Raw genomic sequence first — 69902 nt, 5'->3', positions numbered from 1 at the left:
CTGAATGGTCCCTGTCCCCCACATGGGTTTTGGTGGGGCCACGTGATAGGTGATAGGGATGTGGGTTGGAGGAGAACAGGGCTGGGGGAGCATTGCTGGGTAATCTGGGGGCTCATGAGCATTTGAGGTGACCTCGGTGATGCCCCAGGAGGCTGCAAGGAGCAGCGATGCCCCTGTCTGTGGTGGAGGCCCCATGCCACCCACCAAGCTCACCACTGGTGTCCCTATCCACCTCCACACCTCTTTTACAGCCCACAGGGACATCAGGGCATGGAGGTGTCCCCATCTTGGCCCACTGGCAGATTTACTCCCACGTTGCATAAGCAGAGAGCCAAGGAGGCGGTGAGCTGTGGATGCTGAGCTCTCCTGGGAACATGCTCTTTCCCCCTGCCCCTCTCAGCATGCTTACGCTGTGCCAAGCACGCAGCAGGAGCCCGATGGGCAGAGAAGGGTTTCAGCAGGGGCTGGTGTGAGCTCTGAGTGAGTTGCCCAACACTTGACCGAGCGTGGCCGCTTAGCCCGGGAAGGACAAGCACTTCTAAAGGACAAAAGCTCATATCTCGGGCCCTGCCAGCACAAACCGACCCAGCGAGAGTGAAACCGGACTATCTTGCAAAAACACTTTGTGCAAACACACCGCTCAATGGAAAGCATCTGATAAGGGTTGCTGCGTTTCTGGTGGCTCAGTCGGGAGGACTTCGGTGCTCCCATTAGGTCTGTGGCTTCCCGGGGCTGTCTCACCTCCTCTTGCTGGGGGAGACACCATGTCCACCACCATCTGCCAAGTGATGGGGTTCATCGTCTCGTCGCTGGGGGTTGCAGGGTGCATGGTGTCCACTGCCATGGATATGTGGAGCACGCAGGACTTGTATGACAACCCGGTCACAGCCGTCTTCCAGTATCAGGGACTGTGGAGGAGCTGCGTGCGGCAGAGCTCAGGCTTTACAGAGTGCCGGCCGTATTTCACCATTCTTGGGCTGCCAGGTAGGGCAAAAGATGCACCAGGTTTAACCCAGGAGCTCTCCTGTAGCTCTGCACCCACAAACAGGAGCAGCAATTTTAAAGCATATTGCAAGGAATAAAATTTCCAGGCTTCTCGGTGCACGGGCATAAAAATATGCACGTATTTGTTACCAAAATAATACCTTCACTTGGTGCAGACCACAACTTGGAGCATGTGTAGGTGATCTCTGGATGAGTGCCATGGGGCTCAGCTCCGTTACTGATGTGAGGAGAGTGAGGATGCTTGGACCTCCAGATACTCTGCCCCTTTGGATCAGAGCCCAAGGAAAACAGCTGCATGCGGTTATTGTGTTGTTATTAGAATTGTGGTTTCTGCTGAAAACAATTGTATTATTTTTCCCATAAAATACAGATCTTTTCTGCAATGGAAAAAATCTTCCTCTGAGCAGTGTGGGCAGGGCGAGGAGGGGAAGGGTGTGCTCAGTCACAGTGGAGTTTTAGTGGTTGCAGCAGTAGGTTGCAGAGGGGTTTTACTTACTTGTTTGCTTGTGATTTCCACGGTGTCAGGTACAAAAGGAGCAGCTTTTCCCACCTTCCTGCATGCGAGGGTATTCCAGTGTTCCTGAGCTATCTGGAGCCATGGGAAGGGGGCAGCCAGCCTGGCTCCCCGTGCCTCCCTGTGCCCTATGGCACCATGCCCTGCCACCAAGCACCAAATACAGTTCTGAGCGCCTTTTTCACTCTTGGGGAAATGTTGCAGCTAGGTGCAAGCAAGCACCACTGCATGCAGACCTTTTGCATCTGGTGCAGAAGAAAGTACAAGGCAGTCTCCCAGCCCGTACCCTCACGCATGCCCACCCTTCTCCCCTGCTGCAAGGAAGGGGCAAATGTTGTGTTGAAGACCAGGATGCTGGCGTGCGGTTTTTGCCTTTTGAGAACAGGCTGTGACCATCCTGAGGGTTGTGATGGAATAAATGTGTTTCTAGGGCTCCAGCCTTGGGATTGTCAGGTGACTTATTGCTCATTTCATTTGGCAGAAAAAATATATTTATTAAACCATACATGCACATGTTGATCTCTACATTTACATATCATAATAATGCTGCCTGTATGTGGTTGTGCTTTAAAAGAGCATTGAGGCAAGGATTACTTCGATGCTGATTTATCATTATCAAGGTTCTACTTTTCATTTTATTTTTAAGTGATAAAGCAACAAAGAAATGTGCAAGGCATTCACAGACAATTTCTGTTGTGTCATAGATATTCTGTCAGTTTTATTCTCTTTATCTGCCCATTTAGTTGATGCTGACCTTAAAACATAGAGAAGGAATGCTCTAGCTTCAATTTAGTTAACTAAAAAAAAAAAAAAGTGTTTTCCTCTAAACTTTCCATATTCCATTGATCACACTCATCATAAACTTACATTTTCACCTTTGTATTTTGTATTAGTAACAGAAATGCTGGAGGTGTTAGTTTGGATGACTTTAAGTTGCTTTGCTTTGCTGCTTTGTTATCACCTTTCACTACTCACAGTAACACTGGGGGGAAAGACAGCTCTCCAGTTCCACTTCGGACTGAAAAAATGTAGTAATGCAAATTGATTCAAAATTTCAGACTTTTGTTTATTTATTTATTTATTTATTTATTTATTTATTTATTTATTTATTTATTTTGGTGATGTGCATTGATACTGTTTTCTGGCAGACAAACCCTTTGTATGGAAATCGTGTGTGTGCAAAACGAGCAATCATATATGCACAAGTAAGAGCACAGCTATTGTATCCCATGCAAAATACACATGCAAAGACAGGCAGGTAGTTTCTGTGCTTGGCTTCAACTACAGGGCAGCATGGTAGCTAGTTCTCCTGGTACAATTATTTTCCTCAGCCTCCTGCTTTGTTTGTCTGCAACCTTCCACTCCTTCCTGCTAGAGGAGGTCACTGCCTTTGAAAAGCAGCTCTCTTCAGAGGACTTCTGATGGATGCCAGAATTCACTTCATACTGCAGTGCTCTCACTTTTGGTCCCAGGATCCTGGTGAAGGGGTCTTAATGCCACAGCAGACCTGAGAGCACTTTCTTTTCCTTGCCATCCTTTTGCAGAAACAATGCATAAATGAACCCCGTGGCACTGACATCCTGCAGAGAGGAGTGACTGCTGATTGCTTTGCACTTTGTTGTGCCCTGCCGTGTGTCCCTTCTCTACCTTTCTGATGGTGGCAAATTGCTGCTTTTCAGTGTAGATCCATCACACTCGGACTTCAGTGCTCTAGCAGAAGTCCGGTGTCTGCAGGAGATGTTTGGCTTGGCCTGCCCATTGTGCCCTTTCACGGGCACTCAAAGCCCTGGTAACATCTTTCCTGGGAGCCCACGATATCCTGGTGAGGTCTTGGCTTTGGATCACCTATTCCTGAAGGGCTTGGACCACCCTAGTGATGGCACATAGGGACCAGAAGGTCTGTAGAAAACATCCCAGGAACAAAGGACTGTCCCAGAGGCAGACCCTGAAGGCTACAAGGACCTGCCATCAGGATCCCTAGTGTCTTATGCTGCCTTATCGGCCTCTGTTGCCCCTCCTGAAACCAAGCAGTTAGAAAGAAACTTTAGTGATTGTAAAGACAAATGAGTATTGTGATTTTCTTCTCTTTACAGCTCTCTGCTTTGCATCAGGTGCTGCACGAACACCTTTTGAGGGCTGATAAGGCATATCCGCCAGCTTCTTGTTCTCGGATGAATAATAACTAGTGAGCTCGCACCTGGGGGCTGATGAATGGGAGATTGAAAATCCCAGGCTCGTTAGCACTTGTTATCAGCTGATAAGGGCAAATTGAGTCATAAGAGCAGCAGCCCCAGTGGGACTGCCAGATGGGAGAAGGTGATGTAGTCCCAGCTTGTGGGATGGCAAATGGCTGTTTGTCCAGGCATTGTGGTTCCAATGTGGTTCTGGTCAGGCTCCATACACCTTGCTGTCCTTGGGAGTGCTTGTAAACGGCTCCCTTCCCTTCCCTGGGTCAGCCCAGTAAAAGGGATGATGGGCAGAGTTACCACAGCCGCTGGGGCTGTGGGATATGTTGCCTGTCGCTCTCAATCACTCACAAGCTCTTGTCATCTTCCCCGAGTGTCATGCACAGGGAGGCATCAAAGCCAAACGCAGGGCTGTGAGAGCTCATGGCAGGGCAAAAAGAGGCTTCAAAGTGTCCTGGCCAAGTCACAACAGCCTTTGAAATACTTCTGACAACGTCCTCCCAATGTCCTGCCAGCGCTGCTGCCTTCCTATCTCTGCCAGGGTGGGGAGTATCAGGCTGTAAGCAAGACTGGATATGTGCCCTTATTAGAAAATCATCTTGGCGTTCAAATGCCCAGGCTTTTCCCTTCACTTCTATATTTTAAAAGGTGCGTGTTCCCCTTTGCTTTTCCCCCTACTTTTCTACTTAAGCCAGGAGGAGCCTGGAGGGGTTTTGCTGCCTGATGGACAGCAGTGTTCAGCTCCCACCAGCATCACAGCTTGCCTCCAACCAAGCAACCCCACCCTGATGGCAAAATGCTCAATAAATTCAGAGGAGGGCATTTGCGTGTCCTATTAATTAACATGGATGGGTGTATACAAGTCTAATATTACAAATAAGCAATCAAAGGACATGCCGGGGAGGTCGTTGCTGAAGTCTTGTTGCTGTCCCTTGGTCTATGTGCAGCATTGGTCAAGGTGATTTTCTCTTGTCCTGTTACAGGTGTTTTTATTATAAAGGAGGAACATACAGAATTCCGTTTGGTGTCACAGAGTGGTTGGAATACCAGGGATAGCTGGGTGGAGCTCTCTGTGCTCATTGTTGTCTGGGGAAAAAAAATCTTTCTCAAATCAGTTCAGTTATGGAAAAATTCCATTTTTAAAAAAAAACAGATCAGCCAAACAACAACAGAGCATTAGTGTGATGTAAGTTAGAGGTGCAGCAGCGACGCACATAAATACAGAGAGATAAAATGAGCAAATCCTTACAAATTAAATGAAGAAAAGAAGGTTTCTATTCCACTTTGAAATGCAGGTAGAAAATTGTGGTATTTCTAACACTATCGCTTGGGGATCCCGCAATATTTAAATTAAGGACCTGATATATTCCTGCAATGTTAAATATCCATTATCACAGTGAGAATGAGTAGGAATATCAGTATCTTCGGATAATTTAGGCTTTATTTTAACTTTCTCACATTAGAAATTCATGATTTTTCCACTCCTATGAAACATTTTTCAATGCAAATGCAATCAGCTGAACTGCTTTATTTGGAGTAGCAATAGAGAAGGCCACGCAAGCCTGATTCACACTTGCCCCAGCTGTATACCAACCCCTTTCCATCAATTTCAGATGAATAAATCATGACTAATGCCCATGGACATTTCCAAGAAGAAGTTGTTTAAACCATCCAACTCTTTGGGAAGTTGAGACAAACAGCTGCATTTCCAGAGGCATCCCAAATCATGCTGAGAGTAGATGTGGTGCCCGTTTTCCATGGGATGGTCTTTGCTTTCAGCATATTAAACTTTTTTTTTTTTTTTTTTAAATAATATATATATATATATATATTATTTTTATATATAAACAGTCTTTAAAAACTTCCCAGGCTCTGTCAAATCTCAATTCATTTGCTCATTGTGGCTCTTAATTTGTTTTGCAGCAATGTTCCAGGCTGTGAGGGCCCTCATGATCGTGGGTATTGTTCTGGGCATCCTTGGCCTTTTTGTGTGCATTTTTGCTCTGAAATGCATTCGTATCGGCAACATGGAGGATTCTGCAAAAGCCAACATGACTCTTACCTCTGGCATCATGTTTATTGTTGCAGGTAAGTGGGTGGTGTTGTGTCTTCCATATGCAAATCATTGTGTTTACCGGAAATTGATTACTGGATCAGTCTTCATCACATCTGGTCACAGGCATTTCTGCTGGTAGGACTTGGGATTTTGAAGTATAAAGTTTTATTCTTGCTGCTAGAATGTAAATATGTAGAAATTGTGGCAGAAATGCAAACACACAGTGGGTCCCCACTTCTCCATAAGGTGCCATGTCAGGACAAAAAGCAGTGTCTCACCCAAGCTGTAAGGTGTTTCCTCAAGGCCCAAGGTGATCGCTTGTATTACATGGGTCTCAGTCAACCCTTCTGTCTGATCTCAGGTCTGTGTGCCATCACCGGAGTGTCTGTATTTGCCAACATGCTGGTCACAAACTTCTGGATGTCCACAACCAACATGTACCAGGGAATGCAGAATGTCCAGAACAGGTAGGTGGTTGTTCAGCTCAGAATGCTCCATGGTGCAGATTTCCTCAGGGCCAGAGCATGCTGCAGCTGAAGGAAACACAAACTATGGGTGCATATTACTCTGGTCCCATGACTTGGAAGATTCAATGAACCTCATTCCTATCTGCACTGGAGATAAAGATAATTAGTCTGAGCAAATTGAGTGGGATGTCAATGAAGAAACACCCTGGAGCATGGTCAAAGCAGTAACCATGCACATCACTGTTTTGTAGGTACACTTTTGGCTCAGCCCTCTTTGTTGGTTGGGTGGCAGGCGGCCTGGCCCTCGTAGGAGGCATAATGATGTGCCTTGCTTGCAGAGGAATGATTCCAGAAGAATCCCGGTAAGTCTGTCTGTGGTGGACACAGGAAGGTATTGCGTGAGGCCTTGGGTGGCAAGATAGCATGCAGCCAGTACACCACAAGACAGGTGTAGGCATAATGACCCCATTGCAAAAGTTATCATGATTAACAAGTCTTATGAGGAGCTGATGAGGGAAATGGTTTCTTTTATCTGTAAGAAAAGAAAGCTCAGGAAAGACCTTGGGAGGTCCTTCACTCAGCCAGTGATTTACTCACAGGAAAGAAAGGATAGGTTTATGAAAAAACGTGAGAGAGACTTGTAGCCTGTCTGCAGGTGGTTGGCGCTTAGCATATTCAGCGACTCCAAGTTACGACAGTACAGAGTTTCCCAAAACCCAACAGCAAACAGGAACACAGGGTGCAGTACAGGGGAGTCACAGAGCCTGCAGCATCTGATGCCATCTCTCATGTCTCTTCCAGTTACAAGGCAGTGTCCTACAATGCATCGGGGCGGAACATCTCCTACAGAACTGGGCCCTATAAGGTTGGTTCGGGGTACGAACCTGAAACGAAGACTAGGAAAGGACAAGGGTATGAAGAAGCTCCTCGAAGCGAGGACGGAGGACGCTCGTACCCTTCAAAATATGACTATGTCTAGTAGACTTTCTGAGCTTGAGGTGTGCTGTATTTTACAGAACATTTTACAGTTTAGAAACAAGTATACACAAACAAAGAAGTATGTAAATAGGGTTGTGTTTTCTATTGTTTTTCCCCCACTTGGAGGTGGTATCCTAACCACATTGGTTTTATTTGGCTGACTGCTGGCATGCTCTCTCTCAGCATGCCTATAGCAAAAGTAATGTCTCTATGCTTTCAGAGTAGAACAGTTTCTTCATATTTTACATATAAACTCTGATAGCCAGGACCAGGATTCTGCCTTGTGCCATTTTCTAATTCACCTAAAAGTTTTCAATTCCCATTTAGTAATGGTCCTGTTACATTTGTGGTCACTTTGGATGTCTGTGATTGAAAAACACATACTGAGATTGTATACAAAAAAGCCTTAACAAATCAAGAAGCTAAACCAAAAACATTGTGAAAAGCAGAAATTATAATCTGAAAATCTCCTGTATTATTTTGTGGTGTATTGAATGAAAATGAAGTCATGTCCCTTTGGTGATGGCCAATGCATACAGACCATGTAGTCATGGCATTTTTCCTCCCTGGGCACTATTTCTACTCAGACACACCTTTGCTTTGCTGGTGGTACTACAGTGCTGATCTGCTGTGATATTTAATCTGATTTATGTTACTTAGACATTTTCTATAACCCGTGATACCAAAGTGTATTTATTTCTTCAGATCTCACTGGGGGATATATATAATCCATTGTTATTCCTATGCTAGACATTTGCTGTAGTAGCTGAAAACCTGTGTGTGACTGGTGTTCCTGCAGATGTCATCGTTGATGAAACCAGAAGAATTTCTCATTTAGAATTAATTAGAGTTGCATTTGGAGCAGGAATCCCAGGGAGCACTAGATGTGTAACTCCATATTAACATCGGGACTTTCTTGTGTTAATTCTTCCCCAAATAATGTGAAGATTAAATCCTTGGTGGGACACTGCCCCTTCCAGCCTATCCACAAGAAAGGATATTGATTTAAAGGGGCTGAAGAAAGAGACATAAGAACTCAAGAAAGGGTTTATGAGCATAGTGGAGGGTACTGAGGGATAAGCAAAAGAGAGAGCAAAAAAGAGTCTGAACACTCCAAAGTAGCCATTTTGATAGATTTCTGCAACAGGTTTTCGTCCCACTTAGAACAGTTTTAAGTTTTTCACAGGCACATTTGTTTTGGCTAAACACTGATAGTTCCTTGGGTAGTTTCACGTTGTGGAGGTATCACGGGTAGAGCCGAACATTTCCTTGGAGTTTGGCCTTCAGAGGTGGAGGGAGAATGGTCAGCACTGGGGCTGCCAGTCAGCAGAGGTGACCACCATGAGGAGAGAGCGGAAGATCTTCCATCCAGCAGAGGGTCCTGGTCCTTTCTCCGGTGGGACTCTGGTCCCCACTGCCACCTGGGGAAACCAGTGGATGCCAGTGCTGACTCTTCCATCTGTACTAGTGGAGGACTTGTTTTAAGGATTTGTTCTGAAAGGAGACCACTTCAGTTGTGCAAAGAGAAACACTGTCCCCTTTAAAATTAAATATGCAGTCTTTCTGACAGATTTTCCCCCACATCTCAGTATAGACTTAGCTTTTTTGCTTTTTTTCTGCATGCTGGATTTTGTTTTGTTTTGTTGGTTGTTTATATTTTTTACTTTAGTATTAAAAAAGAAAAGGCCTTTACGACCCCAAATCATTGTTTTCATTTGTTCTTTCCTCGCCATGTACAGAAGCCGCCAGCTTTCTTGCTCAGCCAAACTTGCCCCATGTAGGAATATTTGCCCTCACTGTGGACAAGCTGCCGAGGGAGCTGCAGGCAGCTGCTCCTGAACCAGATTTATCTGATTAAAGCATTTACTGGGTCTTCCCAGCTGGAAAACCAAGTGATTTTCCTTGAACTCCCTGGGCATGCTGAGGAGTGCAGCTCAGCAGGTACCCAGGGCTTTTGGGGGTTGGGACCACTTTGGTAAGCCCAGCATCTGCCTAACTTTCAAGGGAGCAATTAAACACTTCTAAATACCTCATTGTTCTTAGGAAGGCAAAAAAAAATATTGCTGGTATGCTCTCACTCCTGCCAGCTTCCACTGGAAAGGGGCTGAAAAGCACAGGAATGTTTAATTTAGATAGGAAACACTTAAGTGGTGGTTAGGCAGAGGTACACAAGGTAATGAAAAATACAGAAGAATACTCAGGAAAAAAAAAAAAGAAAAAAAAAAAAGAAATACTTTTTCATTTAGTGCACTTCATAATTAGTGCATTTCATAATGCACTAATACTGCATTAGAACAACTACAGAGAAGAGAAGAGAAGAGAAGAGAAGAGAAGAGAAGAGAAGAGAAGAGAAGAGAAGAGAAGAGAAGAGAAGAGAAGAGAAGAGAAGAGAAGAGAAGAGAAGAGAAGAGAAGAGAAGAGAAGAGAAGAGAAGAGAGAAGAGAAGAGAAGAGAAGAAGAAAGTGCACACATGAAATTACAAGGACACACTTTTGAAAGTTGCATTTTATTTTTATGCAACACAGATACTCTGACAAACACACTGAGCTGCCTATCTCTCAGTTTCACTTAGATGGGAGCAGGCATATAGATGACAAGATTGCGGGCAGGAGCATTATGGAGAGTGGCAGAAAGCTGAAGCAGAGCTGGATCCTCTGATTCCTGCCCTCAGTAGATTTCTAATCTTCCAGCACCAGTTTTCATTTCCTTACCTTGGCTGAAAATTTGCAGTGTTAAAAAAAAATAAAAAAATCGTATTCTGCAGGCAAGAATCATTTATTTATGAGCTGGTCTGTTATGTAGCAGCACCTGATATTACAGATGCTCCTCTCTTGGTTCTGAGTTGGTCATAAGGGACCCAGTCTTTTGGTGGGCACCACTACATGGGCACAGTCACAAGTGGTGAGCATCGTGCATAGGGGGATGACTGCATGGGGAGAAGGAGCGCCCATAGCCATGGAGCTGCCTTTCCTCAGCAGAAAGCACTTGGTGTTTCCCTGTATCAGGAGACAGACCCAAATATCTCCTTCCAAGCTGATCTGACTCCTGAAAGCCCTGTGGCTGAAACCATCTGCTTAAAGAAAGCTCTTGGTTTTTAGTGAGAGCAAAATTTCCATTTCCAAGCTTTCCTCTAAAGCTCTGCTGGCTAAAAATGATAGGGTTACACTGAAAAAAAATCCTATTTCTTAGAATTTTGGAAAAAACAAACAAGCAAACAAACAAAAACAATATTCAAGCTGCCTGAAGGTGCAAGCAACCTCTGAGGAGCAACAAGGAGGTTTGCTCCCCAGAAGCCTGGAAATAACAGGAGCCCAGCTCCTCTGGACCTCTTGGTCCCATGAAGAAATCACTCATTTCCTTTTGCATCTGCCACTGGTGATGGACAGAAGACCTCCTGCCAATTATTTTGCCTTTATCGAGAACAAACCATGGGGCAAGGGGTGCATTTGGTAGAGCTGCAGAGCCAAGGGAGATGAGCTGGAGCAAAAAACGTGGTTGAGGATGTGAGCGTGTGTGTGCCCACACTCAGCAATAGTTTTGTTTCCATGAATTTCATCATCCGCTGAAAGTGCACGTCCTGCTTCAAAGCAGCTAATTAAATATAGGCTTGTCTAATAAAGCAGACACTGAAAAGGCTGTGTGTATTATCTGCCAGCAGAGCTCTGTATAGGTTCTTTCTGAGCTTCTGCAACATTTATAAGTCTATGAGAGTACGGCAGATTTGCATGGACTTTGACCAAGGGAAGCAAGGACCCATATCTGAAGCTACAAATTGGACTATGAGATAAGAACTCTCCTGAAATCTATATGCAATTAAAAGCCCAATCTTCCTTCCTATAGTGACAAGGTTACTGCTTTTATATAGCTGAACAGAGATGAATGAGTCTATGGATTAATAGCACTAAGATTTATGACACCATGCTTGCACCAAATATTATGGGAGAATAGCTCTCTGGGTGAGATATTCCAGCTGAATAAATTTGATAGGGTTTTTCTTTTCCTTTATTTTTTTCCAGCTTTTTGTTATTTGGGAGCGTTGCATCGCATTCACAGATCGTTAGTGCTGTGGTTTGATTATCTGCTAATTGTCCCACACATATTCATGCTTTATAAGAGCATTATCAATAAATGGCATCCCATGAAGACAGATGTCACTGAGAGAAACAAAACACAAAATATATTCTTTCAAAGAGCATTTATACTCCAATGGCATTAGGCTCCTGGCTAGGGCCCAACAGGCAACTTCGGTGGATTTGTGCTGCATTGACACATGGAAAGGGGTCATGCGTGTGCCCCATGGATGTCCTAAATGGCATGGCCATGTCACAGTACCTGAAATATGGAAGCTGCCTGTGCATGCATTAGCTGGTTTTGTCAGGACATCCTTGATTTTCTCATAGACCCTCCAGTGTGACATGGCTGTGCAAAGGACCCGTTTCCACAGGGGACCCCTGATTTGTGTGGTTTCTCCTTCCTTAAATCCGCTAGCCCTTCACACTGCTGGCTTTGAACATGCTTCACCCAGAGACTCCAGAGAGGATGAAGCCAAAGGGGATGCTTCTAGTGTGAAAAACTAGGCACAGGAACTGGTGAAGACTGTGCAAAACTCCCCAGGCTGCAATAAACTGAAGACAAGGTCAAAAAAATGAGGGGAAGGAAAACAAAGCCCTGTGGGAATTCAAGGGTGTGGGAGGCATGGAGCTACCTGCCCGGGGGCTGGTGGGTCAGGGCAGAGGGGTGAACACTAGGCTGCTTGCACTGGAGGACAGGCAAAACCACAGCCCACAGCTGGGCAGGATTTGACTTGAAGAGCAGATGCAAAGGATGGAGAGGGAGAGGAGACATTTTGGGGCTTTGCAAGGTGCTGGAGGAGGCGGCAGCATGCAGGATGGCTGTGGTTTGCATGGGGTATCTCTGCCCACAGCAGCCTCCCCATTGCTTTCACTGTTAAAGTTGTTTCGTGGCATTACAACATCTTGTTTTTACAGGGCAAGGGAAATGCGTTTTGGAGTCAGCTTTTGTTCTGCTCTGGCTCTCCCACGGGAGAAGCCGAATTTGTTTCCTTAATGCAGTTACAAAGGCATCTTTGTGTGGAGGAATTATCAGGACACCTGTCTGCCTATTGAAACCCAGCTGCGAGCGAGAGTCCCCGCTTGCACTTCTGACTTTCTCCGCCACCATGCGCTTTCTGTTGGCTTTGTTTCAGTTGGTTTTGTTTTACATCCCCCTGGCTGTCGTGATTTGCCTGCTTGGGATCATCCCTGGTGCTCTGGCATTGCACAGCACAGCAGGATTGTGCAGCACTGCTACCAGGCACAGGGCTCACGGCAGGTCTCCACCACTGCAGCCCATTGAGGACAGCACGCTAAAAAGGGGCACGGGAAGAATCAGCTTTTCCTAGGGGAAGAAGTCCATAACACAAGAGAAAAAATGCCTCCATCCTCTCCCATTGCTGGTGATAATCCATGGCTCTTCCATGCCCACTGTGCATCCTCTCCCCCTATGCCCACTGAAGCCAGTAGCACCTGGAGAGCCATTTCCTATGGACCGTGCTGGCTCAAAACATTTAGTCCGAAACAAAAATGCCTTGTCCCTGTGTATATCTATTTATTTGCTTCTTGTAGCACAAGGATACTTTTGGAGTTTCGCAGTCTTAGGCAATTTTTTCCCCCACCTGCCTGGCACCATCTGGGCTCAGCATCGAGTGCCTGAAGCTCATTGGAGCAGCTGGAAAGCACCGCAGGCACGAGAACTGCTGGAAAAGTGAACACAAGCCTGGTTCCTGCATTTGTCTGCAGGTGAACATGTGCAGGAGCTGCACACACTGAGGTTTGGCCATCAGTTGGTGGCACAGCATGATTTCTTTGATTCTCTGACATAGGGAAGGGAAGCAGCTGGGAGAGGGAGGTGCAGGGCAAGGCACAGCCTTGACACTGAGCTTGCCATGTAGCAGGGGTGAAACAGCTTCTTCTGGCTGTCCTGGTCCTGCTGTTTGCTCTTTGGGGCAGAAAATGTCTTTTCTCATCAGTTTTGGATCATGCCAGCACAGCCCAGAGGTGTGTGAATTGCCTTTATCACCCCTTACACAGGAGCAAACATTTGCTTCTACTTCCACCTATTTTACAGGTAAAAGGCTCATTTCTTTTTCTGAGACACCAACTGCAGCTCTCTGAATGGCATGAAAACATCCCTCCTTTATTCAATTTATTAAAAGCAGTTCTCCTTATGATCCCCACTCAACAAAAAGAAAAACATTTGTTAAATTAGCCATAAAGTAACACATCTGGCAATAGCATTCTACAGAAAGAATAACACAAACCAGGTATAGTTCTTACTTCACGTCGAAAGATTAAAATGAACAATTCTTTTTCAAGGTATGTAGCTACAGACCCACACAATGTGGGAGGGTATAGGCACACAGCAGACTGCATACATCCCTGGGGACCTGTGGATTTACAAATTACGTGGTGGTATTCTGCATGTTGGCAAGCAGTTATCTGGAAGGCACTTTTGCTATTTGATGGAATGAAATGAATTCACCCTGTTCTGCTCAGCCCTGGCCAGGCTTTCTGCTCCCTAGCATCAAAATGCACGTGCAAATGTTTGCACTTAGGAACAGGCAAAGATAGAAATTTGAACTGGTGGTGGAGTGGATTGGAAAACAGCGAAGTTGAGAAGCTGCATTTTTAAAAATTTTGTACTCTGGAGGGATCAAGATCACTTCACGCCCTGCTACAGATGTACAAAAGCCAGAGTGAATTTGGAAAACACTTCATTTATGCCGACAAGCATTATAAGCAGAGCCAATCTCACTTGGTGATGCTGCAGAGGGTCGTCCTTTGGGTCAGAGTTCCCACTCAAGAAGGAAGAAGGAAGGAAACCACAGCTGTGGCTTGCTCCTCTGCCCCCGTGTGCTTGGGCCAGGGTCTCCCTCGGACACTTGGGAGAGCTGGCAGAGAGGGACACAAGGTCAAGAAGAGCTGCCTTCTCTCTCTCCCATGCTGCTCTTTGGACTTGTCAACAGGTACAGCAGCCACAGGCACCGGGCCTGGTGGGAGCGGGTGGCCCCAGCCCGTGAGATGCTGCTGAAAGCTCCTGGCACGGTGGGATGCTGCGCTGCAGCTCGTTCCTGGTCTTGTGGCACCATCCAGTGGCTGCTGGCAGAGGACTGTCATTTCCCTGCCACCACCAAGCATCCCTCGCACAGGGCTTGGCCGAACAGGGACCGTCACCCCTGTGTCACCAGCCACCGGTGCTGGTGGCTTGGCAGGGGAGGAGGTCTCCAGGTCGCTGTTGTCACCTGCAGACTGAGCCTGGGGAGGGTGAAGGGGGCAGTGGGGCAGGATGCTCATCCTGTATTTGCAAAATTAGAGCAGATGGCAAAACCCAGCTGCATCAGGATGCCACACAGGAGACCCTCTCTCTATTTCCATGGCTTGCAAAGTGCCCCAGGAATCTCCGCTTCTTTTTTTTTCACTTTGCCAGATAAAGACAAGAATTTCATCCTCACTGCAATAAAAAAAAATAAATAATAAAAAAAATCTTTTTGTAAAATCCCCCTCCCTCCCCTCTTTTCTCCCCCCATTTCTATAAAAGCAATGTGATGCTGACTCTGCTCACAATTTAATTATATCAGCTCTCCCCCCAAAATTGAGGTTATGTTTAAGTCATATTCAGTAATTTAATAATTTCACCATTGCATCACTCCAATTATTTGGGGATTTTTTCCAGAGACCTTTTCTTAATCTGACTCTCTAACACTTAGTGTTTTGATACCAGTTGCATGAACACTGTTTTAATTTCCCCCAAAGAGGACAGATGGACAAAGAAGAAGGGAAGGATGCTTGTCTCTGCCTGGGGAAGGGACTAGTGGCCAGGTCTCCCCTGCTCTAAGTTTGAGCTCCTTGCAAAGGGACGACCTTGTGGCACTGCTGATGGATACAAAACCTTATTTTCCTGGAAATGACATCCAAGACCATCCCTGGGACCATTCACATGAGATACCTGGAGTTTCCCAGTGGCTCTGGGAGATGTTGAGCTCAGGGCTGGGAGGAGCTGACCCCACCAGCTGGTCTCCGTGTGGTTGCAACCAGGCATCTCTCCACGGGCTTCTCCCTTGTGGACACGGCTGTCCCTGTAAGGGGCACAGCAGGTGAATCACAGAAATGGGGGCCTGGTGCTGGCACAGCTCCACGAGAAGGGATGCAGCTGCCAGCTGCCCAAGGGCTGCCCTGCTGCCTAAAGGAACAGCATCCCACAGCCATCAGCAGGTGGTCACAGGTCCCCATGGCTGCTCTCTAGGGACAGGTCACCTCACCTGGGATGATGGAGAGCTGTCGAGGGGCAGCAATGCCAGGTTTCTTGCGTTGCTTGACTTTCCTCTTCACTGCTTGGATCAGCTCTCTCCTTAGGTTGAGGAGACCAGGAAATTTCGCAGCCCTCTGCTGCTGCTGAAGCCTGACCACAGCCCGGAGGTGCTGGTAGGTCTGAGTGGAGATCCCCGTCATGACCTAAAGAAAAGGGTGGCCAAGCTGTCCTTCCACAGCACCGGGTGGTGACACGAGCCATCAACAGCACTGCCCATATCTCATGAGTATCCTCTGAGCTCCATCCCAAGACCTGCCCATACTCCAAGGGTGGTACCAGCCCATCATTTCCCCAGCCCATCGTTTTCCCAGTGCAATGTTCTTATCAGTCCAATGATGAGGCTTCAGCCACTGGTTGCTGTTGCACCAGCTCGGCAAGGTGCTAGGTGGTGGTGTTGCATTGCCGGGAGCTCGGCAAGATTCATAAGAGGTCCTGTTTAATATGCTTGGCATGAAAAGGACCAGTGAAAGTCCTCTCGAAATCCCCGTGACAGAGGCTGCTGTGCCCTCACACACCCTCCTTCCCTGGAAGAGAGGGAGCCCTGGGTGATTTAGCATATGAAAGGCTGCTTGAGAGAAAGAGCTGCTGGATATTTATTAATAACCAACCTCAGAGGCGGTTTATTCCCTGCGCTACCATGTGCTTTCTGCCTCCACCTTCCCGTTTGCCTCTCAGGCTGTGACTGCTCCACGCATGGGCTGTTTCACTCCCTGCTAGTGTTTTGGTTGCTCCAAAATAATTAATCTGTTCGCAGCACTCCTTGCATCCCTGCACTGGCTCAGGGCTGGAAGTGCCAGCAGCAAAAGGACAGACTTACCCTCTTGACGCCCATACTCTCCAGCTTTTCCTCCAGCGTTTCCTCCAGGATGGGCCGAAACTTCTTCAGGAGGTTTGGGTTTCTCCGCAGGGCTTCCAGCAGCCTCTGCCTCCCACCCAGGGCATCCTCCTCCCCGCCTGCAGTGAAGGTGGGAGCAGTAAGGCACCGGCTGTGCCCTGAGGAGCCAGCTGGTCCCTGGCCCCCTTTGAGGTGCCTTCCACCTCCAGCTTGAGTCATTCCCAGACACAGCTTTTCCAAAATCCCACCCACAGCGCAGCAGCTGCCTGGGGCAGCTTTCTAGGGTGAAGCATTCCCCGCAGGGCTGATCATGGTGCTGCTGTACCTGGCATGGAGGTACGTGTCCCCACCCCACCATGTGCCACCACCCCTCATCCTCACTGTGCAACACCCCAAAAGCTAAATGCCAGCTTCGTCCTGGTGTTGCCAGGACAGAGATGGTCTCACTCCCAGTGCCCACCTTCTTCTGAGGATTCTTCAGCAGCCAGCACTTTGGTCACCTGCCGGGTCACTGCAGGAATGAAAAAAGCTTGTGAGGGCCAAGGTGAGCACAAAAGCAAGCTCTGACCTCCTTGTTTCACTGTATGGAAAGCTCCGACACATCTGTGCCCATGGGGTCCAAGGATGGCCCAAGTCTGGCCCCAAGCCTTGGAGAGCATCCTTGAGGGAAAGCCCGGGGTGCTCAGCAGCAGCACCACCACCCTCTGGGGCCACCAGCCGGAGGATGTCAGTGGCCAAACAGCCCTTTGCCATCCCTTGGGATTGGTGTGGACAATGTACCCGCAGGGTATTTGCTAATAGCCATCCATGTCTGAAATCCTATTTTTGTTTGTTTTCTGACGAGATGCTGGACAGCAGGCATCAGGGAGCTGGGAAGTCCCCACTCTTCCTCCCTGGCACCTGATTATAGGAAACCCAGGCTGTAAAGAAGAAACCACAGCATGTCCCAGCTTCTTAGTTTTATGGGGAAAAAAAAAAAAAAAAAAAAAGACCCAAAGAGACAGGGGTTTTCTGCTTGCAGCTGGAGCTGTACTCCATGCTGTTGCAGCAGGCAGTCAGGAGGCTGGAGGATGTCTGCTCCGTGCCTTCAGGTAAAGGACACACAGCCAGCTTCCCAGAGAGGACTCCATGGCATGCTTTTGTAGTGGGAGACAGAGAGGACGGCATGCTCTGAAGGGCTCCTAGCTATGAAAAATTGATCTAGACCCAAACTGATTCACCTTAAAAAAGCAATCATTACCTTCAGGCTTGTTTGCAGACAGCAGCTTGGTCTGTGAAGAAACAGACTGTGCATCACTCAAAGGTCATTTCTTCATCAATACTTTTGGGTGACCACAAAAGGAGCAGAAAACAGCAGGAGCCTAACCTGGACACATACACCCCAAAATGCTTTTAGCTTTAAGCAGACCATACCCGCCAGGGCATACTCCTCCATGGTACAACCACCGCACAGCAGGTGCCAGGCTGTTGTACCTCTGTGCTATTCACAGATCAGATAATGAGCAGAAGATGCTCCAAATTGTAATGCAAGCCGTTCTGGTGATCTACAAGCCAACAGACATGTGAGTCCAATCGGGTCATCTTGTCATCCCCAGGGAGGCGTCCCGCAAAGGGTATCACTGGCCTTACAGAAGACCTATGGCCAACTTCAAAATCTGCTGGTGGCAAGCCTATGTCTTCTCATCAGCTGTGATAACTTTGGTTGTTGCATTTCATATCGCCTTTCCCCTTTATAATAAAATAACTGTATTCTCTTGACCTGGGCTTTGAAATCCAGCTACAGTCACTTCAGGTGTGCAGATCCGTTCTTTCCCATTATCAGGAGGCACTAAGCTGACCTGCAAAGAGGGTCTCCCCCAGCTTTTCTGACAAGACCTGTATCTTTGGGATTTGAAGCTGAGATGGAGAGAAACCACAAAGGCCTTTCCTGAGTGAGGTGCTTTGGCACCTGGGCAAGGTGTCAAGGATGTCTGGGTGCTCCCTCTCCAGGTCCTTCAGTGCCTGCCTCCCCTCTGTCCTCTGCCAAATTAAACACACCCATGTGTCCCTCCTTGGGCTGTGGGGTCCTCATGGGCAGGGGCACCCAAATGCATTAGTGCACGGCAAAATCCCATTTCTTTGGGTTCTGAAGGACACCTGCCACCACAGCAGCTGTGCCTGTCCCAACCCACTCAACACTGAGAGGCGCTGTGCATGCCAAGGCCTTGTTCAGATGTTTTTAGAGAGTGAGAAGGCAGCTGATGCATGGGGAAAGAAATCTCTTCTGTCCATTTGCTACTTTAAATGCTTTTCCATGCAGTGAGCTGCAACAGTGCTCCAGTGAAGAAGGGTTTTCCAGGGCTGACCTGGCACCTTGGCGTGCCCTTGGTGCCCTCCAGATCCCATTTCTGGGCTCATTGCTACCAGAAACTGAGCTGAGACCACACATGCGGGGAGCAGATGCACATAGAGGTGCACGGATGTGGGTTCATCTCCATCCAGCACACCTCCTGGGATGTGTGGCAGGGGTGAGGACACAGGCACCCCACTGCTCACCTGCACGGCTGCCCTCTCCTGCTCTGTCCAGCTTGGTGTCTGCCACCGCATCTCATCAGAGTCATCGTCCTGCAGGGTCCCCAGGCTGGACACCACTGTCTCTCTGGCCTGCAGCTCCTGCAGTTTCTGCAGCATGGAGAAGGAGCAGCTTGTCCCAGGGGGGTCTCAGGAGGCTCTTTGTTCCTCCCAGGTAGTCCCACCTCAGCCAGTTGTTGCCCCCAAATCCAAAGTGCATGCATGCCCCAGGAAAAGGGGTGACTCTTCAGGCTTTGAACCTGCAAGGCCACCTGGATCATGCAAGGCATCAAGCTCAGATGTCCCCTTGCTGTCTCTTTGGCTCACCCCTTCCATTGCACTGCTCCTGCTGGCAATGTCCTTCAGCTCCCCAAGGAAGAGCTGCTTCAGGCCATCCATCTCTGCACGCAGTTTCATCCTCTCCTCCTCTTTCCACCTTTCCAAATCTCTCCTGCTCTCCTCTTCTCGCTGGTGAGCTCTCTCTTTTTCCTAAAGAGGACAAAAAAACTGGAGCAGATGTCCTGGCTGAGGAGCAGAGAGCAGGTTGGGCAAGGGCTGGGGCTTCTGCCCTGGACCAGCCACGTGAGCAGCGATGCTCCTGGGGCTCCCCATGCTGCACACAACGGGAGGACAAGGCAGCACAGCCTTGGGCAGGCACACTTACACAAGTGCCACATTTACCCCCACTTCACATTTCCCACAGGAACCTTCTGGGGCAAATTTTCCACATAAATAGACACAAGCCCCACCGTATGATGTTTTTCAGTGCCTTTTTCACTTATGCTTAAAAATGTCCCACGTTTCATTGCTCCTCCCTCTTTTTCCATACCTTTTCCCTGTGCAGCTTCTCTGCCTCCCTCTCCGCTGCCAGCTGCTGCTGTGTCTCACGCAGCTTCTCCTTCAGCTCCTCAACCTCCTGCTCCATTTGCTCCACCCGCTTCATCTTCTGCCTTTCTGCAAAGCCTGGGGAAACAGAGGCACCGTGAGCAAGGGTGTGATCTGCCAGCTCCTACTGGGATTTTGCTTTGGAGAGGTGACAGAAACACCCAGAAAAACCCAGCAACACCCCACCAAAGCACCGAGCAAACTCGCCGCAGGGTGTCAGGCTGCAGAAGGAGCTGGCTCAGCTGCAGGAAAAAACATGAGAAAAGTGGCCTCTGATTTATTTATTTTTTTGATAAACTTGGAGAGATTAGAGGCTAGAGGAGCAGCTGGGCTGGCTGTCTGCAGCAGCTGAAGTGCCCTGCTTGGACGTCTTGGGCTGCACCCAGGAAGGTGCCTCAGAGCAAAGACAAACCTGTTGTGTTGCATCAGCCCTGGACTGGGGTTTCAACCTGCCAGCAAAGAGCAAAAGTTTTTTGATCTGCCAAGTCCAAGAGCGTCAATTCCTTGCCAAAAGGAGCAAAAAAGGTGAATCCCTCTGCCACTCAAGCACAACACTCTCCCAGACTCCCCACTGTGGCTCCATCCCCACGGGTAGGGAAGGTCCTCGGGGAGCCTGAGGTGCATAGACGGGCTGTAAGGGTGCCTGCAGTCTTGTGTCTGACCACACACCCTGCCCGTGCTTCAGGGAGCGGCAGTGAGCAGAAAACATTTACAAATATTCACAGGAACAGAGAAGAAATGAGAAGTCGTAGGAAAGCGCAGGGAAACCATCTCAGTGCTCACCTGCCTCGGTGTCCTCCACGTGCCGGCGCTGCACGTGGGCTCGCAGGAAGACATCGCTCATGAAGGCTTTGTCACAGAGGTGGCACTGGGGAGGGGGAGAGAGTCAGCAGGAGGACTGCCAGAAGCAGAAAGCGGCTCTCCCCACATCCCTGGCATGGCAAAGGTTTGCTGCCATAAAGCAAAAGGGGAGACCTCGAGGGATTTGGCTGTTGTGTCAGATGTACGTAGGTGTTAGGAGTTTCTTCTGGTGGGAGCCAAAGAAGAAGCCCCTTGGGGTTCAGGAGAAAACACGAGGCATGACTTTCCCCAGCAGGCCAGCATAAGCAAAGCAGCAGTGAGGCGCTGCTTGTAATGGGGTCTGCTCAGGCCATGCAGGAAGGGAGAGCAGTGTTTGTGGGCATGAACCTGAACCACCTGGTCTGGGGCCTTCTGACCTCCAGGAGTAAGCAAGCGGGTTGATTTGGTGAGGGGGAAGATGTGCACACAAAGGCACGGCTGGCAGTCTCTCTGCTGAAAGGCTGGGAAAGCCTCAGCAGCAAGATAACAGTCAAAACCACCACTGAAACCAGGAGCCTCCAGAAACCCCCCAGTGGGCTGGAGGATTTCCAAGTCCTCCTGGCATGAGGTATCCCCCAGGACACACGGATCTCATAAGATCTTCCCAGTCATCCCTTTCCAGCCTCCTCTCCTGCAGCCCATGGAGCTCTCACCCCCTGCCCCTGCATGTCCACCAAAAAGGGAGCCCCTGGGCTGACAAGGACTTTGTAGTCTCCACAGAGGCAACAAGCCAGCACCGGGATGCAGCAAAGAGCATCACACAGGGGACGCGCTCTGCACCTTTCCGCCACACACCTTGCAGTAGCTGCTGGGGCCGGCTTGCAGGAGGAGCTGCTGGGTAGCCATCAGCTTCTTCCACCTCCTGTTCTCCTCCTTGGCTCCCCGGAGCTGTGCTGCCTGCTCCGACACCAGGTCCTGGGCTCGGGCCAGCTCGGCGCGGGTGGCTTGGAGGCGCTGTGTGTGTGTGGCCAGGCTGTTCCCCAGGTGCTCCTGACAGTGCAGCAGGTACTCAATGCTCAGCTGGGCCATCCTGAGCACCTTCAGCAGCACGGGGTCCGCCGGCTGCCCACAGTGGGGGCACTGCTCCCCGTCCAGGTTGCAGAAGGTGACACTGGCGATGTGCTCCTGGAGCGTGGCCACGTCCACCTCCCGGGCCACCCGCTCCACGTCCACGGCGCTGAAGCGACGCCAGTCCATGCCGGCCCGGCGGGGCTGGAAGTGGAAGCAGGGGACGTGGATCGGGCCGGTGAACCCTGGGACTGTGCCCAGCATCCCTACGGCCCCATGCAAGGGCTGGAAATGCCTGTGGAAAAGGGCTGGGAGGGAGAAGGGATGTGTTAAGGTTGGCCACGCTGCTGCCCTCCAGCTCTACTGGATGCCCTACCATGGTGGGGAGCAGGTCAATGCTCATAATACCTGGGAGCAAGCACAAAACCTTCTTCTTCTCTTCCTCTCCGCAGCTGCTATCTACTGCTTTTGCCAAGCTCTGAAAAAAAGAAAAAAAATAAAAAATAAAAAAGAAAAAAAAACACCCTTCCAGTTTATCTACCATCTGCTTTTGGTAAAGGAAAGTTTTCTAAAACCGTCACACTGCCACTCTTTAAAATAAAGTGTTGTGAACAAATTTGTAACCCCCTTTACCCAACCTCCTTGACTTACACATTTTAGGAAAACAGCCTGTTTTCAAGCAGTACGTGGTAAACACTGGTCACACAAAAATCACAGTGCTGCTTCCCTCTGCGTTATCTTGCTCTGACCTAAATCATTTCCAGAAGCAGTGTTCACCCATTTTCCTAGCTGCATCCTAAGCAATAATTAAGTAATTATATTTAAAACACATAGCTTTAAACCTGTGAAATTGCCCTATGCAGTTCCTAGACTCTAACTAGGGTTTCTTGTCTGAGCACAGGCAAACTGCTGCGAAACATTTACAAATTCAACCAAGCTGCAATGCTTTGTGCTATGAGTTTGTGTCTGCAGCTGCCCCACATACTGCAGGCCGCCCTCTGGCCGTCTCGAGGACGCCTCGTTTTTAATCCTCGCTTTTTGCTGGGGGGCCACGCACCTTATTTTTGGGCAGGACGTGGGGCAGGGCATTGCTGAGTGTGCTGCGTGCAGCCGTGTCGCCACTCCTGGCCCCGCTTCTGCACTCATGTGACGGGGACACGCTGGGTCTGGCATCCCAGGGAGATGCCGAATAAATGTGGGCTTTGCTGTGGTCTCCTCTGCTAACTCAGATGGGGCAATGGTTAGCATTACAGCTTTTTTTTTTGGCCACAATTTCAGTCCCCAGAAGTGCAAGTGGGATGCTCCAGACCCTGTGCTTTTCCTCAGGGCTTGGTCTCAGCAGGCACGTACAGTGACGGTGGCACAGGCACAACGGAGCATGAGCAAGGCGCTTTCAAGCTGAGCACCTTGCATGGGGCTTTCCAGCTGGAAAATCCCAGCCAGGAAGCCTTCTGCGGTGCCTGCATGTATTCTGGGATAGGATCATCATTTTTTGATCATTTTTTTCCCCTATTCCTTGCAAGACTTGTTTGCTCTCAGTCCAACTCAGCATGTTCAAACCCACTGCAAGCTCTGCAATGTCCCCTCTTGTTCCTCTGCCCTGCATGAGCCTGTTCATGTCGCTGCCTCTCTTTGGTCAGCTGTGCTAGAAAGCCTTCAGGAGGGCCTGCACATCAGCGTGACATGAAGATAACCACAGGCTTCCTTTAGGCTTTATTCACTTTATCTTCTTTGATGTGCACCTAAAATCACCACGTCAGCAAGCCCCTTCCCTCCCAGGCTTGTATGGCCAGTAAAGATCACTAGCATTATTACTGCTGTTATATATATATGTATATATATAGATATATGCTATTAGCAGCACTCAAGTGTCAGACAACCCAATTCATTGCATCAGACACAGTGCTTGTGTAGATACGTACACTCATATGTATATATAGGTCTAAATATAGCCCTGACTCACGGCCACAAACTGCGTAGATCTGCTGGGGAACAGCACGTGGCTGCTGCAGGTGAGGCTCTGGGCTGCGAACCAACCACGCCTAAACGAGGCTGAGTTTATGAGAAATGCCTGGAAACGGGGTCTGGAAGAGGAAAGGAGACAGCAGCAACCCCAGTCCCCTCCCTCTCAGGCGTCTCCCTGTTCTTTGGGACGCTAATTAAAACCCCCTAGCAATCTCCCACACGCCCTGGGAGGCAGGCTGTGTTGCACAACCTTGTTAATATTAACAAGGCCTTCACGCACCAAAGCCAGCAGTGTTTAACCTAGCCCTGCTGCTTAGCAGCGTGGCTGAGGTTGCCCCATCACCTGCTTCGGGCATGCCCATGGGTGCCAGAGCCTGGTGGGCTTCCCCTGCATTTCCTGTAAAATGCCACACGCCAAGTCACAACTGGTGCAACCAGAGCTTTGGGGTGCACTGAAACCACTGCAGCAGGCAAGGCAGGAACCCAGCTCTTCAGGTTTATTCCTTCTCCTCAGTTCTTGCTCGAATTTGCCTTGGGTATGTCCCCAGCCGGTGTAAAAGCACTTTGCCTTCTGCTGTGCAATGCAGTGAAGCATCAGCAGATGCAATGGCTGCTGGTAGAAGCTACCCTCCGGGCCCACCAGGGAAACATTGATTCACTGGGACTCAGATTTTGCTTGCTGGGTGCTGTAGACACCGGCCATGAGGGATGAGGGCCCGTCACAGAGGCAGCAGCGAGGACCATCCAGCTGAGCTTAGTCAGAGGTGCTCACCTGCACAATTCCCACTCCACTGTGCACAAACCAGCTCCATCAAGGTGATGGTGGAGCAGCACTGACCACGGAGCAGAGGGGTCAGGAGACCCAGACCCTGCCCACAAGCAGCTCCCCGGGCCCTGCCTGCAAGCAGCATTCACCTCCCTCCCTTCGTCAGCCTCTCTTCTCGCCAAAACTCAGCCCAGAGGAGCCTCGGAAATGTTTTTCGCATGAGCTAATGCACTACAAGAGCCTGAGCAGCTCAAGCCTAAGCACATCCCCCAGCACCGTCCCTCCCTCCCCTCCACAGCTTGAGGAGTGGGGGCAGAAAAAGGAAAAAAGAGAAAAAGAAAAACAACAAAAAAAGCAAATACTCACTTGTTGCTACAGACAGAGGAAGTGAGGAGCTGGGACAGGGACGGGACAGGGCAGTGAGGGGCTGTCCACAGCTCTGCAGAGCAGGGAGAACTTCCCGTGCTGTAACCCTACACTCCTCCCAGACTTCCCCCAGCCTGTGAAACTCAAAAGCACGGAGAAAAAGCAGCTCCCGCTGCCATAGCTGGGCAAAACCAGCCTCCGTGGGCAGCACTGAAGCATGAAACCCATGGCCCCGGGCTGAGCCATGAGAGTTTCACACTGGGGAAGGAAAAGGCAAAATATCCCCCTGTGCCATGCTGGTGCTCTGACAACCCCCAGCTTGGCTTGGTGCCTTCTGCCCTTACACTGGTTGACTTCAGTGCTTAATGAGGATGGATGGGGGTCGATCTGTGGGGCTGGAGTGAGACCCAAGCCCGGCACCTGACTGCTAAAGCCCACGTGCGCAGAGGACTTTCTCCTCCCGATTAATCCGGCTGCCATCGCCGTGTGCAGATTGCAGCGCGCTCATTAGCTGCTGTGTTTACAGAAGATAGCATTGTACAGATGGCAAACATTCGATGACGGGCAAGCCACCCGCCCCCGCCTTTCTGCTCCCAGCCTAAAAACAGCTGCTCAGACAGACGCAGAAGAGATTTGCAAGCTGGGCTTTTCATGGTGGTGTTAGGTGGATTTGTTTTACCTCGGGGAGGGGAGGGAGTAAATGCAAGGGGATGCATTGCTTTCTTGCAGGAAAAGAAAAGTCACTGGGAAGCCTGTTAGGATTAAATGGGCCCTTTCTTTTTCACAGTGGCCCTAAAAATGGAGCTGCATGGAGAGAATTCAGAGAGACTGGTGGGGAGACGTGGCCCATGGGAATCCTGTCTCTCAGCAATAGCAAATCCTGAAGGAAGCACCTCCAGGGTGGGCAGGAGGCCAGCAAGACAGAATGGGACAAATGCAACAGGCACTGCAAAATCTTACAGAACGGAGAGAAAGCAAAAACTGGTGGCACATCTGGAGATGGGTGACGTTCCCAAAACCTCCAGAAAGGGCTTTTCTGGAGCTGCTGTGCCCCGTTTTCAGGGCAACTGAAATCCATAGATTTCAATGGGACCTGGGAGTCCCCTCAGGCTGGTGCCATCAGTTCTTGGTGCCCCAGCACCTACGCTTCAGGAGACAACACCTTGTGGCCAGAACTGCCCCCAGGGCTGGGCAAGGGCAGCCCCTTCCTGAAAGGAGACAAAGTAGAGGTGCAGGACTGTAAACTTCCTTAAAAAGAGGAAGGCTTTTCCAGGCGAAAGCAAGCTCAGAGGAGTGGTGGTTTACTACCCATTTTATTTTCACTTGCAGTGATAGGTCCCTCTCGAAAACGTAGGGTATAAAGTTCATGTGAGAAAAGACACAGATTAATGAAGACAGTAGTTTGGGCTACTTTTCATCAGTAATGACTGTTGTCCATCCTCTGCTATACACTCGCTCTACACTTGCTCAGAGCCCTCATCCCAGTCCAAGGCCTGTTCTGCCTACAACTCCTCAGACTCGTAGCTGCCAGTAATGTCAAGAGGGGCGTTTGAAATCCCTCCCAGGAGGCCAACACAACTCTTCAGGAACTTTCCCCTTCAAGAAAGCTCACCAGAAAGGCCCAAACATCCCTTTGACTAAGTAAGGTTTGGTTTCTGAGTGCCTATGAGGAAACAGAACCTAATTTCCTAAACCACTTGTGCAAAGCTGTCCTTATGTCAGTGGAGGCTACATCCCATGGATAACCACCACCATTCTGCGTATGCTCCTTAGTGTCCGGGGGAGCCGGGACAGTGGTTATGAAAAGGTCTCTCTCCAGCAGAGCCCAGCTGCTGCCACCAGCGGTGACCGTGTTTTGGCCATTGGACAAGGGAAGTCTGGAAGGATCACTCCCCTTCTTCTCACCACATGTCACACAGAGTCCTCATAGCTCGGTAAGTCCCTCAGCTCTGCGTTTTTGATCAGGTCCTCGTACGTGGTGGGGCAGTAGGTTTTGTACAGTTTTTCGGCCAGCGAGTTGCTGCCAGCGACCACAGCTTTCCGGTTGCGGTTCATGAAGTTCCACAAGTGCAGCGCGTAGGAGTGGTTGAAATCGGGGTTTTTGTCCCATACGTCATAATACCGGCCCCAGGCTGGGTACGGGATGGGGTAGAAACGCTGTGGGTTTAGGAAGGAGATGTTCTGGCAGCTGTGGTCTTCAACGCCTTCAAAATCGGTGAGATTGCAGATGGTTTTGAGCATCCTTGTCATTAAGAAGGGGCCCTGGTTCCCCCAGATGTTCCCATTGTACTTGAGAACAAAGTTCTCCATGCAGTCCCAAATAAATTTGTGGCGGGCAGGGAAGCCAAAGATCCCATTGCTGGAGAACCGTGACTTCTGTGCTGCCAAGAAGCTTCCCTCGGGGATGGGCCTGATGGAGATGACATCCGTGTCCATGTAGATGCCCCCGTACTTCCAAATGAGAGCCAGTCTGCTGGCATCAGAGCTGACGTGGACCCAATTCTTCTCCTCCTCCGGGTCTACCTGCAGAGTTGGAGAGGCAAGACCATGATGCTAGTAGAGAACAACCACATCCCCTATCGGGCATCAAACAGCACCATGAAACTGTTCCTACACCACAAAAGGTGGTGCTCTGCCAGCATGGCAGCATTCACAAGTGCTCAGATGACTCGTGCAACACGCCTGGTTAGACTAGCTTCTGTTGAGCAAGACTATTAAGCTCTGTTTTATCAAAACACGTATGCAATCTATTTTTACCAACATTTCATTTGCCAAAAAATCTGATTCTCCAGATAGTGGGAAAATGCTGATAATGTGTTCGATAAACAGATAGATGACTACATTGCAAAACATGGCAAAAATAAACCTATTCTGAACCAGAAAAATAAAAGTGACTGGTTTCACGTAGCCAGGCCCACTCTCCTCCATTCATTTTGAGCCTCGTCCTGAGGATCCCCCCATCTATAATTCATTCCCTGTTTTTCTCCTCATCCCAACTCTCACCTCGTTGTACCACTGCAGCAGGGGGGTCTCCTGGAAGATGGTTTCCATCTGGAGAGGGAAAAGGAAGACATTCTTCATAGAAGATAAAAGCGAGAAGGCTGCATAGCTGGAGTTTGAGTCCAACACCGTGTCGTTCGTGAGCCCCTTCATGAAGAGGATGACGGGCCGGTCCTGGTAAATCCTGGCAGCAGACTCCACAGAGCAGGAGACCAGCGGGGGCGGCTCCAGGCGCTCCGTTGTCTCCAGGAAGATGATGCTTTTTCCCAGGTTCAAGACCTGCTCAGGTGTCAGGAAGTGCTTGGGCATAGGCATACAGGAGAAGAAGCAGCCGGACAGCAAGGAGATCTCGTACAAAATGCCCGAGACAAAGAAGAAGCAGAGGCATATGTGGATCTTCTTCAACATTCTTGCTTTCCTTTGGCCTCTGGGGTTGTGCCTCGGACATGTATGCTAAGGAGAGACAAGGAAAAGCAGAAATACATGTCAGTGCTATGGCTTAGCAGGACTGGCAGGAAAGACTTGCAGGGATGGAGGCTGCAGAGGGAGAGGCAGGTATAAGGACAAAGTGAGTGGCTTTGCACACGCAGAAAGCTAGGTGGTACCTGGATTATAGTTCTGACAAATCCACATTTCCAGCTTGTTTGTTGGCCATCAGGCTTCCTGGAATCCCAGCTCCTGGATGAAGACACCCAAATTGTCTGAAGCATGCAACAGGACTTCTGAAGGCAGGAGATGACACACAGAGGAAAGCTGGCTCTGCTGCAGGCTGGACCTCAGTCTCAGAGATGGTTTGGGGCCAATGGGACCCACCTGAAAGGGCAAAGAAGGAACAGGTTCTAGGTGAGACATCTCCCATGTGCTGATGCACAGCCTGGCCCTGCTCCTGGTTCCTGGTTCTGCAGCAGCATGAGCCCATACAGCACCAGGGAGCTCTGGCTGGTGAGAGGCAGGATTGGGCCTTAGCTGCATTGCACTGACAGGCTCATGGTGTAAGGAAATTCCCTCCTGAGATGCCACCAGGTTGCACGTGAGCAGCCACATTTGCTCTGCAGAGACCAAGCAGCTCCCAGGAGCCAGGGTCCGGTGGAAGGGAGATGCTTTGAATGACAAACCAGTGTCCGAGCGACCCCTGAATGCATTGAAAGCCTGATTAATTAAAGGGAATGGGAAGAAACGCAGCTCTGTGTGCTCGGTTAACTAATGAGATGCATTACCATGTCACCCAGCCAGAATATATATAAGTCTGCAGTGTAGCGAACCCCATGGAAATTCCCCTGGAAGCGCTGAGCTTGAAGCTGTGGCAGCTCCTGCTCCATTTCTCAGAGCTAGATCTCATCAAATTAAATATTAAAGCAATGACTGTTCCCATCAGCACGGCTTTCCATGCTGCATAGCAAATGTTGCTGTTTTCCATTGCCAACATAGTTTTTTCACTATGCCCCAGGCTCCTGCAACAGCAACGGGGAAAAGCATAAGGGGGGAGCAGGAAGGTGCTGCAGCCACCAGCAGGGCTGTGGGGACAATCTTCTGGACAAGGCCAGCAAAATTTGCAGCCTGCAGGAAAGGGGGTGCTGCTTTTTATTGGCTTTAATCGTTGTTTTTTATTTTCTTCCCCTCCCACTTTGTCTCCTTGCACCAGCACTGTGCAGAGGAGCCCAGCCCCTGCCTCCAGGGCCTCCCTACAGATAGGGAATGGAGAGAAAACAGTTTTGGAAACATGTTCTGGAACCCACTGATAAAGCCAATAATGCTGCAACACCAAATTTCCTTCCACATTCCTCTCCTTCCTCTCAGACCTGCTCTGACATATTTCCAGTTATTTGGGTAAATAAATAAATAAATAAATAAATAAAAATTTGCCTCCTAGCAGCTCCTTCACAAAGCTCAGCTTGGGCAGATTTTCAGGCTTTTTTTTCCCCCTGCATATCCCTGTTCTGACCTATGCCATCCCTGCTGCTAATTCTGTGTTGCTCCCATGCATCCCAGGAGCTGGAGCTCCCTCCTGTTCCTTGCAGTTTCTAAAATCTTGATGCCAGACTCCTTGCCTGAAGCAGAAAACCCAGGCTTTGGCTTTGATTAGAAACGGGACCATCCGAACATTCCCATTACAGGATTAATATTTCTTCTTCGATGGCCTCAAGATCCGATGTCTCGAGTCTTTATGAGGAGCTTGGCAGAGCCGTGGTTGCAATAGCTGTTCAAATTTAAAATAGTCCAGAAGGCATTTTATTTGCAAATTGTGGAGGGAGAATAAGCAGACACTCCAACAGATATCAGCTCCGTGTACAACATTGTGCAGAGAAACGCAAATCTTCATCGTCTCATTCTGGGAAATTGTTTTGCTTGGTTGGTTTTCCAAAACCCACTCTGTGGCGAGTTACGAATTCTCATCACATTTGACCTGGAGGCTGCTGTTATCAAAATGTTCACTTCTCTGCTCGAGTTAAAAGGACTGCAGAGCCGAGCGTTAAAAATAAATCCCAGCCATTGAATAGATTACCCTGCTGAGTGGGCTGCTTTTTTGGCTGCAGCAGACGGCACGCTGGCTTGATGGCCCTTCTTGTAAAGATATTTCTTTTCTCCAGGCAATTGCAGTATTTCAAGTGCGGGATGAAGACGGGTAGGAGCCTACAAGAGATTACTGGGAACGCCGTGTGCTGCACGGTCATTCCTCGGGGGTGCCTGCGGGACACATGCAGCAGGGGGGTGCAGTGGGATTTGGGGGCTTTCCTCCCAGAACAACCAGGATTTGTGTTCAGGTCTGCACCCATCTGACGGTGACTGTCCTTATTCCTCCTGCTGGGGAATAACCCCAACGCTGACTGCACCCATGGCAGAGTTTGAGCTTGCATGGGTTTACTGAATGTCTTTGCAGAAGGTGCTCGAGTAAATTGCAGCTGTGATCAAGTCAGTGCATGTGTGCACACTTCAAAGCCAGCTTCCTTTCAGCTTTAGCACCAGGCACATCTGGAAACCTCTATCAAACAGAAACTCTGTAGAAGAATATGCTGTATTGACTGCAGAATGATTAATGCAGCCATCCCTTCCTCCAGCAATGCACACAAGCAAAAAGGTTTCTTCCCGCACCACTTTTCACTCACATTCCAGTTCCCCAAGTCAACATTTTTATAGATAAAGCAAAACTCACCTCTTGCCTGGAAAAAAATGGCAGAGAAATGGCAGAGCATGCAATCCTCAGGGAAGTAAAGCCAAGCTGAAGCAGGCTGGAAGGCATCCACGGCCAGTGGAGAGCCCTTTGCCTGTGCCGGAGGAGCTGCGCTGCCTCTGCACTATCTTCTCCCCTGCCAGGGCTTGGAGCAGCCTCATTGCTTGCACTCTACCAGCTCTGGTGTTTGCATTCTTGGTGCACTGAGATAACGCTGAGGCAGGAGCTGGGCTGTGTTTTCAGAGGTGCAGGCATGCAGGAGCAGGCAGGGTGAAGCAGCCCAAATGCTCTGCAAGGGTCCCGGAGATGGGGGATGGAGCCAAGCAGGCACAAAAACAGACTGATTGCACCTTTTGGGGTGCTGTTTTATTCCCTATCGCCTGGAAAGGAGACTGCTTGCAGAATATTTAGCTTTTTCTCTTTATTCTCTATTAGGACTGATCTGGATATATTTTGCACCATCGTGTAGGTCTTTGCCCTATAGCAAAGAAGAATTTTCCCCAAATGGCATAGGATGCTGCTGCCTTGCTTGGAAGCATTCAGCAGGGCCTCACACGCAAACACATCCCAAAAAATACACCCCACATCCTGAACTCTGGGCCAGCATAGGCTGGATTTATTTAATCCAAGCAGCACTTTAGCAGCAGCCTAACAGCCAGCACCCACAGGGCTGGACCTCACTGCAGGTTAATTTATGGTGGAAACATGGAGGGTCAGCCAAGCCATGGTCACTTTAAACCTGAGCAAAAAGGCTGTGGAGTTTGATATTGCTTAATTCATTGCTTTTAAATGCACGCAGCTCATTTGCACTGTGAGTGTGGCTGTGTTTACCGAATTTCATCAGAGACGTCAGAAAGCCCTTTGGGAGGAGACTAACAGCATCTTGGCTCTCAATGGCTGTCCTGTGCTGGGTCGGCAGGGTTTCCAAGAGAGATGGAGCCATAAAGCCAACAGAGAAACCTCTGGGACATCCCTCCTGCAACCCTGACCTGTGCTGGCCCTCTCAAGGAAGCCAGAGCACCCTCTGGGATGTGGATGCCCAGCCAGCAGGCTCTTTGCAGTATCCCTCCCGCTGCCTTTTCCCCTTTTGGTGAGGCTATAGACCCATGGCAGATATAGTAGCAGGGCTGGAAGCTCCCTCCACCCAAAGGAGGCTGGCAGCCTTGCACATGGTGCAGGATTTGGGATGAGTGGCCCAAGGGCTTTCCCCTGCAAAGATGAGCACTGGCATTGAAGCACTCAAGCTTGAGAAAAACACTCACTCACCACACAGAAAAACATCTTTCTCCATCATCGTAGTGATAACATAGTGTTAACAAACCACCAAGAAGCGCTCAGCTAATCCCGTCCACCCTTCATGGCAGCAAAAAGCCTGCCTGCCTTCTAAAACTTCACCGTGGAAGAGGGCAGGGTGTGCCCATTTGCTTCTCAGCAGGTGCAAAGGGCCCTGGGTCTGCCCCCAGCTCTGTTTGCGCTCCCGCGTGCTCCCTTCCTGCTGCAGGCTGCTGACGGAGGATGTGGAAGCATTAATGCTGCTGCGGCCAGGCAGAACAAACAGTCCCACGGAAAGGTATCGAGATACCCAGGGCTTAATCAGCAGATAGCGCCCAGGGCGAAAACACGGGGCCGGGGCTCGCATTACAAAGAAATCCCTTGGGAGTGACGTCGGAGGAGCCCCCATGCCCCGACACACCTCGGCTTTCCCCAGGAACCCTCTCCTTTGGCAAACACTTGCTTGGGTCCATCTTTTCACACCATGTCCCGCAGGAAAATAGCATGGCACACAATCAGCCACAAGATCTTCTGGGGGCGGAGGTTTCTATCCGTCCACCCCTTTTCAACACGGTGCCTGCCGAGCACACAGGGTGCACTGATCCGTAAACACCAGTGCATGCACAGAAACAGATGCCATCTGTTTGGACAAGTCTCAGCCCATCTTGTACCTTCCAGATAGTGGGAAAGCATCCCCTTCCCATCCTGGCTGCCCCTTCACCTCCAGATGCCACCAGCCCCTTGACCCAGCATTAGGAGGTGAATTTTCTGGGGGAAGTCTAAAATTATCACCTGGGGGAGCAGCGACCACCAGTGAAATGATAAGAAATGATAGATACTGAGCCGCAGAACAGGCGAGGGCAGAAGGGACTTCTGGAGGCTGCCTGGTCCAACCCCCTGCAGGTGTTAGCACCTACTGGATGCCAAAGGCACAGGCTCCTCCTGCAGCACAAGGAGGAAACCATCAAGAGGGCTCACATTTCAGCTTGGTTGGAGAGCTTGAGGAAGCACTTCAAAGAAGGAATGTCAGACTTTGTCCTCTGGGGTTCTTCTGCTTGTCACCTGCACCTCTGTTGATGAGCCCCAGCATTTGGCTGGGCTCTGGTCTCCTAAAAAAAAAGCATCGTTGCATCCTATCAATCAGTTAGCAATACATCAAACAAACAGAGTCAAACATCTTTGCACCCTTTCTGGGGCCCCCATATGGGTGCCAGCATCTCTCTGGGACAATGTTGTGTTCTCCTGCTTGGGGCATCACAGGCCAGGCACCGCTGTGATGGTCCCACCTGCATCCCACCACAGGAGGACAAAAAAACCCACAACCATTAAATACAGGCCAAGGCCAAAATCCTGGTGCTGCTCTGCCCTGCCCTCTAGAGGAGCCCGGGTTTTGCTTTGCTGCATGGACAGCTCAGAAAAACGAGGATCCGCAGGCAGAAGCTGGCCCGGGTCCTTCTGCATCCTCAGCGGGTTGGTGGTAGGTCCAAGAGAGGCAAACATCACACCCCAGTGTCACACAAGCAGCCTGCAGCTGAAGAAGACCCCAAAGCCAGAGGCCCCAGCTCCCTGGACAGCCCAGCTCTCCGCTCTGGAGCCCGCCCAAACCTTCATCAGGTCCACAGCAGAGATCTTGTGGGGATTTCTCTTTGTCCTGAATAACCTTGCCAACTAATCCTACAAAATCACTTGTGCTCCACCCCAAGGGCAAGCAGGCAGCCGTGCCACAGGGACTAACACATGGAGGAAACACTACTGGAGAAAGGAATGCAAGGAGCTGAATTGTGCCAAATTACAAGCAATTGTAAAGCAATACATTTGTGCTTAAAGGTTTCCATGCTCACTTCCCTAACACCTGCAATGTCCATACAGCTTCAGAGATAAAACCGGAGTAACAACTAAAAAGCCGGCCACCCTATCTGCAGCAGGGTGTTTGCTTTCCTTTGCCTAATTTCACTTTAAGCTTTTTGCAGCTCCCCAGCTCCTGATAGCATCACGCCCTGCAAACACCTGTGCATTATTATAGCCTTCCTCCGCTTTAATGTAGTCAGCCTTCATGATATTAGTTTGTACATCATCAGTTAGTTCCCCAAAGTGCTGATACGATTTTAGGTGTTTTTTTTTCTGCACTGGACAGCCTTTTTGAAACCCAAGGGTTTGGTAACCAAAGAGTCAGCTGTCAGAACTGTGTAGAGAGGAATAGTTTGGCTGGGAGCTCCCATGTCTGCCTTTGCATCACAGAAGCTTTTTGTGCTAGTGTGTGGAAAGCAAACACCATTAGACCTCATGGGCCTCACATGGAAAAAAAAAAAATAATAAAAAAAATCTAAAAATCCCCTCCCATTAGAAACAGCTCTGTTACCTCTGCCCAGAGCCTGTGCAATCCCTCAGGCCCTGCAGGGCAAAGCCCTCACAAAATCCCCAAACAGGGTAGTCCAGAGACAACCCACCCACGTCCCACTGCTGCAAGCATGGCTTTGCTGCACCCACAGTGCTCCCAGCCCCCAGAAATGCTGGAAAATGACAGAACAAGTGATTGCTGTGCCTCCAAGAGAACACCTGTATCACTACATCACCCTCCCAGGGCTTTTTTGGGTATGAAGCCTGCACCCGCCGTGGACAGGCAGGACCCCGCTGCTGGAGGGTGTCTCCCACCACACGCCAGGACCAGCAGCTGGGTGCTGAGCAGGGATGGGTGCGCAGTTGGAGGGAGCATGCTGGGAGCCTGCGGCAGGCATCTATCAGGAAATCACGCTCGCTTTATTGCCATGTAACAGCCAGCCAGCACCCAGAGCTTTCTATATTCATGAACTCATCAGATTTGTATTTCAAAAATAATAGATGTCATTATTATTATTATTGGAATGAATTTCTCTATTATAGTCTGAGTGATTGTAACTACTTACTGCCTGCAGCACAGGAACCACCTAAAGAATAATACAAGCAAATAATATTACTGTAGTTGTAGCTACAGGGTTGGGTAGGTTTTTTTTGTTTTGTTTTTAAGTGAGAAAGGTAATAACCAGAACAACAGCAACAATCATAACAGAAATAAAGTCATTATGAGTTTGTGTATAACAATACCAGTTTTTAAGGTAAATTTAGTTTGGGGCACATGACTCATGCTCCTCCCTGAGATTTTTCTCGACTGCTTGGAGCGCTGCCTCTAATAACAGCTTCACACTTTCTGCCCGCTTTATCCCGTGTGCAGAGGGAAGAAAGCAAAACAAGCCTCAGCAGAACAGCTTCCTGATCCAGGGACCTCACAGGAGGGTGTAAGGCTCTTTGCTTCCAGCCCTGGAGCTCCACCACAAAGCTTCGCCAGTGCCTCTCAGCCCCTGTGAGCCTCCTCGGCTCGGTACCAGCCCTGTGTGCTTTGGAGGTGGGGCTTTCACTGCTCCTGGACAACTTCAGTACCGGAGTTTTTCTCCTCGAAGGAAAGTCCGCAAAGTGCTGTGCATTGATGAAGAGCAGAGATGAACCAACTGACCATAAATTATGCACTCACAAGCTAAATCTAGATAGCTAGTGGGTAGAGCATAACAGCCGTGATGGATGGCTTTCCTCCAGCAGGCAGACAGCCTGGGGACTGAGGAAAAAAAAAAGCCAAAGTGGCTGCGGAGATGCCTGGGAGGCTCTCCAGCAAGTCCTAGCATGGACCAGTCTCTCCTGCTATCACAGCAGGGTTTATGGCAGAAGCAATGAAATCCTCTTCACCCCGGTTGCTTCTCCCCATTGCCATTAGCGAGTCCCCTTGCTCTGCCCCTGCCAGAGCCTGTCCTGACCTCTCCCCACATGGCCCATATGGTGCCACCAGCCAAAGATCTGCCACAGCATTATGTGCAATATACGCTGTCAGCGTATTCTGACATGAGTCCAATAGGATGGATTCAAAAAAGATGGGATCCCACCATGCCAAAATACAACATTTGGTTGAGCATCTGCCAGAGCCTAACTAGCAGACTGCTGGGAATGCTGCTTTCTCTCTCTCTCTCTCTCTTTTTTTTTTTTTTTTTTTGTATGTGTGCATTTGTTTTTAAAGCATGCACAATAGCAAAGAGGCTGGGGAGCTGAAGATGCTTGCAAAAATCCTGTGTGAGCAAGGACCCATTCATAGCTGGGTCAGCTGGAGGGGGCATTTATCACAAGTGCCAGGCATGCTGGTAAACTACTCTACAATACTCTCAGCATGTTCCTGTCCAGAATTCAGGTTTTCCTCCCCCAGTGATCTGGAATAATTCTTCAAGGTGCAGACCCTCACCCTGTCACAACAGGGGGGAAACCACTCCCTTCTACACAACCCTCTTTTCAGTGATGTCATATTATTTGATGACAAAAGTTGCAGTTACATTTTAGTGGCTGGAATTACCACAGGGAACCTGCCCTGCTGACCTCCTGTGTGCCCATGGCATGGTGGAAAGCAACACCTTGCCACGAGCAGCCCTCTGCACTGGCACATCTAGTGGGGACCTCTCTTCTCCCACGGGTGTGAATAATTTTTCAAGTACTTTGGAGTTGCAGAGGTGTCTGAGTTGTCTTCACAGCTCAGGTATCTTCTGTCCTGCAGGGACAGCTTGTGATCTCCCCCTCTTGCCACCTGTCCTCACGGTACACTGATGGACAGTTGCCTACAGCCATCCACTGGCCTGCTGTAACTCCAGCCAGCTACCTTTCCTCTCCAACCCCAAGTCCAGAAACCCTCGATTTGGTGAAGCTGAAGACCACCAGGTGGCTCATGGATTCACTTTGGGATGCCCTTCATAGGGGCAGGTTTGCTCTCAAGAGAGGGACCCCACCCAGCTGCCCAGAGAATCTGGGAAGCTACCCAGAGAGCCAGGCTTTGAATCTGGCACTGCATCAGGATTACCTACAGGCTAGGAAATCCTGGCAGAAATCAGAGAGAAACACATGCCACCTCCTTTCTTGGCCTTAGCGCACATTGCTGCTAGTGATCGGACAGCCCTAGTGGAGCAGCAGTCTGAGAGATGATGAAATTGAAGTCCCAGCTCTTCTCGAGCTGGGCACCTCCTCCTTAATGATATTCCTTGTCCCAGAGCATTTCCCAACCAGTCATCCCAGCCTTAACCCACTTCTACAGAATTCGCAGAAAATTATGGTCACCAGCTTCACTTACCCATCCCATTTGTCACAGCAAAATGTCACAAGAACTGTGAAAGGAGAAAGGACTTGGCTTTAGACTGTTAATAGAAAGCTTGTCCATTCAAAGTAATATTGTCCTGATGAACTAGGAACTGGCTCAGTTTATGCTTTTTAATTAAAATCTGGGGAAGCTTATGCTGAGACAAGGGACTGAGATAGGCTCCAGATCTCCAGAGTAGCAAAGGTGGATGGAGAGCTGACAGGGACAGACAGAAACAGCAGGTCAGCAAAATGGATCAGCTTCAAAGTGAGGGGATGGCTAGGGCTGAGTGCACCCATATAGGGTGTGTGTGTGTGTGGGGGGGGGGGAATAAAAAATGTAGCATTATACATAGAAGTATGCAGAAAGGGGAACAGCCAGCCACAAAAGCAGGGCTGGGTTAAAGGGTAATAAAACCATTTCCCCAAAAATTAAACAGATCATTTTTGTCAGGAGGAGTGACACTGACTGGGGCGTGAGAGCACACATGATCTGGAATAAGAGGGGAAGGAGAAAGAGCAGCCACATCTGGAGGCAGAACTCAGGAGTGCACTGAGATGAAGCCTGAGGGGTTGAGGAAATCTCCATCCTGCTTGGAGACAAGCGGTGCCCTGTGTGCAAAGGGGAAAGCACATTTCTGATGAGTCCTGTGGGTCAAAAGGCACTGATTGAACCCCCAAAAGCAAAGGGATTATAAGAAAAGCAAAATATGATAAGGAAAATGAAAAGCATGAGCTAGCCAGCTACAGATGCGTTAACCCATTTTTAGTTATACACAAGACTGTAGGACAAATGCTAAAGGAAACATTAATTAAAGGCACAGAGAAAAATGAGATAAAGTGCAACACAGGTTTACCAAAGGCAGTTTGTGCCAGACTGTGCTGACATCTCCCTTTGATAAGATAATTGGTTTTCCAGACAAGGGAAATTTGGTAGATCTAATCTATCTAGAGTTCAATAAAGCATTTGATATGGTGCCACATGGGAAATTATTAGCAAAGCTTGAGAAAATGAGAATTAACAGAAGAACTCTGAAGTGGAGAGATCAGGGGCTGGCACGAGGACAACAACAGGATTGGCACAGGGGAGCCAGGGTGCAAGAGGTTGCTGGTGAGTGCCTGAAAACTGTTTTGGCATCTATCCCATAAAGGCTGGCCACCTCCATCCCTGTGCAAGGCTGGGAGCAGAGCAGCGAAGCTCCCTTGCCTACATGGCTTTCTGTACTGAGACTCACAACCTCGAAGGCTCGGAGGGGAGCATCCCTGCAGACTTTGTAGGGCTGCACCTACACCATGAGATGGCAATGTTGTTCCACCTAAGAGCAGCTCTCTTCTCTCCTCTTCCAGCTCTGGTTTGCAGCGTCTGGACACATTTTGGTACGTACTCCAAGAAATATCAGTGATTGCAACTGTGAACCGAGGATGACGGTGGAAGCTAAATCTGTCCCCACGTGGCACAAGCGGTGTGGTGCTGGACCACCAGCCTTCATTTCTCAGGAGTGAAAACATGCAGGTGGCAGTGGAAGGAAGAATATTAAATTAAGGCCAATGAGAAGCAAGGCATTGCTATCTCCATTGCAGATCCAGGCTGAACAACCTTTCCTGATATACCAAAAAATACACAAAAGCAGCCAAAGTTGATCGGAGTAAGTGTGAATGCGCACACATGGGTGCACGGCAGAGGAAGAGAAAACAATTTTAAATAAAAATAAAGTCTGCTTATCCCTTCCCCGTATTTTTAGTTTAAATTACACCCAAAAGCCATCTGATCAATTCAGCTGAAATGAGCTTTTAATCCAAATAAGTCTTAATCACAGAATTATCTCTTTAAACAGAGGGAATGTGTTTGCCTTAAAAATTAACACCTTGACTCCAGTTTCTTTGGCATGTACCTTACTTTTCCATGAGTATAAAATCCACCTGTTAATGTCAAAAAAAATAAAAAAATAAATACCAGAGAAAGACAAAGAAATGCTTTTAGCTCCTTTCTGTCCCCACACATCATCTCTGATCACTGCAGCATCTTTCTCAAATGGGAAGACACCCGGTTTCACCTATGCTACAACAAAAATTTATGCCAGCATAAAATTCTCAGTCTTCTTTAAGTCTTTGAAAAAAAAGACAGAATCTGCTCATTATTCCTCAAACCTAGACCAACCCTGTCAGTTTAAATAAGCTTTCAGGGGGATTTTTGAATATTGAGCTTGCCAAAGGATGCTGTTTCAGAGAAATGCAGGCTCTAGCACTCCACAGTAACCCTTCATTCAATTAGAAACCATTACAATAGCTCCTGAATGTTGAAATTCAGGCATTATTATTGTTATTTTCTGGATTTCTTACTTTTTTTTTTTTTTTTTTTTTTTAGATACCAGTGCAATCACTTCTTTGCCAGTGGTAGCCTGCACAACAAAATTGTTTCTTTCTCCCTCTCATTTTACAGCTACCCGGGAATTTCTTTAGGTCATCTCTCACTTACTAAATTACAGGTTAGAGTTGTAAGAGAGGGAGGCTTAGCAGGCAGAATCTCTTTTTATAGTAGTCGTGAACAAGCCTGGCCCCAGCTGCTCCAAATTAATGTGGACCCAGTGGTGTAAATCAAGATGTATTCATTTGAATGCAGCCGTGATTATTTTTCCTAGCTGAGCATTTGATGTTTTTTTTTTTCTGGTAACCTGCCCATCACCCTTGGGCTCATCAGGAGACCTGGTGTTGAGAGCAGCTTGCAGTGCATGAGCTGCTGTCTCCCTGATGGGAGAGGAAAGGTGCAGAGGGATCCTGAAGGTGGTAGCATTTCCATGGCTAACAGAGACCAGACCTACCACCAGCAGCAGCAAGAGCAGCTGAAAGAAAGGATGTGCGGGAGATGCCCTACAGAGATGTAGTAGGGAAGGGGGTGGGATGTGCATGGGGGTGAAAAGAGCAGCACAAAACTGCCTGCACTGGGAAATAAAGCAGTGAGGAGAGAATAAGAGTTGTCTTTGCAGCTTGCTTTGCAGTGCTCAGCAGGGTAGGGCAGCAGGTCTCCAGCCAGGGGGCAAAGTGAAACTCTTGCAGGATCTCAATGTTTATGGGATGGGTGAAAATTGGGCTCCCTTCTTGGGATCCACCAAAAGACAACACCGATCCCAAAGTCTTGTGCAGTGCAAGCCTGTGAGCATCTGGTCTCCTCTTTCTGCACATTTCCCTGCAGGACCAAGCACTGGCTTTGCAAACCCTTTGGAGCTCCTTCCCACAACACCTCCTTATGCCTGGAGTGCCGCGTAGATGCTGAACGTGGTTGTGCAGATATCCCTCCAGCTGTCAGCATTTTCCATGCAAGGGCCTTGCTGTGACTAAATGCAGTTTTAGAGCTCCCCTAACATGTAGCTATAAATAACAAGATCAAGGTCTTGACCCCTGGAAACTCACTGTGACCCCACCGTTGAGCAGCCGTGCCCAGAACATGGTATTAAACTGGAAGGGAACATAAATCTAGGAGGAACTAATGAAGACCCCCAGGGCCACCGTTCTCCATAGCTGTCTTGTTAGCATGATCTAGGAAAGACTGGGGGCCCTTAAAAAAAAAAAAAAAAAAAAAGTGGAGGTAATAAGTGACTCATCAAAGTCAGCGAGTGATGGAAATATTGTCAAGGAGGTGTTGCAGCCCTGGATGAAGCATTGCAGAGCATCACTTTCACAGCCGAGCACCACTGCCAAGGGGACTGGGGGGCAGTTAGCCCTCCAAAACTTCAGTGACCTTCACTGCCCATCCAAAATCAGCACCATCATTAAAGGCAATGAAAGGTCCCATCCCGTGCCCCATCCCTCTTCTTACTGTCAAGAGCGGAGCAGAAATGAAAACTGGTTTGTTTTTGTCTTCATGCCAGTAGGGACGGAACAGCTTGTGAGAGGTGGGATTTCAGGGTCTGCAACTCGTTTAAAAGCCCCAAGATCAATATTTTATGGGAGGCAGGAGACCTTTCAAAGGCCCCCAGGGTTGCAGAGGGCTGAGGTGTGAAAAGCTGCCATGGGGATTTGTATACCTGGTGCTGGTGGAAGTGGTTGGGAATCTGGAACTGAGTACGACTTCTGGCACAGACATTGTGGCTCATGCTGCCTTCCCAAATGCTCGGGGGCTGGTGCCCTCTGGGGAAGGAGACAGACCATGGGTTGGTCTGTAGGAAATTCTCTGCTAAGCCCATGCAGACCCTGGGGCTGAAGATGGGCATCAAAGTCTTCTGCTGAGGAGGGTGGCAATGGCAATGACTTGGGGTTCACCCATCCCCATCGATGGTCCAGGTGGGGAAGGTCCCCTCGGGAAGCCCTGGTGAGTGGGGCCATCTGCCTGCAGGGACAGAAAAACAGAATTAGATGCAGCACAGAGGACTGGGTCCCCATGCTTGCATGTCCTTGCTCTTGACCTTACGAAATGACTGGCAGATGGATGGGAAAATTGCATGGGACAACAGAGAGTCAGGTAATGATTCTAAAACTGTTTCCAAGCCTGCTGCTTCGTCACAGTTCTCAGATGTTACAGAACAGAATTGCACTGGCTTTCCAGGTAATGCAGGCGCTGATTTCCCCTAAAATTGCATTTTAGCTGCTCACAATGACTTCAGTGTCCCAGCTGCCACTGGGATCCCAGTGGCACCGGGAACCAGGTGGGTTCCCTTCGTGTTCATCTGCCAGCGAGGACAACGTGCCAGGAGTGGATTACATCTCGACACCGGTGACCTCGGGAGCCCTGGTACCAGCCTGTGTCCCTCGCTAATCCTATTCTCTATTAATTTGTTATCCCATTAACACCTTGCACATTTCTTTCTCTCACCACTGCGATACCCTAAGAGACTTCTGGGGATCCTGTAATATGGTATTTTGTTGTTAAGAGTGTAAGCCTGCAAACTCTTCTCATCTTAGCCTAGAAATCCCTTGATAGAAAGAAAGAGAACCGCTGCTTTGTTTCTTTCAATCAATACTATCCATTAAGATCTGTGTCTAACAGCTCCGAGTCCAAGTGAATAACCGAATGAGCTGCCTCCTGCTCTCTTAAACCTCTGGAAACAGTAAATGCTCTTCTGAAAAGAACAATTTGATATCTCAGCCCTGTCTGGACCTGGCAGGGGGGCAGCTTTCTTCTCTGATGTATGAAAACAAAATTGCTCACGATTTTCATCAGAGGGCAGAGAGGAACACGCTCCTGCTTCTCCAGAGACACCCATGGCCCCCGCCTGAGGGGGTCCTGCTGCATGGTACCCCCTGAGAGCAGAATGTTTCTGACACAGAAGGACTCAGCTAAAGCCCCAGGGGACCCAGTGAGGGAGCATCACAGTTAGAAACCTGTGTCTCCTTCCCATCTTCAACCTGTCCAAGTCCAGCTTACACACCGTTACCCTCGTACCTATTAATACTGGTGCGATCGATCAATACTGTGCAATAAAAAGCAGCACTGATAGCGGTGCTCTGCTTCTCTAGGGAAACCAGAAGCAAAAATTCTGCTTCAGGCAAGGAGCCTGGCAGTGAAAGACCAGGTTTTCATGCTGGGATGGCAAACCCTTCAAGGGATCCTACCATGAAACCACATGAGCAGTCCCCAAGCGTGTCGGCTGAGGAATGCTTGGTGGAGGTAGGCAAACACTCACATGTTGTGCAGGCATTTGTAAGAGTATTTCTCCCTCTCAGCACTTCAGAGAGAAAATCCAGCTAGCCATGGGCTTAGAAACAGCTAATGAGATGAGAGAGATGGGGAGCCCATCTGGGAAGAGCTTGGTCCTTAGAGAAATACCCATGAGGGTATTTCTGCACCTGCCAAATGCCTTCGCAGTGTTTTGCAGAACCTGGGGAGCTGTGGGAAGGCTTTCCCTTCCCACCTGCCATCCGGAGCAGCATGCCACTGAGCAGGCAGTAACCAAACGTGCTACGGGAACGTGATCTGTGCTCATTATTGATTTTAAGGTTCATCGGTTCACATCAGGGTGATCAATACTTTATTATTCCACCAATCGATCCCTCCTTTGTTTGTGAACTTTACCCAATTGATATACATTAAAAAGTTTAGCAGCATTGATAAGGTTTGAGTCAGGAGCCGCAGGCAGAGGAGGAAAGGGGCTGCTTCCAGCACGGAGCTCCTGGCACTTCAGTGTCTCGGTGCTGTGACACCCCATGGGCAGACGCTGCTCTCTCTTTCGTCCCCAGCCCGGACAAGCTAACGACTTCATGGTCACATAAAGCCAATTAGAGCACGGCCCCATGCTGGGAGGAGGGCAGTAAGCTCTGGAGGTCAGAGGGCTGGGGTGCGTGAAGGTGCTGGAGCAAGCTGCAGCCAAGAAGCCCTCGCTCCCTGCTGAGCACTCGCTGGCCATGGAGGTGCTGGCGTGGCTCTGCTGAGAGCAGCTGAGCACAGGGTGATGAAGCCACTGGGATTTGGATTTTACAGGGTGTGTTTCTGTGTTTCTCACCACCCCCTCTGCAACCCCAGTGAAGAGTTTTGTTCTCAGGGTTTCACACGGGTGGCACTGTTTCAGAATGACTGTCCCACTTTACAACCCGGTGCCAGTTTTCCCTTGACTCCAACAAAGAGTCCCATACCCCTCCTGTACAGCCCCTTTCTGGCTTTGGAGGCACCACAGAGGCTGCCTTCATAGCACGGAATCCTGGTACCCAGTGTGTGACCAGCACTTCTTAAATCCCAGCCTGTGTCATCCCTGGCATAGTCCTGGTGAGGGCATCATCTATTGGAACATCCCCTTCCCTTTATCTCTGATGGCTGTCAAGGCAGGAGTAAAAAATACAGGGCAGCTTTAGGAAAAAAATAAATAAACATATATATATATACATATTACATATAACCAAGAGCATCCTGATTAAAAATGATTTTATAGCAGGATGCAAGCTGCAGCTGGAGTCAGCATCCGATTTGCTGGCCCCTGCTCTCACCAAACTATTTGTATATTATTCACAGTTGTAAATTGCTTTGAGATTTCTGGAAGACATTAGAGTGGATAAAGCTCCATTTCTCTGCAGTCCTTTTAAACATCCCCATGTAAAATCTATTAACATTCAGAGGGATGCATGGGGATGAAAGGCAAGGGAAAAAAAAACAGAGCTAAGAGTATGCAGTGCCCGAAGCTTCATGCAATTTTACCTGAAAATGAAGCTTTTGTCCGTGTCTTTTCTCCATGGGGCTTTTCCATTCCCTGATGTAATCTGAACATTTTACTATTTGTGTCATTACTGAACAAAAGGGTGAAAATGTGATTTTTTTTTTTTTTAAATTAAAGGGTTTCCCCCCCCCCCCTATAGAAATGGTAAAAGAATATCAAATTATGGCCTGACAAGGTACACTTCTGAAAGAGAATCACCAGAGTACAGCAGATCTATATCTTATCTCTCTATGAAATTGCATGTCTATGCAGTAGCATTGTAACAGATTTCAGCTGGGCATAAATTCGTAGCATTTCAGGGTCTAAATAGGAAGATTATTGGAGCCTAAATTGCAAGTGAACTATGTATGAACCAATTTCAATACTAATGAGCTGGTAGCCACACAGCCGCGGAATATTAGCAAGAAGCTGTGGATAGGGTGGTGGGGAATCTCCTCTTCCCTCAGTGCCAGCCCCAGAACTGCTCTGGGCCTTGGCTGGAGGTGGAACAAGGATGGAGGGAAGATGTGGTTCTTCTCCTTGCCATGGCTGGAGTCCTCTGGGTGGGGCAGAAGACGGGGTCCCGGTGGCCAAGGACAGCCCAAGGTGGACAGGCTATGCCTTCTGCCCCCTCTCCACTCCATGAAGAAGCAACATATCATGATCTTCCATGCTTTTTTCATTATAACCAAAACAAACAAACAAACAAAACCATCATTTTCAACAAAAGCAGAGAGAGTTACCATTCTCATTGAAAACACAGTCTTCTCATCAAAACTAGCTCTGACAGAGCCTTTTTTTTTTTTTTTTTTTTTTTTTTTTTTTTTTTTTTTTGTCCAGACTTCATGGAGGATTTTCAAAGACCCCAGCACCCGCCAAGGAGTGCGAATAGCTGAGGGCACAGCTCTTAGTGCCTCCTCCTCCCAGTGCTGGCTCCTCAAGCCTGAATTCCTGGTGTACTTTTAATTGGTGGGTTTTGTTTTTGTTTTGCTTTCATGATGTATCCTTCGAGTAATTCATTCAGATAGGAGATATTTTTAACAAATATTTTTTCAAACGACGGCTGGATTACTTGCTCTAGTGTTCATAAATAGCTTTTCTCGATAACAAGGTTGCATATATGGTTTAATGGAGAGAGCTGTTGATTTATGGTAACATTAAGCATGTACGTGAACTTACATTTGAGACTGATAAATACGAGTCTTTAATATGCGCATGCATCATTTTTATGTTTCTTTTACAAAGAGGCTTTGAGTTGTGTGCATATTATAAAATTACACCGAAAAGAATGCCTGTAGTCTGCATGGGAGCTCAGACCGTTGAGTGGTAATGAAATATGCATTTTCTGGTGTGCTGTGTGCAGGTTTGCTGTGGGAGCAGTATAAAATTTATGACATCCTGAGCTATTCGTTTTCATGGTTTTCGAGAACTTGGGCCTTGTAAACGCTGTTACTGATAATGGTCGAAGCAGTTGTTCATTTGCAGCTTTAACTGCTTTTTTTAATGACTGAGCTTTATTGTTATTGTAATTAGTAAATTAGACTGTTTTCTGATTTTGTGCTATTTCTCTCCATGCTTTCAGCCTATTTTCTTTACGCCGGCATGCTGGTGAGCCCTCCCCTCACCCTTTCCATGTGGTGACCGATTTCAGCTGGTGCTGGTGGGTGCGGGTGATATCTCCAAGATAACTGAGCTCCTGCAAGCCTTTGACAATTGCAGACTGAGAGGAGCAGGGCAGAGGCTCCAGCCACTGCTGCCCATGGCAGGATTTGGCCACTGGTGGGGATGGCCAGCAGCTGGGGGAGCCGGCCAACCAAACTCATCCCACCGCTGCTTGTCTAAGGGAGGCACTTGGGTGAGAATAAAAACAAAGTCTTCTCCCTTTTTACTCACAGCAGGGTTGCAAATACTGTTAACTGGGAGAAGCGTGCTTTGCTATATGGGAAGGCAGTTGGATGTTTTAAGTGCAGTCATTCCCTGCCCATCCATCTGTTCCTCTCTGAAACGTTGCTTCTGCTGTTTGGTTCCCCTCTTTTTCACCTCTGTTCCTTTCTTTCTTCCTTGTTGCTGCTTTCTCTTTCTCTCCATGTTGTTCCGTGCAGTGACGTGCCGTCTCTCCTCCCATCCTGTGGGTTCTCTCTCTCTCCACATCACCACACTCAGCCCAGAAAAAGAGTGTTTTATGTGACCTGTCCTGGGGGCTGCTCATGGGACAAGCCTCCAGGAACACCCCCCCCCCCCCTTTTTTTTAAGGGCACTTCGAAAGGGGCTGTCACTGGGGTGGCTGTGTGGTGACCCCCTGAGGGACAGGCTCAGCAAGGTGGACACATGGGCTGTGCCTCCCTGGGGAGGTGTGGAGGATCACAGCCTGATACTTCCATGCAGGAACTTTGCAAGCCCTCAGCCTGCTCACCGGGAGAGGAAAATGAGCTGCGTGAGCACCAGGAGCAGTGGGAGGGAGAGGAGGTTTCTCCAGGTGCAGGAGGTGGGAAGACCTGAGTCGCTGTGATTTTCACTGACGCTTTCAGAGGACACAAAAAGATGTTTTCTCACTCCAGGAAAGGCCCTGCTAGAAAGGCAAGATATGAGTTAACAATTCAATGCAGCTCCACATAAAATGCATCAAAAGTGAATAAAAACTGAGATGTGAAAATACTACTGCCTGAATCAGACCGTTTTCTCTACATTTTGTAGGCTTTTCTTCTACTGCCATTCTTAAAAAACTCAACCCTATGAGAAGCTGTTTGGTTTTCCTTAGGATTTTCAGGAACTTGCTTTCTTTAATGCCACAACCCACTCTCGTGCTTTCTGACCATCAGACCTACGATGAATGAGCCACACTCCTGTGTTGTGCTTGTGTTTCTTGCCAGGAGCATTGTCATCTGGTCTTTTCTACTCTAATCCTCTTTTCATTTTTGAAAATTATTCCCTAGTGATGTAATTAGGGAATATGCTCTGCTCAGGGGGTGCCGTTGGTTTTGACTGGGTTTTGGTATCCTGCTCCAGGCAATACAGAAATACCTGGGAAATGCAGCTGGTTAGTGCATTTTTCAGATCTTTTTCAGAAGCGTATTACTCCAAAAAGATTTTTTGTACATTTTTTTTAAAAAAAACAAGCACTGGGTTCCAGCTCCCAAAATATACCACGACTTGTCGTTTGAAGAGGACGTTGGAAATGAATGGAGCACTGATCACAATTAGTACAAAGTAATTTAAAATTATTTGAAGGGCTTTCATAACATGAAGTGTTCCAATAATTTGTAATTACTTAATGTTTCACCTGCTCCAAATCCCATTTACTTCCCAAATCAAGCCCTTGAAGGGATTTGAAGTGGCACATTTCAAAATGAACAGGGCAACCTGGAGTAGCTGCTAATTCTAGAAGCACTTCTGGCACTCCTGCATAACAACGAGGTGGGTTTTTTCTTTCTTTCTTTCTTTCTTTCTTTTTTTTTTTTGGATGTAATCCCCAAATGGTCACTTGAAGATTATCTCCCAAGGCGTGTGGGAAAGGCTTAGGCAAGGCGTGAGTTGCCTGAATGTGTGCAGGACGGGCATCTCTGCACACCACAGCCACAAGAGGAGCAGAAGTGTGGACAACAGGCTCTGTGGACAACCTCTGGTGGAGGTGAAACATCCTGAACCTATGAACAAAGATGGGAACCCACCAAAAAGGAACAGAAAATGTGTGGCAGTCTTCCTGGAGCACTGTGAACCCAGCCAAGACTGGGTCCCCCGGGGCTCCCACACGGCCACCAGCAGGAGCAAGGACCTCAGGACAGACAGACTGATGTCTGGTCATCCCTTTGGCCATGGCAGTGCCAGCAGGCCACAGCCAACACCAGACTCCACAGGCTGCCCTCAGAAACTTGTCTTGCACATTTGGAGCATTTCATTGCTGATTTCTTCTCCCCTTTCCGCCTGTCCCCAGGGAGCAGGAGTGGGACTTGTACAGAGAGATTATCTTGAAGAGTTTCCACTCTAATTTTGAGCATAATCAAAGGGTGAAGCTCACTTAAGGCTGTCAGTTGTTATGCGGTGATGCTTTACAGACTCAGAACATCCTCATTTAGCGCAGCACGAGTCCTTCCAGCTGCCCCGCTGCACACAGGCAGGCCCCCAGGGGCTCCCAGCTTTAACCTTCTGTGCTGGAGCTGGCCCAAAGCCTATGGAAGGACCTGGCTGCAGTCAGTAGCAAACCTCCAAACTCAGGACCTGGAGGGCAACTGAAAAATTACCAGCCAAGGGAAAGAGTAATTGTGTGCTGGTGACACTGGCTGCCTCTGAAACACCTCTGAGAATACCTCTGGGGAACAGAGCACATGGCATCAGGCTGAACAAAACCTTCATGGAAAATGCTGTGTCCAAAGCTTCTCTGCAATGATATTTTGGCAATGGGTTTAACAAAAGAAAACCCTTACCCCCCCCCCCCACCCCCACCCCGCACCTCCAGGATCAGTCACTGTGAAAAGAAATGTTCACACCTGTGCACGGTAAAACCCACCTCCAGGGCTCCATCCAGCGAGACACAGCTGATGCCCATGAAGGAAAGGTGCTGTGCATTACCTCGCTTTCATAACCAGAATTAGCTCTACAGCCCTGTAACTTGGTAAGCTTTGAACAAGGAGGAAAGGTCCTGCAGGGGCCTGTAATGAAGGAGCTGGACCTCAGGCACCAGCAGCCCTGAGGGGGTCAATGATGGGGCTCATGGGGTCCCCTGTTGTGCCTGCCCAGCTGATTGGGAACTGTGGCTGTAAAGACCTGCAACCCAAAGTGTCAGCAGTGCTGGTGAGTGGGTTCTTCTCTGGGGAACAGCTTCAGCTGGGGTGTACAGCATTTATTTAATTAGTGGGGTCCCAGGACCCCCCTCTGTTGGTGGGAGAGCAATGCTCCAAGCAGAGGCACCCTCCAGGGCTGGGGGCTGTCATGCGGTGACTTCCCTCAGAAAAGGATTTTGCAGACAAGCATGAGAAGAAAGCTGTAAAGGGAGCAAATGAATCTGCTCTGAGAACTTTACAGGGGATATGTGAATGTAACAGCTTGTTACTGGGCTTTGACTTTGCTGGAGTTGAAAAACAACCAAAAAAATCTGCTTGGCTTCAAAGTATCTTTGGAGTAAAATTTCTTGCATCGTAAATTATTCTTGGGGAAACCTTACATCAAAGGGAGGAATCAGTGTTTCTGGCTTGAGCAGGAGAGTGGAATAAATGCCTTTAAAATATTTCCTATCTAAGTTTCAGAGCTTGAGGGAGAATTAATGCTTCTTGGTGAGCTCTGCGATCTTGCCTTACTCAAACTCATCTGGACTTAAGGTTCAAATGGCTGCTCAGAGGTGCCAGCAAGCGCTGAATATCCTGCATTTTGTCAGATCTTTGGGCAAAGGGAGATTGATCCCTCTCCAAAGTGCGACAGGTTCCTTAAAGATGTGTGCTGGGAAGTGACCCTTCTGGGAAGGCTCTGCTGCCTGTAGCTATTACTGTGGGTTGGTGGCCCTGGGGAGGAAGCTTGCTCTGGGTGTAAGGTTCAGCCCCCTGCTGCTGGAAGGGGGGGCCCTGGGTTGTGGTGACATAGTGTAAAGAGCTCACTGGCCTGCAGTGGGGATGTGCCCCTTCCCTGCATGGTGGGGCTCTGCCTGTGGTGTTCCCCCACACCCCAGTAGCAACAGACCCTGCCCATGGCTTGGTGATAGCTCTCAAAAGGAGCCTCTGGACTTTGAAGCACTTCAGGGTGGGGAAGCATGAAGCAGTGAGACTGAAAGGCTTGTTCTTCCTTCCCTCCCTTCTAACAAGAATAGTGAGACCCTGCCAGGAGATGCTAATGCTTTACCCCAGTGCTCTGCCTTTTGGCCTTCCTCGCCAGCTTTCTGTGCATGGAGCAGGGGCAGCAGGAGAGGAAATGGCCTCAAGTCGTGTTTCATTCAGTCTGGGTTTTGATGCTGGTCCTTCATGGCATGTTCTCTTCTGGAGAGACTTCAAGAGGTCACTGAGTCCACCATGAAATGCTGTTTGGTTGGAAAGCCAAGTGGCTGGTGCCTGTACAGACCATGCGTGCTCCCAGCCCATGCCTGAGCAGCATCGCTGTGAAGAACTGAGAATTTGTCACCAAACACAGCAAATCAATAGGATGAACATGGAAAAGGGTCTCCGAGCAGCACAGCTCCAGGACACAAACCTGCCAGGCTGCAGGGCAGCTCAACAAGCACAGCACGAAACCAGAGCTGGGCAAATCCCCTGTGTGTGTGGCCACACAGTGCACGTTGCAGGAGCGCAAACCGCTGCCTCTTGTCTCCAGCTCAAATGCAAAAGGCTTAATGAGCACGACGAGAGGGCAAATATTTACAGTGATGAGCTTGAGTAGGCAAATAAACCAGGCTTTTAACAAATGAGGCAAACATTATGCACAGACTCTAATTCAAAGGGAAGTTTGTATTTTGGGTCTGGGCCTCCAAAGCTGCTCTGTTGGTTCGACAAACTTCTGCAAAATGTGTTGTCAGAGAGCATCAGAGATGAGGACATTCAATTAAGTCTGTGCAAACACCCACAGTATTAGCAACCCCAAATTGGGATGGAGAAAGAAAAGGCTTCTCATTAGCTCTGCAGTCACATTAGATTAATTTTTGCCTTGTTGGCAAGCAGAGACCAACTTTCCTGTTCTCGTGCAGCTTAAGTTGTGCATTTCATCAGCCTTGTGCCCTGCAGCATGCAGTAACCACCTCTCCTACCAGCCTTTTGTGGCAAATAACTGCCGCAGAAACTGTAAAAGTCCCTGCAAAGCCTTAAGTAAATGCAATGTTGATCTTTTTATAGACTCTGCAGGTTCAGTGGTAGCAAATGAAGGATGCTGGCAGGGACCAAGCACCTCGCACCTGGCTGAAGCTGTTGCAGCTGCTGGTGGGGTGCAGAGCTGCTGCGTGGCTGCCATAGCCTCCCTGTCTGCAGCAAAACGTTCACAACGGAGGCCCAGCCATCTGCAAACTAAATCACACTGCATCCTGCTCCTGGCATGAGGCAGATGCTTTGGCAATTAAGGAACATGCATCTCGGATGATCCTCTGCCAGGCTGAGACACGGGCTCGTGCTGAGCTGGAGGTGGGAATGGGCTCAGGAAGGAACAGGTCCACTGCCCAGGGTGGCTGCCCTAATGTGCCAGCTTTCCTCTTGATGGGGAGGATGAGACAGCTTGTGTCCCTGGGACCCCATAGGTCCCATATAGGTCAGCCTGCTGCCCCCAGACCTTTGTTTTCAGAGATGCCACCACCCAAATTCCCTTTACACAGCGTGGTGATGGCAGCAGTGTCACAGTGGGATCTCAGATCTGTGAAAGCTGCCCTAAAATCCTCTGGCTGTTATTTTGGGCTGTCAGCAAGAGAGCTATGGAGGCTTTCTGGCATGGTAGGAGAGCCTGAGCCCAGCAGGGGCAGGGAGAGGTTTGTGGATAGATTTTGGGGCCAAGCCCCAGTTAAGCAGCACTTCAGTGAGAGCCCAGTCGCGGGCTCTCTCCTGCTCCCTGGGTCTTCCCCAGCCATGGGGTCCCCCGGCATCCCCCAGCCCCTGGCTCCCAGCATTGCCTGGAGCATGAGCTATTGATTAGCGGGTATTACCAGCTCATTTAAACAGATGGGCTTTTAGGAGTGAATTAGAGGAAGTGTGGAACTAGAAAAGCATGAAAAATGTATATGATTCCTCAAGCTAATCACAGCAATAATGCATGTTTACTGACAAGGCTTTCTTCGCATAAAGAGCAACCCCCATTTATCCAATTTATCCATTTATCTGGAAAGCAGATATCACGGTAAACAACGACTTAGAGGCAAGTCCACTGCCATAAATCAGCGTTTTTCTGAGCAGCGAGGAGAACGACAAGCCTCGGTGTAAGAGCTTTGCGCCTTGAATAGAAATTATTCAAAGCTGAAGCCTGAAAGGACACGAGCAGACCTTGCACCTAGTGGGTACTGAATTTTAGTTAGGTATCTTTGTCTGCCATGCCAGCGCCAGCCTCTGAGTTAAAAATATTATCTTCGCTTTGTTTTAAGGGAGGACCGTACTCCAGCTGAGCATCCCTACTGCTTGTAGGAAATGACAGTATATTCTTATTACTTCTCATGATATCCCTCACGATCAAATCACTTCTGATTCTCCTCTCTTGGTTAAACGACTCCAGTGCCTGCGACGCCTCTCTGCATCGCGTTGTTCTGGTTAATTATTTTTCCTTGCTGGCAAAATGCTAACAAACAGGGAGCAAGGGAGGGGGTGGGGTGGGGGGGAATTTGATGTGGTTGCAAAAATATTCACTTTCATTGCATGAAAAGTGTCTGCGTGCTTTAACATTTCTAGTTTCAGTAGAGAAAAGCAATTTCTGCTTGTAATTAAATGCTTAGATAGAGTCTGCATCCAAGTTTGCCTTCCATAAACGGGAAAGCAATTAATGGCTTGCATCAATGCTATTTGTCTCCTTCTTCTTGCAGGTCCACCTGACAGGAGAACAGTCTATTATGAGGAAGAGATTCCTGTTTGGGTCAAAAGGATGCAGTTTTAGGAATATGGGTTTCAAGACCAAGCCAGCTACTGATCTATATTGCAGTCTCTATAATATACTGAAAGATTCATTAACAAGAGATGGAAAAGAGAGAACCAGAACTGGAGATGCAATAAAACGCCTATTTGTTATCTCAGCAACGTGAAACATCTCAATAGATTGGGTTCCATTAGAAAGAGCAAAACAAAATCTTTCACTCCTTGTCTTTAATGGTGGTGTCTGTTGCTGTTGATGGAGACAGCCAACAGCTTCCTCTCCTCATCAATTTTGATTATGAATCCACATCTGGTTGCGGAGTCCAATTTTTGTAAGAAATGTTTGCCCACAGGACAGTGAATGTCAGTCTGGCCTGAGAGCTGTTCCTCACTGACTGTCCTTTGGGTGCTCTTTGCTCCAGCTAGCTGTGTACAACCTGTTCATGTTAATTGCGGTGCCATACATCAACCTCTCCCAGCTTCTTTCTGCCACAAGCACTGCACTGCGATGTGACCATGGATGGCCCATGCTTTCTGGGGAGCTTTCTGGCAGCCTTTGAGTCTCTTAAGCCGAACACACGAGAGCATTTAGCGAGCTACATTTCACTATAAAACGTGTTCCTGGGTAGCGTTCGCACATAAGCATGTCATTGATGTTCCCAAAGCGCCGGTCTTGCCAGATGTGTAATGGGAAAGCTTCTGCTAATGCTTCGGCTTCCCTCCAGGATGCTGTGTTGGCCTCAGGAGGGGAGCGGCTGAGCACATGTGCAAGCCCTGTCTGCATGTGCTGCCAAGCCACTTGGTGGCCTGTCTTGAAGATGTGCAGATCTGGGTCCCAGGACATAGGGAAACCTTTCTGAAGATGAGAAAAGCCACTTCCTTGGCTGGGTGACCTGCTGAAAACTTGAAGATCTACAGCGAGTGGCTCAGAGCAGCTTCCTGGGGAAGACAAGATCAAAGTAGATATCAGCAAACCTCCTAGGGCAGGCTCTGGGGCAGCTCTGACTTCCACATCAGGCTGGTGAACTGAAAGGATTTTGGGGTAGAAGTCACTGGGAGAAGCGTGGCTAGGATGTGCCACCAGCAGGGAGGGTCTTCTTCCACACAGGATGACGTCCCCAGTGTGCCTGCATCAGGGGCCTGGCTTCACCATGTATGTGTGTAAGCCATGGACAGCTGAAATTGGGTGGGCTGAGCAGCCTCCAATGTACTGAGCAATGCTTTCCTTCCCCTGCATCCCCTGCAGCTCACGGAGCAACCAGGGTGGGATTTTCTTCCCTGCAGAACAGTCCCTGGAGGGAAGCAGGAGGGGAGGAAGCTCTCGTGTCTCCCTTCACCCCTTCCCAGTTTCCCTCTGTCTCCTCACCCCAGTCCGTGTCGTTTGGCATCCTCAGCTGTCATCCCACCTTGTGCCATCTCCTCCTCCAGATCCCTTCCAGCTCTACCCCACAACTGATCCCCCATTCTTTTGACCTTCCTCTTCTCCTTTGCATCCTGCATTGCTTTTCTCCTCTGCTCACCTCCCATTCTACAAGGATTTGGCTTTCAGTCAGCAACAAACCCCAGCAGGAAGGGTGTGAGTGGGCATTTTCAGTAGTTACTGGTTTGGACTAAGTCCGGAGGAATTTCCAAGGTGCCACCCCTGACTTGAGGACTTCAGCTGCTCTGCCAAACTGCGTGGGCTTTATTTATTTATTTATTGCCTGGGGGCATGGAAACTCCTCCAGGCTGTAAAATTGTTTAAATGCAATGAGGAGAAAGCAAGTGTTTGCTTACTTCACTTTTCAAGAAAAGTTGAACCCTGTCAGGCAGCCAGCCAAGGGAGCTGCAGCCCAAAGAATTAAAATCTAGCAAAAATTATATGCAGGTTTTTGTAAAGGAGATTGTCAGGAAACTGTAAATAGCAGTATTGGTTCCTGTCCCACATAATAACCAACAATAATAATTGTGTCCCACATATGTGCTTTCATTTGCTTTTTCTCTCTTAGAAACAAGCATTTAAAATAATATATTATGAAGAAACATTCAGAAACTAAGAATTCTGAGTTTATTATTATTATATATTATTCATATAATGACAACACCATAAGTTTGCTCAGCACTGTGCAAAAAGAGGGGAAGATAAAGCCTCTGGCCCAAAGAGACTTCTAAATAAATGGAAATAAGGTTTGGATCTGTGCGAGTGTGTGTGTGTGTGTGTGCGTATAATTTTTAAGTATTACTGAAGAAACTGTAGGGGAAAAATTGAATTATACATCAGCTTATTCACCAACAGGAAAAAAAATGGGCAAGTCTGCATGCTCTTGATAACATTTTAATAATTTACAAACTCAAATTTCACCCTGGGAGTGACTTTCATGAGAAGTAAGAAATCCTGTGTCTGTAACCACAGCTGGAAGTAAGCAGAAAATCATGGCAAATCCTCCACACAGGATGAGGGGGGATGGCTCATGTCAGCCACGGAAATGGGGACCCTCATTGGGGACCTTGCTGGAAGGGGCTGTAGGGATGGGGCAAAGTGCTGCTGTCCCAAGCCCTGTGGTCATGCTTGTGCTGGCCACCTCCATCCTCTCACCCTCCTGGGGCATGCACGACCTTGATCCGTGTGCAAGGAGCAGAAATTCCAGCACTGTTTCCTTGTTATGAGGACGAGGGCTGATCCTCCAACTGCACTGCCCTTGATAAGCCCAAAGGCATCCTCCAACAATCCTCCAAGTAAATGGCTCCTTATAGCCCTCATGTCCTCAAAATGGACAAATTATTAGAGAATCTGTGCTCTGCGCATTCCCTTGGGGTGTTTTCCCCCACTATAAATCCCTCATGCAGCAGGGCTTGGTGCTCAGTGGTGTGAGCAGCATGACCCTTGGCACAACCAGGGCAATGGTAGGGCAGGCTGGCATTCACTCCATCCCAGACCTGCCTCACCTGGTGAGGTTGCCACCAGCCCCTATTGGCATCCAGAAATCCACTGCCAGCAGGGAACAGGGGTGGCAAAAGTGATAACACCATCCTTTATCTTCATACAGGTGATGCTGCAGGGGTGGAGGTGCGAGGGGAGAAGACTGCTGACCTGCATGAACCTCTCTGTGATTATTCTCACTGAAATCCCTCTTCCCCTTGCCTGGCATCCCCTCCTGTCCATTCCCATAGCATCACTGGGATGGTTCCAGGCACAGAGGCTGCACAGTTGCTTGTCTAATGAAACCCATTGTCCCATGCTTTGTTTTCCCAACGGAGCCAGGCAAGCATGGGCTCCCCAGGCAAGCTCACCCACCTCGGCATGTGGACCTCTGTAGCAGGAACCAGGAATACCTCCAGCCTGGGGGGACAGAGGCTGGAAATGAGGGCCAAAAAGAGCCATCCATGGCTTTTTGCCCAACAGAGAGCAGTCACATGCAGGGAGAATCAAAGTCATAGCTGGCCCAGATCTATGCTGTGCTAACCGTGAGGTTTCCCTCGTCGTTTATCAGCAACAGCACTATTAACAGTGTCCTTGGGGGCGGTGTGGATTGCGGTATCTCTTCTCACCCTTTGGAAATGCTGCTGCTGGCTGTGTTCACGTCTGACACGGGACAGCTCACAGAGGCCACCCTGCACCCCCAGCTACCGAGCCCTTGCCCCGTAAGCCCACCGCACCCTGGAAGGTGGCCTTTGGAGACATCCATCCCCCAGTGCCTCCCTCTTTGCTCTGCTCCCCGGGGGTGCCGCTCGGTCGGGGACGAGCAGGACCTGGGCTCTGGAAGCCACTAGATGTCAGGGTTACTCCGTCGCAGCCGCGACACCCTCCAGATGTAGCACAGCTGGCCTGGCAGGGGGGAGACGGGTCCCCTGCGCCCCCACAGGGCACCGCAAGGTGCAGGAGCCGGAGGGCACAGGAGGAGTTAGGAGAAAACCCAGCAGAAGGTGGGAGGAAGAGTTTGTCCCCGTGCGTTCACTCCCTGCCTCCGGGATGACAGGCAGTGGACGTCCGACCATCGGTGACAGCCACCCCAAATGGTCTAAAGCCTGTCTGCAGAGTCACGAGCATCTTAAAAACGGGCTGCCATGGGTTTCCCACCCAGGAAAGAGCATTTACAGCCAGGATGGGTTTGGGTTAGGTGATGGCTGTGCGTCCAGATCCCCAGCTCTGAGCTAACTGTGACTGTGGGCACTGTAACTGCTCGGTCCCCAGCTGCCTGCCCAGCTCCCTGTCTGGGAACGCGTTCCTCTCCAGCATCACTCAGCCCTTACAATCCCCCTCCTTTCTGCCCATGAGCCCAGCACCAAAACATTGTGTTTTTGGGGGAAAAAAGACAGAAAAGGTTCAGATTCCACATAGACCCAATGTTTTCTTCAGATTGAAAGCAACGTAAAACATGGCATTTAGGTGAAACTGCACAATTTTCTGAAAAGTGCCAGTTGTTTTATTAGATTTATTCTAATATTTCAAGCTGAGTTCATCTCATAATTAAGGATTATAAAGAAGTCATTTGAATGTATTAGAAACTAAAGGAACTTATTTCATTATAAACAGGAGAGGCACAGCAGTGGCAGCTTGAACGGTTGAGCCTTTTTTCCCCTGCAGAAATCTATTCCCCGGACTGGAGTTAAACAGCGGGTACAGGAATAGCCAAGCCTCAGTAGGTCAGGAGCTCGGATAGTTTCTGACCTTCCTTCTCCCAAGGGTTAGCACCCAGATGCTTTCAAAAATGGTGCAAGACCCTCAGTATTTGTATATTTTCCTGTCCCATTCTAAGACTCACCCTGATCTCTGGAAAAGAGCAGCAAACTTGAGATGTGCAGCATCGTATCGCTTCCCAAACCTTTTCAGCTGTAGCTGTAATAGCCATAGGCTTCTCACTACTCATTTAATGCCTGAGCTTTTTTAATCTTGCAATGTTCTTGAGCTGAATGACTTTGTGGTGAGAAGTCCAACAAACTAATTATGCTGTATATGAAAATTTATTTTCTTTTATCAGTTTGAATTTTCCACCTTTATGGGAAAGTGGGTTATTTATTAGGAAAAAATAACTCAATGGCTTTTTGTAGTTATAGCTTCTAAGATCATCTTCTCACTGAAAGAATCAACAATTAAAGCTGGCTCTGAGTTACATCACTACTTAGTCATGATAGATATGCAATTTCATAGTTTTCATTATAGAAAATAGGCACCAAAGTACATCAATAAACTATATAATATGAAGGAATACTGATAAAAGCATGCTATTAGATTCATTAGTGCTAATCAGAAGGAAAGCATCTATGGCTACTCATTGATAATATTCAGTTAAAAAAAAAAAAGCGTTTTCTTAGGGTGACTGATTTTCAGTGATATGGGATCACTGAAAAGACAGTCTAAAAGCAAATGTCAAACCTGCCTCATTCATTGAGCATTGCCACTAAAGCAAGGAAAAAAAATTTAGATGAGATCATACAATTAGCATTTTTATTATAGATAAGGGCAAGGGAGAGAATATAAAGGCAGCTGATGAGAAAGGGGAAGGAAGAAGGAAGATGCTGAAAGTCTGGATGAACATTTATGTCAGTGGGTAAGGGATGGGCACTGATTGTGACCATGGCCCTGTGTGGTGCCTCGCTTCAGGGGAACAACGTGGGCACGGGGGGTGCAGACGGCAGTGGAGGAGAGCCCTGGGACCCCAGCACCTGGAGAAAAGGGAAGGTCAGGCAAACAGCCCTGATCTGTAGATAGGACTATGGATGTGACAAGGTTTTGTTGGACAGGCTCCAAGTCAACAATCCGTTGCCATTTTAGATTTAGGTACAGCTAATGAATTGGTCATAGAAAATAACTGTGTTGACTAACCATGAGAAGGTCATTTGAGATTGGAGGGGAAGAAAGTAAACGTAGAGCTCTCTGAAAATCACAAGGGCAAACCTGGGGAAACTCAGGTAAATTGCTAGTAACTTGCTGAAAAACTTGGGGGCCTGAAAGTTAGGAGGCAGTCTGGAAGTTGTCCGACAAGTAACCAGGAAAATATGTCTGCAAAAAATTCCAGATATGATGGGATGACTAACCGCCCCTAAAAATACGTAAGCAGTAAGCCAAGAACCCACAGAAGGGACAGAAAAGACACTGATCATCAGGGAGAGATGTGACAGAGGTCAGGAAACTTACAGAGAAAATGAAAATTGAGAAATTCAAACTGAACTGGAACTTGCAAAATATATTAAAACCTCTAACAAAAGGCTGTCCCTAGAGCCACAGTCCTTCCTTGTTCTCTCCTTGTGCAGCTAGAGATTGTAGCTAATCTAAGTAGGACCATGCTGAAAATGAATGTGTTTCTAGGGATTATGCTGAAGACTGAAAATGAAGCAGAGCGGGGTTGCAGGACCAGAAACAAACTGGAGGCAGAACGAAATCCTCAGCGCAATGAAGCTGGTGGGATGAGGGTGGGAGAGGGGGTTGAGACACCAGGAACAGCCACCATCCAGAATCCTGAGTCCCTTCCCGTGGTCTTAGAGGTCTCCCAGCAAGGGCTGGAAAGCCAGCAGGAGAGGGCATCATCCAGCAAAGAGCAAAGGCAGCATCTGTGTGTGCAAAAGAGAAAAGCAGCAACTGGAACAACTACAGGCACGATATGTCCTGTCTTCTTGCAAGGACCACAAGGGTCTTCTGGCATTGACCCAGTTCTTGGCCCATCTCTGCCCCCTCTCCTGGCTGCCCTTGGTGTGTTGTCTCGTCGCTCTGCTTGCCCATCACAGCATCACCTCGCCCTGAGCCTGCCACCAGCTGCCACCGCGGCCTCTGGATTTTGAAGCCTGTCGGTCTGCTCACACGGAGAAGGACAGATGTTGGCTGAGGCGAGGCAGCTGATCGAAAAGCACACAGAATTTAGCCAGACTGCAGGATTTTTTTCTGAGGCGTGGACAAATATTGACTGGGGCTCATTCCAACAGCCTCCTTTCTTAATAGATGCTCTAACATTGAACACGAGCGGTGACAAACTGGAGCAATTACTCACCATGTTACTAATCACACCATTTCCCTCCCCCCGTTATTGATTTTGGAAACATTGTTTGAAAAGAGAAGGAAAAAAAAAAAGCCTTCATTGCCTGTAACACCTAAATGGAAATTTAATCCCTCTTCCATCTACCACCCCCTCTCTGCATTTATTTTCAAGACACATTTTGATTGTTTTGTTTACTGCTCACTGTGTTTATGATTATTTTAATAGAAAGTGTTATGCGATACATTTTGTATGAAGGTCACTGCTTAGATATTCTCAATAAATGCTTTATTCTAGCAGCGCTGATTCGTAATGAATTCATGCCAGCCTCTTGCAGGGGGTTCTCTCCATTTGCAGACGGGGGTCCGGTTGTAATCCGACATTAGCAATGTGCTGAATAAATAACATTATCTGCTGCAGCATTTAGCAGTTGCTGCAAATAGCGTAAAGGCCACTGTGAAGTTGCTCAGGCCTATCATTTCACCCAGAGGTTAATATACTGTCAATAAGCAGGGACACAAATGATGCTGGAGCAGTTGGCTCACCAGCAGCCTGGGATGAGGCAAATGGAAGATTTCGTCTCTTCTCCAGCTGCATAAAAGCTTCTGCATGCCTCAGGCGCTCCCCTCCGCTCGCTGCCAAGCTCCCAATGAGCTCCAAGACGCCGGACCTCACTAACAGAGGATCCAATCTGCTTTTCTTAAGTGCTCTTTTCTCCCCAGAGGATGGCTCTCGGCCTGTTGAATCATCCATGGTTGCTTGTCTTCTGACACAAACGCCTCGTGAGTGACAACCACTGCCTCGTCAGGGGTGATGCCAGGGCTGGAGGAGCTGGAAGCTGCTGGAGGGAAGCATGTTGTGCCACAGGCGGTGATGCTTGGTGAAGGCAGGGTCCCACACGTCTTTTTTCCCTGCTCCGTATTCATGAGATGGGACTTGGTTCATTCCTTTGACCTGCTCTTGACCACCTCTTGGCCATCAGGTCCCCCTCATGGCTTCATGCAGCGATGAATGCCTGAATGACACTTGAAGCAAGAGGTGTTTCATGAGCTGCAAGAGACATGACTTGGCAGGAATACTTCTGTGTGCTGGAAATATGAGGCTACCTCCACCGGCATGCACATGCACAAGGTGTAATAACCACCAAAGAGCAGCTATTTCTGAGACATGAAGGTAATGGCTGGTAAAAAAGGATCTAACCCACCTCCATAGAGTTTTAGTGGATTTTGTGAGGACCTGGACCAAGCAGAGAAAAGGAGAAAGCCTACATGTATAGCAGCACAATCCTCTCACTAGACCTGGGCAGATTGCATTCTGTTTGGGTGAAGGATTGGTTTCAGCATGACCCAGATGCTATTGTCTGCCTGTAGCTTCTCTCTGTTCATGTCTTCTCCTTCAGGAGCTTGTCCCCGCTGCCTTTGACTCCACATGGAGTTAGTGGTCTCCATACCTTTCGGCATGGGCAGCATACAGGGGAAACCTTGCCCTGCTATTTGTCTCAACCAGCTTCTGCTCACTTCTTTTGTTATCTTCTTATTCTTGCATGGGAAAAGAGGATTTTCCAGGTATACTGATAGATTTGTGGCTCATGTTGCTGTGGAAAACTTTGTGCAGCCTTTTCTCTGCTCCAGCACAGTTTTCTTGCTTGTTCCTCCAGATATGCAATGGGAAGGGTCCTGCTGGCAGCTCTCACAGGTGTGTACAGTTTTGATTCCTGCTTGAAAGGGCTGGATCCAAACTGCATTTGGAAACTTTGGGGTGTTTCTTTCTTTCTCTCTTTCTTCCTTCCTAGGAACTGGACACTGAAGGGCTCTGGGCTTTGTTCCCATCTCCTGGTTATGATTAGATGCTCTGTAGCTCAGCACTGGCAAACGAAGGGATCCCTCCAGCTCTCTCCCCAGCTATTATTGTTTGGTTTAGAAAGGTCTGGGACCCATTAGTGTGAGGGGAAAAAAAATCACAGATAATAATAATAATAATAATAAAACAGCTTATAATGATTTTTATGCAGTCTGGCCTCTCTTTCAGCAAAACACAAGCAAAAGTATTTTTCCAAAAGTTCCTGGAGAACAGAGACATAAATACTTTACTTCACTATATAGACTACGTGCTTTCATCTCAATACATCATGAAGCGCCAATTTATCTCTGCATTCATTAGCTTTTATCCCCACCACCTACTAATACCTGGAGCCATACCTGGACTGCATTTTTGCCAGTTTAGTAATCTTTTTGTTATTCTGTCCCATAGTTCTGTGCTATATTTTGTGATTTGTTTTCTCCAAAAAGGACTTTTTAATTTCAATACCCAGCAACACAGCCTTGGAAATGTAAGTGGGCTTTACAACCAAAGGGAAAAGGATCTGGAAAAAGAAACCCCTGACTTATCATAGCCATAGAAGATACGTCTGCGAGGCAATCCAGGAAGGCTGGCAGATATCAGTGGTACTTCCCTGGACCAAGGAAACTGTGTACATAGGAATGATCAGGAAAGAAAAGCCATTCCAAGGACTCTTCAGAAACTCCATCTGCCAAAATCAGCACTACTTTTCTAAATAAACAATAGAATCACTTAGAATTAAAACGTATCTGCCATATGGCCCTGATCTATCATGTTTGGGGTAGAGAGGAGAAAAGAGGAACCCAGCACTCATGTCCAGGGAGGTCCCTCTTCCACCTAACTTCACCAAGGGGTGAGAAGATGCTCTGCCAGCCTCAGCGTGCCATCTTGGGGGAGGCCTCTTATTGCAGTGCCTCCATTTTCCTCATCTAAAATGAAATAATAAATTAGCCGTGCTTCCTCAGCCTTTATAAATGCTTTGAACTAGGAGCTGTCACCTAAAGGGTGAAGAAGAAAGGGTGAAACCCTTCCTAGCCCAGACTGGAAGGCGACTTTGTCTGGAGCTGGTGGTGAGGACAGGCTGACTCCAGCTCTGGATCATTCCCAGGAAGGAGAACCACCTCATGATGTGAAGCTTAAGGAACTCAACTTAGCACTATGAAGTGAGAAGAAAAGTTGGGTCCATTAGAGTATGCAGTGTGCTTGCTCAAGGTTTTCTCTGCCTTGCCATAAAACTAAAAATGTGTTGATAACATCCTGCTCCCTTCTGTCCTTGTCTGTAACAGATATCTTCTGTCTTTAGGTTCAAAACATTAGCCATAATTCATATTTTGGCCTGATCTAGATACCTGGGTGACCTTTAACAGCCTGTGATATATAGAAAAGCAGATTATATGTTCTTTCATTTCATAGGAGGGATCAATAAAAATGAGATTAAGAAAAAATACAGTTTCATTCGTGTTAAACAAATTCTGACAATGGTTTCTTTGAGAAACCCTACACTTCCAGGGCTCGGAGCAAGGATTTGAGAATTGGCAGGGAGTCACCCTGCTGTCACAGATGTGTCTTTTACAGACCTGCAAAGCATCTGCCCGGACCTGTCCAGCCTATAAACCTCTAAGGATCTTCCTTCACATGGGCTTGGCGCCTGCTGAGGCCTCCAGGAGCAAGCCTGAAAGCACCGGAGCGATGAGGACTGCTGCTGCAGCCCTGGCTCTCTCTGAGGGCTCTCTCCTAACACTGGGGTTTCTTTTTAACCTCTTACTAGCGTTGCATTTCCTTGCAGCCTTCTCATCAGCACAGCTTCTCTTGGTAAACCTCAGCTGGCCAGGGCAGCTCTCCCCCATTTCCATCGGTGGAGTTTTCACCTGTAATTCGTGTCTGGAGAGCAGAAGTCTCACTGCCAAGCCCCAAAGAGGCACAACCCCTGCAGTAGCATGGGGGGACAGATGAGAAAGGCCACAAGTGTGCAGGTCCAGCTCCAGGCATTACAGGTGTCACAGATGGTGTGGCTGGTGTCACCATGCCCGGGGCAGGGACACACACTGGTGTGCTGCTGTCCTTCTCCAGGTGCCCATGTCCTCACCTGAGCCACGTAGCGCTGTGTCACACTCAGCCCTCCTGCATCAGGTGGGATCAGGGGAGCGTCTGCCTTCACTTCAGGCACACTCTGACAGCTGGCAGGGAAATGTTTGCTGTATTCTGCAGGCAGAGTCTGAGAGGCTGCATGATGTGCTAGGAACACACTGCACACAGCATTTTGTCTCCGGTGTGAAATCCACTCTCCCAGGCAGCCTCCTGCTGCATTTCAGACGTGATTTGCTTCCCAGCCTGCAGAAACCAAGCAAGTCAAAGCAGCTCATGCTCGGTGGAGCTTCAGAAGGGAAACCAAACCAAGCTCATCGTGCAAGGCCTCGTGATGCTAAAGAAATAATGAATCACAGAGCCTTCTTTGAGGATAAAGCCGTTGGCTCATAATCCCTCGTGGTGTCTCCTGCCGTCCTCCAGACGGATGAGCATGGCAGCAAAGCTCGCAGCCTCCACATCTGTCCGTCTCCACCGACGTGCCTCCTTGGTAAGGACGATTATTCCTGCTGCGGGGGGAGCAGCTGTGCTCCCAGTGCCAGCTCTGCCATCGTGTGCTTCCACAAATAAAGCAAGCGATTATCTCATTTGTTTGGTTTCCCTCTCGGGTAGATGTATTTGTTCTGTATCCCCCAAAGACTCAAGAGTTTGCAGATGCACCTGCAAAGGCAAACAGAGTTTGCCCTGACTCCTGGGTGAGTCTGAGCAATGTTGGCTGGATAATAGGGCTTCAGGAGAGGTTTCGCTCAGCCTTCTTTGTCATTGACACGTGGCAAGAGCAGTATGTGATTGAGGAGGCAAGCACTGCAGGTAGAAACCTCTCGCTGCTCTTGCTTGTTCCTACCAGCTGTCCCTGGGAAGGTCTTCAGCTGGACACAAAAGGGCTAATTGCTAGGCACTGATCAGGGAGCAGGGTCTGAAAATGGAAAAGCCAGGCTTTATTGAGAAGGTGACAAATTTTCCTGGTAATGAATGTAAAAGGCATTAAGTGCTTAGCCTTTTGTTTGGGGCAAAGTGTAACTGGAAAGGCCCCTTAGTGTCAACAGACAAAATGCTGCAGAGGGCTTAGCTTGCCCTTTAGGGAGTTCTGCTAGGGGGTAGAAAGAGCAGAAGGTTGGTCACATCACTTGAAACTGTAGCTGTATTTTACTTACACAAATGATGCACAAATCTGCATTGTCTTATGCATGAATCTCTCATGTTTCTTATGAAAGGTCTTCTTTCTTAAGCACTTGCAAAAATTAAAAGCAGAGAATCAAGGCATTTGTAGATTTTGTTCTAAAAGAGGTTTTAATCCAGACGAGAGAGAGATCCATCCTCCTTTGAAAATAAAGGGAAGCACATAAAAGACTTGAACTGTTCAGGAAAATGTTTAGATTTAATAATAATTAGTCCAAGGCATGAAAAAAGAACTTAATGCTGTTTAAACTTGGAGGCAGAGCTAACTCTTTTCTAAGACTGGTGTCACTCTGAACTCCCATTATCTGGTCCCAGCTATTACAGGAGGATGGAGGCCTACTAAGACGTAGAGTTATATGTATTCAGGCTGTCCCTAGTAATTTACGCAAGGCTTATTATCACCGACATACCCCTGACAGGAGGCAGCCAGGAGCCTTCGCAGGATGGAGAAGTTGCTCCCTATCAAGCCAAGTGATTGACAATTTTCCTCATTAGTCCTCCCATCTCTCAGAAGGCTTCGTGCCATTGCACACCTCTCTCTGCCCACTTCATTTTCTCCAGAAATGTAAGAAAGCCACAGACTGGTTGTAGGCTGCAGGATCCACCTGCTGTTTCTGTGTTATCCTCCTGAACAAGCGCAAGCTGTGAGCTGGAATCACAGAATCACAGAATCACAGAATTTTCTAGGTTGGAAGAGACCTCAAGGTCATCGAGTCCAACCTCCAACCTAACGCTAACAGCCCTCCACTAAACCATATCCCTAAGCTCTACATCTAAACGTCTTTTGAAGACTTCCAAGGATGGTGACTCCACCACTTCCCTGGGCAGCCTGTTCCAATGCCTCACAACCCTTTCAGTGAAGAAGTTCTTCCTAACATCTAGCCTAAAACTCCCCTGGCTCAACTTAAACCCATTCCCCCTCGTCCTGTCACCAGGCACGTGGGAGAACAGGCCAACCCCCACCTCGCTACAGCCTCCCTTGAGGTACCTAAAAAGAGCGATAAGGTCGCCCCTGAGCCTCCTCTTCTCCAGGCTGAACAAGCCCAGCTCCCTCAGCCGCTCCTCGTAGGACTTGTTCTCCAGGCCCCTCACCAGCTTCGTCGCCCTTCTCTGCACCCGCTCAAGCACCTCGATGTCCTTCTTGTAGCGAGGGGCCCAAAACTGAACACAGTACTCGAGGTGCGGCCTCACCAGAGCTGAGTACAGGGGGACGATCACCTCCCTAGCCCTGCTGGTCACGCTGTTCCTAATACAAGCCAGGATGCCGTTGGCCTTCTTGGCCACCTGAGCACACTGCTGGCTCATATTCAGCCGACTGTCCACCATCACTCCCAGGTCCTTCTCTGCCTGGCAGCTCTCCAACCATTCCTCTCCCAGCCTGTAGCTCTGCTTGGGGTTATTGCGCCCCAGGTGCAGGACCCGGCACTTGGCCTTGTTAAACTTCATGCAGTTGACCTCAGCCCATCGGTCCAGCCTATCCAGATCCTCCTGCAGAGCTTTCCTACCCTCAAGCAGATCGACACACGCACCTAACTTGGTGTCATCTGCGAACTTACTGAGGGTGCACTCGATGCCCTCGTCCAGATCATCGATGAAGATATTAAAGAGGACCGGCCCCAGCACCGAGCCCTGGGGGACGCCACTAGTGACTGGCCTCCAACTGGACTTGGCTCCATTCACCACGACTCTTTGGGCCCGGCTATCCAGCCAGTTTCTAACCCAACGAAGCGTGCGCCAGTCCAAGCCAAGAGCAGCCAGTTTCTTGAGGAGAATGCTGTGGGAGACGGTGTCAAAAGCCTTGCTGAAGTCAAGGTAGACCACATCCACAGCCTTTCCCTCATCCACCCAGCGCGTCACTCTGTCATAGAAGGAGATCAGGTTCGTCAGGCATGACCTGCCTTTCATAAAGCCATGCTGACTGGGCCTGATCGCCTGCTTCCCCTTCAAGTGCTGCATGATGACTCTCAGGAGGATCTGCTCCATGAGCTTTCCTGGCACTGAGGTCAGAGTAACAGAATCATCTTTGATCCCCGACACCCACATGGGAAGATGTTGATCTGGCCCTAAGACACAAAGCACATTCTTTCTTGAGCTAGTTCCCATTTAATTGTTAAACTGAGGTTAAGAGGTTAAGCACTGGCAGGAGACAGCAGGTCAGTGGGTGCCAGTGCATGAAGGCAAGAGGACTCTGAGAGGCACTGAAGATGAGAAGGGGGCACTGACACCTGCAGGGAGGGATGTGCACATCAGGCTCCCAGCTTCCCGGTGTGTGCTCCAGCTGCTGCAGCAATTTCTGGAAAGGTGAGCTACCAAAAACCTAAGGCCTGTATTGCCCCATGATGTCCCAGCATGTCCTGTGGCCGAAGAGCTCCAAAGCTCCTGGCAGACACCGGTTCCCAGGCTCTTTTCTGTGGGCCAGCTCCAGCCCTGGCTTCAGCTCAACCCATGCTCCGCAGCAAACCACTGCTCTCACCGTGGATTTTCCCCATTCTAACTTGTCACTCCGTTTGACAGTTTGACGTTATCTTCATAGCATTCATGGTCGATTACATTCTCTGTAGATTTAAATAAACTTGCCAAATCCTAATTGTTCCTGGTTTAACGCCTGTATGTGCTGCTTTGCCTGCAGGGTACATAACACATGATATACTGAAATCAGCATTTAGAGTCAATGTTAGGCTATTTCGATGTAAGCTATATAATCATAAATTTTGTATTGTTAGAAGTGAACATATGCAAGTATATTCGTATTTCATATCCTGCACTTCAAGTCATGACATTTGCCATCATTTCAATTAAGTCTATTAAAAGAAAATCCATGTGAGCAGTGTTTCTTTACAAGAGCCCATCAATGAAAGGGAAGGGTACAGGAAATCAAAATCCATCATCCTGTCCACAAGAATGACAAAACAAACAAGAGAAGGAGAGGGAAACGAGTCTCTTATTTACAGGATTCTGCCCCGGAGAAATGAACGGATTAAGTTTATCAATGACTACAGCTTCTGCTATGTGGCTCTAAAGGAGATTGTGCAGATAACTGGAAATGTGGTGTAGTTCTTCAGGAAGACTCATCCTAAGACCTTCAATTATCTTTTGAAAGTTATTTGCAGAGTTAAAAAGTGCATAAAACATGAGGACTGTCCTGTGAAGACTGCAATGTCTGGCAGCGACGAAGCTCCATGCCCCCCTTACATCCCCCCTTGGCATTCTGCCTGGATTCACCAGACAGCCACGTCTTTTCTCCCACTGCCAAGACCTTCATCTTCCTCTCCACTGAATGCGCCTTCAGGTGGGCTCCCACCCTCCTCTCTGTGATTTCAGGGAGGGCTGGCCAGCGCTCCGGGTTAGTCTGAATGCTCACAACCCTCCTCTGCGTGATTTCCTGCAGATTCTGGCCCTGGGCCCAGAGAGGCTCATTTCTCCTGGCTTTTTTGGGAATGCTCTTCCCCCTGAGCAAGGGCTGGAGGAGCTGTCTCTGTGTGCCCCAACCCAGCTCTGAGGGATTAGGGTGAGGGAGTGATGCTCAGCTGATCCCCAGCTCAGCTCCGAGCCAATTTGGGGTAAAGTCTGCAGGCAGAGGAGGGACTCGGATGGAGGGGTTTGGCTGCTCAGAGGTGCCTAGGGTCACTTGAAGGGTGTTCATCTGGGGTACCCACCCCTGGCTGCTGAAAGCCACTCAAAGAAGGCACGTGTCCATTGTAAGACCTGTCTGCTATTTCCCAGCCCTGTGTGGAGGACATCTCAGATACATTCAGGTACCTCCAGCAGCACCACCAGACCTGGCTGATGACAGAACATCGAAGGCAGGCATTCTTCCTCATGTCCGCACTGCTTTTGCACCAAGAACCGAGTGCTCAGCTGACATTCACGGGAGGTTTCAGTGAGCACCCACAACAGTTCAGGCTCTGTGCCCAGGTGGGCACAAAGGCCCCTGCTGTGCTCACACACCTTGCTGGAGCACTCTGCCTCCCCGTGCCCTTCCAGCAATAGCTGCTTGTCCTCTGCTTGCCCACCTTTTTACAAGAATTCCAGCTACACGCACTCCCGAGTCATTGAAATACAGCAAGAGACATTTACAAAGATGGAAGCGGGAGCAGAAATGCAGTTGGTGCTGAAGTGTTTGTGCGGTGGCGCAGAGCCAAAGGCAATTAGCAAGCAACATGAATCTTTCCTGCTCGCCACTCAACCATGTGCAAATGGCACTTCTTGTCCTGTGGGTTAAGGAATGGCAGTTTAGTCTGTCAAGTCGTGCTAAAGTTTGCTGATTGAAGGGGTTTGGGGCTGCACTATTACAAAAACTATGTTTTAAAAAAATGCTCTTAATCCCTATTTTATGAGGCACGCACAAAAAAAAAGGCAAAGCCATTTCTTTTTGGAGAAGTAGCAGAATCAGCAGCTAGCGACAGGAACACATTTGTACCCTCCACTTTGAACAAAGTCAAATTGGAAACTACAAATAAAGGTGTTTATGAACTTGTGCGGGCTCCTACGAGTGATCTTGGGCTTTCACCAGAACCAGAATAAAGGCTCAACGAGGTATTGATTTCCTCTCCTGCCCCCAGCCCCATTTCTTTCTCTCTTGATGCCTTTTTTTTTTTAAAAAAAAAAACTTCTCTAAACTAGTGATGTGGTTTTACTTTGCGACTTGTCCAAGACGCTTTGCTCTCGGAGACGCCATGTCCTGTGGTGGGCGGCCAAGGGCTCAGCTCCAAACGCAAGACGGGAACTGCACACGGAGAACTTACTTCTAATTGCAGAGGAGAGAAGCTATTATGCTGGGGCCTTTGCTTGTTTAATAGACTCCAGCCGATATCACCCTCTTAATGTATTCATAAAACACTTACAGTCTGTGTGACCCA

At 48.6% G+C, this 69902-nt stretch overlaps 3 protein-coding genes across 5 annotated transcripts; 1 reads left to right on the top strand and 2 right to left on the bottom strand.

Moving 5' to 3' along the window:
* The first annotated feature begins 613 nt into the window (after positions 1-613).
* On the top strand, positions 614-8902 carry CLDN18 (claudin 18). The gene is made up of 5 exons (XM_082766728.1): positions 614-984; positions 5629-5793; positions 6123-6228; positions 6480-6590; positions 7030-8902. The coding sequence occupies exons 1-5, from the start codon at positions 765-767 to the stop codon at positions 7205-7207; spliced, it is 780 nt and encodes a 259-aa protein (XP_082622854.1). The 5' UTR covers positions 614-764; the 3' UTR covers positions 7208-8902.
* A 4458-nt stretch (positions 8903-13360) lies between these two features.
* On the bottom strand, positions 13361-25136 carry DZIP1L (DAZ interacting zinc finger protein 1 like). 3 transcript variants are annotated; one of them, XM_082767598.1, is made up of 14 exons: positions 24789-25136; positions 22749-22911; positions 22100-22169; positions 21479-21999; positions 20627-20711; positions 19788-19921; positions 19286-19447; positions 18944-19069; positions 17649-17679; positions 16869-16919; positions 16391-16527; positions 15524-15716; positions 15211-15340; positions 13361-14715 (listed from the first exon to the last, which is right to left on the bottom strand). In XM_082767598.1, the coding sequence occupies exons 4-13, from the start codon at positions 21953-21955 to the stop codon at positions 15246-15248; spliced, it is 1491 nt and encodes a 496-aa protein (XP_082623724.1). In that variant the 5' UTR covers positions 21956-21999; positions 22100-22169; positions 22749-22911; positions 24789-25136; the 3' UTR covers positions 13361-14715; positions 15211-15245. The 3 variants fall into 3 exon arrangements, with proteins under 3 accessions (XP_082623724.1, XP_082623723.1, XP_082623725.1); XM_082767597.1 differs by lacking the exon at positions 22749-22911; XM_082767599.1 differs by lacking the exons at positions 15211-15340; positions 22749-22911.
* Positions 25137-26699: 1563 nt separating this feature from the next.
* A4GNT (alpha-1,4-N-acetylglucosaminyltransferase) lies at positions 26700-28498 on the bottom strand (the record flags this gene model as incomplete). Its single annotated transcript, XM_082767413.1, has 3 exons — positions 26700-27311; positions 27792-28241; positions 28394-28498. The coding sequence occupies 3 exons, from the start codon at positions 28496-28498 to the stop codon at positions 26700-26702; spliced, it is 1167 nt and encodes a 388-aa protein (XP_082623539.1).
* Positions 28499-69902: the final 41404 nt, after the last annotated feature.

The sequence above is a fragment of the Aythya marila genome, assembly GCF_965140915.1.
Source record: "Aythya marila genome assembly, chromosome: 9".
NCBI lineage: Eukaryota > Metazoa > Chordata > Aves > Anseriformes > Anatidae > Aythya > Aythya marila.
Note: the sequence above shows the minus strand (reverse complement) of the source record. Positions and strands in the feature narration are given on the sequence as shown.

What these genes read in the sequence shown, in the direction of transcription:
- CLDN18 (XM_082766728.1), top strand. Translation starts at nt 765, where the DNA reads ATGTCCACCACCATCTGCCAAGTGATGGGGTTCATCGTCTCGTCGCTG. An exon ending in CACCATTCTTGGGCTGCCAG is followed by an intron (nt 985 to 5,628) that starts GTAGGGCAAAAG and finishes TTTGTTTTGCAG; the next exon opens with CAATGTTCCAGGCTGTGAGG. An exon ending in ATGCAGAATGTCCAGAACAG is followed by an intron (nt 6,229 to 6,479) that starts GTAGGTGGTTGT and finishes ACTGTTTTGTAG; the next exon opens with GTACACTTTTGGCTCAGCCC.
- DZIP1L (XM_082767598.1), bottom strand. Translation starts at nt 21,955, where the DNA reads ATGCTGGGCACAGTCCCAGGGTTCACCGGCCCGATCCACGTCCCCTGC. An exon ending in TGAAGAATCCTCAGAAGAAG is followed by an intron (nt 16,528 to 16,868) that starts GTGGGCACTGGG and finishes CCTTCACTGCAG; the next exon opens with GCGGGGAGGAGGATGCCCTG. An exon ending in AGAGTATGGGCGTCAAGAGG is followed by an intron (nt 15,717 to 16,390) that starts GTAAGTCTGTCC and finishes CCTTTTCTTTAG; the next exon opens with GTCATGACGGGGATCTCCAC.